The following is a 72,089-nucleotide window of genomic DNA, read 5'->3' as shown; positions in this document are numbered from 1 at the left end:
AACTGAGGAGCAGCACACAATGGGAGCTTAGGCAAATATGCAATAACGCAGATCGTTGAGCAAGTCAAGATGACAACCAACCAAGAGAAATTGAGAGGGTATTGACGAAGACGCCTAGGGTGGTGAATCGAGTTCGGTGGGACAATTTTTGGCATCATAAATCTTTGTGAACTTTGTATTTTGTACCAAAGGAACCGAGCCATTGACTCAGGTTGCATGTTGTAAATTTTACATTATTATAAAGGAAGAAAGAAGACTGATATGACGTTCCATAAAGTGTGTACATGTTTCGATAGCTCATTTGTGGATGTTGAAATAAAGTCTCATATGCATGTTACTAGTTGAAGTTCAATAAAGTATAGTGACAATGTGCTTATCTATTCTATATTGATGAGGTTATGATTTTGCTAACTAACTAATATATAATATAAACAAGAGTAACATATTTTGAGGCATAGTATGGGTGGATAAACACTATGACACACTAGTAAATTTTGAAAGACGTCAGTAGCACACACTGAAGGGGTCATGTTGTGCTAAGTGTACCTTGTAATTGTGTGGATCCCTCGGCATGACAGGTGATATTAGAGTAGTTCAGCATACAACCAAATGGAGATGTGCAAGTAAAGGGGTATGTCAGATTTATGTGGTTCTTGGACATGAAGATTCTTGTATCATAATTGGTGTCTTGGGGAAGGAACAGGAAAATCGAAGACATGTGTTGTGCTTTGTAAACATGGAAACCAACAAGGGGGTGGTACTAGCACTTGTTGACATAGGTTCCTTGCAGAACTTCATGAAGGAAATTTTTGCAAAGCAATTTGGGTTGCAGGTAGCCGCAAGTAGCACTGTGGTGAACACTATAAACTCCAAAGGATAGAACAGTGATAGGATTGTCAACAAATGTGTCAGTTTAGATTGATGGATGGAAGGGATTGTTGGATTTTATAGTGATGTCTAGGGATGATTTTGAGGTGATATTTGGATAGGATTTATTGAGAGGAAATTGAGTGGTTTTGATAATGTGGATGGATCGACTCATTATCTTGGGTGATAGCAAGGCATGGATTTTGTGCACAACTGCACATAAGAAGAAGGGAGGTGGGAAAATTGTCTTTTCACTCAACATGAATAGGACAACATGAAGGCTAGATGCTCAGTTATATGTGGGAGTGATCAAGGAAGTAAGAGATGATGGGATGGGGACACTTATTCCCCCAGAGCTTTCTGAGTTTCTAAGGAAATTTTCAGATAGGATGCCAGATGAGTTTCCAAAAGTACTCCCACCAAGACGAGCAATTGATCATCGCATTAAGATTGATCTTGGTGCCCCACCACTAGCACAAACTCCATATAGGTTGGCAGGTCTAAAGTTGGATGAGTTGAGGTGTCATTTGACATAGTTGATTGATGTAGGGTTTATTCGTCCTTCTCCTTCTCCTTATGGTTCTCTAGTCTCAAGTGTTCTTTGAGAAGAAGAACGATACTAATGAGTTAAAAATGGGCCTTGATTTTTTGACTTCAGACAAGGTCACTATTAGGTTTAGACAAAAAATGGTGATGAAGCAAAGATGACCATTACTTTCATTTGAAGAACTCAAGAGTAATGTTGTGACAATCCACATGTTGAAACTATCAGACTATGAGAGATCATTTGTGGTGCAGAAAAATGCATTTGATTTTTCCATTGGAGGAATTTTGATGCATGACAATCACCCCATAGCTTTCGAGAGCAATAAGTTACAAGATCGGGAGAGGAGGTATCATATGCATGAGAAGGAAATCATAGCAATGATGCACTACCTACAAGTGTGGATGCAATACCTATTGGGAAAGCCTTTTATGTTAAAGACTAATAACATTGCGATGAGTTACTTTGCGACACAACCGATTTTTTCACAAAAGAGGATGTGATGGCAAGACTTTTTGGTTGATTTTGACTTGATCATTAACTATAGCCTGGGGAAACTTAATGTGGTTGTAGATGCATTAAGAAATAAGGAACAGTTGGGAGCACTTGAGGAAGAAGTCTTGCCTACTCCAAGAGATAGTCAGATTCAATTTGTTGAGGAATTGCAAAAGAAGAATTCATGAAGGGTTGTAGAATGACACTACAATGAAGAACATCATGAAGTAGGTGAAGGAAGGAAAAAGGAGGAATTTCTTATTGAAAAATGATCTCTTACTCTATGGATCATGCATCTATTCTCCTAAAGTGGGTGGATTCAAAATCTCTTGAAGGAGTGTCATGACTCGCCTTGGGTTGGCACCCTAGACAACAAAAAACACTAGCATTATTGGAGAGAGAGGATACTTTTGGGGAAACATAAGGCAAGATGTAGAAGACTATGTTTAGACTTGCATTATATTCCAACAAGATAAGTTTTATACCAAACGACAAGTAGGACTATTGCATCCTTTATCAATTCCAGACAAACCTTGGGTGAGTGTCTTAATGGACTTCATCTCATATTTTTCGATGGTGCAAGAGTATAATTGGGTGTTGGTTGTTGTAGAACGATTCTCCAAGTATGCCATATTCATGCCAATGAAGGTATTGTGGAATGCAAGGTTACAATAGGGAATTTCTTCTGAAATGTGGTAAAGTATTCGGGTCTTCTATTGAGTATTGTATCAGACATAGATACAAGGTTCATAAAGAAGTTTTGGACCTCGTAGTTAAAACTTGTGAGGACAAAGTTGTTGGATAGTCCCAAATTTCATCCGTAGATAAATGGACATGTGGAGCATATCAATTCCATCTTGGAGGAATACCTTAGACATTATGTAAGATTTGATCAAGAGAATAAGTCGAACTTGTTGAATGTAAGCCCAGTTTAGCTACAACTTGCAAAAGAGTGCTTCTATGGGATAAAATCCATTCGAGTTGGTTAATGGGAAAATTCCTATTACCATGCACATGGTCATACAAGGCTACCACGGGAGGATTCCCTCAGCTCTAAAGTTCATGAATCAAGGGCAGTAGATGTTAGAGATGGCCTAATTGCACTTAACAGAAACATGAAAAAGGATGAAGAAATGGGCAGGAAAAGATAGGTGCGATACAAAGTTCAGTGTGGGCGATATGGTCTTCATCAAGATGACCAAGGCTTAGTTCCCACCTCTTACCGATATGTCTATATCACTGGTGAGAAGGTTTGAGGAACCATTCCGAGTTGTAAAGAGGATTAGTGATGTCACCTTTAAGTTGGAGTTGCCTTTCCACCTAAGAGTTTGCCATCCATTATTTCATATCATTTAGTTGAAGAGTAGGGTGGATACTGATGATTTGAGCATAGTGGAGCCACCACAAGCCCCGACCTTGATTGTTGATCACCTAGAGTTAGACCTTAAGGAGATAGTGGGTTATCAGACTTCAGGGATTAATAACAAGAGGAAGATAGGATACTTCGTTAGATGGAAGGATGCCATGGAAGAAGAAAATGGATGGGAGACACGTGAGGCACTTTGGAGATGGGAAACGGAGTTGAGGGATTTTGAAAGGAAGCGTCAACTGACAGTCCCATGGTTTCCAAGGATGGCAATGACTCATGGTGGGGGAGGACGTTAAGCCCCAGGGCATCAAGGCAAGCCCACGTCTCATTCGCACATGAAACACACACAACGAGCACCTTGGTAGGTGAAAAATTGAAGGCACAACACCTAGGTGAGGGCACGCTCCTGGTTAGTGGAGGTGATCGACCGAATATTGGTGTTTTCACATGGCCACAAACTACATAAAGGTGCATGATCGAATGTCAACTTGGGTGACAAGGACACCACAAGGGCATGGCACAACTGAGCAACACACCCGACCGCACAAGGAAACGATTTGGCCCAATGGAACGTGTGGACCAAAACGACATGATGGCATGTCATCCTGATGGCGACTAATAGTGCATGGTTAGAACGAGAGTGAGCTGAAATGGGAGTGGGTGAGTTGACTGCATGATAGGCAATTTGCCCAACCAAATGAACATGATAAGTGAAGGGTCACATGGAGTAGAACCATCGCAACACACATAGAAAAATGAAACGACGACAATTGAAGTGGGAGAGGAGAGAAAGAAAGGTAAAGTTCGCATACACATAACCAAACTGAGGTGTAATGACTCATCCTGAATTACTAACAAAATATGATTATTAGCATGCATACAAGGGATATGTATGATATCTACATACGCATGCATGGCACTAGTATACATACTAGTTAATTATATAGAATCTCTAAGTGTAGGATAAATAGATGAATAATTAGAAGTATTAACTAATAATTAATTATCAAAGAATATAATAAATATATTAGGTTAAGATTCATTGTTAAAATTTAATTAAAATAATAAACTATTATTACAATTTGACAAGATTAAATGTCCATTAATAAATTTATGGACGAGACTAAGTGACCGACTCAAGTACCAATTAAAATCCATTTAATATTTTATATTGAAAAGATAAGATGGGGATTGAATTGAATATTAAAATATATATTTTTTATCAATATGCGGTGAAAGGGTTCTACTATGGGAAGAATCCTTCGCTATATAACAAAATATCAGTGGGTGAAAAAAAGATCAATTTTTTTGGAAAGGGAAAATTTGAGAAATTACAGGAGAGGAGAGGAGACTTTGTCGCTGGGAAGAATTTGAGGGACGAGCCTTAGGGCTCAGGATTTTATTGTAGACCTTCGAGACTTGAGTGTTATTCTTGGAGTTTTGGGCACGAGGCTGAAAGACTTCAACCTCGAAGTCTTTTGGGTCTGGGAGCCGAAGAGGCTGATCCTAGATAGGCAGGGAGGAATTGGTCGATTTGGTAATTGAAGCACAGGACTTGGATTCAGCAACGGAGTGACGTCGTCAGGGATCGACCCCAGTCAGTAAATTTAGGTATATGCATACATTTGAATTGGTATGTTAATTATAAATTTGATCCAAAGATTTATGATGTTAGAAATGAAATTATGATGTTATAGGCATTATATGAGGAGCAACGCATATTGGGACCTCGGGTGGGTCAACGGTAAGGCATACAGTCGAGATGACAACTAGTTAAGAGGAACCGAGACGAGGTTGAGGAAGACACCCGGGGTGATGAATTCAATTCGGTGGGACAGGTTTTAGCATTGTAAATCTATGTGAACTCTGCATTTTGTAATAAAGGAACCAAACCTTTCACTACGGTTTCATATCATAAAGTTTTACATTGTTATAAAGGGAGAATGAAGGTTGATGGGTCGTTCCATAAACCATGTACATGTGTTAGATGGCTTGTTTGTGGATGTTGAAGTAAAGCGTTACTTGTTGAAGTTCAATCAAGTAAAGTGACAATGTGCTTACTTATTCTATATTGATGAGGTTATGGTTATGTTAAGTAACTAGTATAGAATATAAAAAAGAGTAACATATTGTGAGGCATAATCTAGGTGGATTAACCGTGTGCTACACTGGGTAATGGTGAAACATGCCAATTCTACATGATTTGACATGGTGTGCCAACCATGCCTTCTAACTGCATGGAGCCCCTAGGGTGGAAATTACATATGTACTAATTGTATCTTTCTTTTCAATAAAGGAGTGGATAGCTAAATTTCCAATGTTTTGGCTATTTTAATCCATTGACAAAGATGAAATGTTATTGTTGATTTGGTATGTCTGACAATTTGATAATTTCCATGGTATGGAAGAAAACTTTGTATAATTTCTATTCAGAATAATACAAAGAAAAACTAAGGTATTGACTAATATTATTTTTTTAATATAACATAATATTTAATTTTGATATAAGTTCATTATTTTAATTTAATAATTGTTAATATAGTTTAGTATTTAAATTAAATATAACTTTAATTTAGTAATCATTTTTATATTGAAATAAATTAATTATAAATAAATCAAATTTATAATGTTTAAGTCCACGGGGTCTTGGATAGATGGTGATTGGGTGCTTTGTTAAGGCACTCCTTGATGTAAAGTCACTGGTTCAATTCCCCACCCCAATCGGGGTGATATATTGAACATGTTGAAGATGTAGTCATGTCAAGCTTATAAAAATAAAATTATCACAAAAATATTTTTTAAACATGTGATAAGGAAAGGTAATAATAACCCCAAGGGCTAGCTCAATTGGTCAAGTTCCCATCACGAAAGCATATCGCTAATGGAAGGTCATAGGGTCAATTCTCCTCAATGCCCTTCAGGTTAGACTCTACTAACAAGTCGATGAGATATGATCCCTTCGGGTGGATCTGCCCAAATATTTCCTCGAAGAAGCGGATAAGTAAAAGTAATAATAATAATAATAACTTTAACAATAGCTTAATAATTTCTCTATAAATTTAATGTCGTGTCTTAATTATACAACTTACTTTATTACTTAAATATATAAGTTAACATTTGTTAACAATTATATAACACGATTTAAAGGAACATTTTTATAAGGTGAAGTAAAAATGTTTTTAACTTCAATGTAAATTATCATGGATATGAATTAGTAATGTTCAAATTCATTAATCTATTTGAAATTTTTGTTAAAGCAACCAAATTTTTTTGTTAGGGTGATCTTTAACTTTTTTATTTGCATGTAAAGAAAAAATATTGTAAGACCATTGAAGTTATCTAAATTAGGCAAATGTCAAAAAGATGGTGAATCAATATTTATGTAAATATATATTGTTATGAGATAGATAATATTAAAGAAATAAAACAATTTTCAATCTAGAACAAGAGAAAAAGGCAAAGGTTAGATGCATAACCATGCATCGTTTAAAGAAACAAGATTTTTAAATGTGGAAAAACCAATAATCATGAACATTAATAGTAAAGTAACCACATTTCCCTACACAATAATACATTAATAAAACATTAATCTACACATAAACACATTCATTTACACAAAAACATGTCACCTATCGTTGACTATGATTGGCTAAGGCTAATATGGTCAACCATAGTTAACATGGGTGCTATGGTGAACCATAGTCACTATGTGCATTAACTTTAGTATTGTGACAAACAACAAAGAACGTACTATGTGACAAAGAATAAACAATTTCACAATGTGATGAACAATAAACATCACCACAATTAGGAAAATATAATTATTGTTGCAATGTGATGAACAAAAAACAATGTCACAATTTAATAAACATGAAATGGCATTGCAATGTGATGAACAACAAACTATGTCATAATGTAACATTGTTGAACTAGGTTACTAGTCTGAACTAGGTTTAAAAGGTCAACCATAGTCAACTAGGTGTGTGTGTGTGTGTGTGTGTTATGTTTTCTTTATATATCTAATTATATGTTGTTTGTGGTTGTTAAGCCTTGATATCGCTCCCCCAACCCTAACTAATTTTTTCCACTAACACTATGATGGATGTCGTTTGCTTACTTGGTGTACTACATACTCAACTATGGTGAATTAAAATGATCTCTCCATATAAAAATTTCATATGCTTTTAGTCCATATATATTATTTTAGTTTGGTGTAAATGTAGAATTCATTTAATGCTTTTACATATTGTGATGACACCAATTGAGGAGCCATGCCCACCTGGGACGAAAATATTATTCCCTTCCCAAGTATCATGTGTCAACTTAAATTTGGTTTATATATTTGTTTTGTTATCTTTTTTTGTTTGACTAATTAAAATATTATAAATGTGAATGCAAGTTGTGTCATTTTCCCATTTCCCGCACTATGTCACCTATATTGTTCACCACCATTTATTATTCACCCATCAATTTTCCATTAGTATCATCTCATTGCTCCAATTTTCGGTATCCATCTTACCACTACTTGGGAACTTCCATCATTACTACAACCCGTTAGTGTTGATTGTCACCCACCTCCACCACCTTTGTCATCACATCCACCCATAGAGGCTACATTCGTAGACCATCCAACAATCTCCATAACCACCCTCACCCTCCCAACCCCCTACTAAACATTTGGCTTCTCCAGATCGCCCCCATGGTGTCCCTCGATCATCATCCCTTTATGGTAGTTTAGTGGAAGAAATAGAAGATGCGGGTTGTGTAGCCAACTACTTCTTCTACCAGTGAATCTTCATCATTGTGCAAGGCATTCACAATGAGATCATTCGTTGATGAATTTTTTCTTTATCATCATTTGAATTGATTCTAGGCATTTTTTGTTTAAATTTCATGCTTTGACACTACTAACTACTATAGGGTGGTATTGCAAAGAGGTTGGAGTTGTGAAGTAGGGAAACACTCTCGCGACTAATCATATCATATGCAGTGAGTTTTATGGACTTGAATTATAAATACTTAGTTTGTGAGTGTGGCAATTTATTGTGGAAAATTTCTTATGAGAATGGCATTTCTTTTTGCAATCCCCGAAGAGACAAAGCATGCCCCAAAAGGAAAAGAAATTGAGCTCCCTCTTCTAGTAAGAGGAGAAAGATTGACTTCCAAGATGCAAATGATGGTTGTGAGAGTGGAAGTGGTCAATAAATAACCAATGAGGCCTATTTTTTATATACAGCGTCATATGCTATACTTTCATGTTTGGGCAAAAGACGTCGTTTATATATTAGAGCCATTTTCTTTATAGGCCACCATAGGCCACTAGGTTGAATTTGCATGTATGTGGTAATGATGGAATATCACTTACGGTGAAGTGAACACTCAAACATGTTACATTATTGAAGGTTCTTGGCTTAGGCTTTTTTAAAGACATGTCAGTTAGGCATATTCTTGGTGATACATGTAGTTGATGATCATGCAAAACTGGCAAGGTCACACCATGAAATTTTAAAAATATATACTAATACAAATTTCTGTTGAGAAAGTAATAATATTTGTTACACTTCCCACTTGAATACTTCCCATCTTAGATCTATGCATTTGGCTCTTACCTTGACCTACACTTCAACCTAGTGATTCTTCAATTTAGTCCTTAGTAGCATGTTCCACGCCTCTTTCACATGATGTCTTCCTATAGATATATGGGTGTGAACTTACCCCATATATGCTTCCCATCTTGCTCACTTCCAAAATGTCACATTAGAATACACAATACAAATGTGAAAGGTCAACGATGGCTTTTCATAGGAAAAAAGAAGGTGGTCTATTTGGCATACCCATGTCTCTAGTTGGTTATGCTTTCACAAATCCCAAAGGATCTCCTAAGGCTGCCTACTCGTTATTGTTTTGTATTTGTACAACCATTTCATTCACAATAATAAGTCAATCCCTTGATAATAAAAAAATTGCATATGAGCCCTACATGATCTATAATTGGAGACAAACTTTTGTGATCTTTAATTGGAGATAAATCCACTATCCTTAATTGTAGACATAAACTTTCAGATTTATGGCAGATTTTATTGGAGATAAATCACCTCTCCCTAACATTTTTTAGGATGTAGGCAATGCTCTTGTATATGTTCTGACAGATTTAATTGGAGATAAATCACCTCTCCCTAACATTTTTTAGGATGTAGGCATGCTCTTGTATATGTTCTGGCATTAGTCTAGCATTCCCACATTCAACTTCCATATCAATACCTACATTTCATTACCCAAATATGTTGGGAAATAGAGAATTCATAAACTCATGGATCCACAACAATACATATACTTTCAAACTTGCTTCGAGATTAATGGTGTCTAAAGTTTTCTTCTCATAATTATGATGTAGGCAAGGCTCTTGTATATGTTCTGGCATTAGTCTAGTATTCCCACATTCAACTTCCATTTCGATTACTACATTTCATTACTCAAATATGTTGGGAAATGATGAATTCATAAACTCATGGATCGACAACAATACATATACTTTAAAACTTGCTTGGAGATTAATGGTGTCTAAAGTTTTCTTCTCATAGGAAATCAGTCTTGTATATATTCCTCAAAATGTGACACTATGATATCTTGCTTTACCTTGATTGCAAATATTTCTTCCTTAATTTCTTTAAAATCCTAGCATAATTGATCGGTGGTTGCCAAGTGGTCATCATCACGAAAGCAACTTCCTTTTAATATTTTATTCTAGAAAATTAGTGAGATTATTAAATTCATTATCCCATGATATCAGTAGGGAATCCCTTATTAGTTGCATACCTTCAAGGTCTTCAAAAAATTTAATAACTTCAAGGGGAATCCCTTATTAGTTGCATACCTTCAAGGTCTTCAAAAAATTTAATAACTTCAAGGAAAACATTCTTTTTCTGGAGACCCTCACTGACTTCTCTAGAAATCACTTAGACCTCATGTGCAATAAATGTATTTAAATCATTTTCAAAAAAATGTTGATCCTGTTCTAAATCTTTATTCAATGAAAGAAGAAATTCTTTGTGAAATATTTTTTAACTCGAGATTGGTATCCTGGGCTTCTAAAATGATGTTTAGTTGTTTATTGATGTTTTACTAGGCTACTTTATTTACCTTGATAGATGTACCAGGTGTAGTTTGGGGTGTTTGATCAAGGGTGGCTATGGCTAATGGAGGCTAATGGAGTTGTAAATAGAGGTCTAGGGCTTAAAGTCTCTTCTAGTTCTTTTATCTTCCTCTTTAATTTTATATCCTCTAACGCTTACTATGAGATAGAGATGGCAAGAGCATCTCCTATAGTCATGTGCAGTGTGCAGTTTCAGGGGTCTTGTAGATCCAACCCCTAAAACATCACCTTCGGTCTCCATTTCTTTGCCACCTTTTTATTTCTAACATGAACTTTCTCAATTTGCAATTTTCTTCCTGCCTTATTATATCGGGTATTATGCTGGTTAAAGATTGTTCTTCAAAGATTGTCGGTTCTTCATGAGCCAATTCCTCTGCAATATTCTGACATTCAACTATCCTCAATGCTACCCAATCAGGTATCGTAGCATTATCCAGTTCCATATCAATAGGGCATTCAAGTTGTAGTGAATTCTTCTAAGTTGAGTTTTTCTCTCTTTATTGTGAAACAGTATGAGTTTTCTCAAAGCCAATGCAAAGGGGTTCCTCACCATCATCCCCTGCATCACTCTCTCCTATAGCTATGATTTATTCGTGTAGAAGAGGAACTATTATGTCCCTAAGGAGTGGATGAAGACTATACATTGTTTACGCTTTTTCCTCTCTGCTTTAAAGTGGATGAAGACTATACATTGTTTACGCTTTTTCCTCTGTGCTTTGCTTTAATATGTTGTTGGGAGATTTTGTTGATTTCAGTGGCCGAGTCTTCATTCCTTGTCACTTTTTCCTTTTTCCTTTTCCTTTTTCTTTGGCATGTCTTGATCATTGTCTCCTACTCCTTCTGCAATTCTGAGGAATAAATTACCCTACCTCATAAATGCTAAATGTTATGAAAATTACTCCTCCAGTGTCAAACCATTTAACGGACTTAGCATCTTTTAAGTTTGAATTCCTTGATATTTCTATATACTTCATATTAATGAGAAGAATTATTTATAGTAACGTTAGATTTATTGAAAAGGGTAATTGAATAAACTACTTATTTTTCTTTATATGAATAAACTACTTATTTTTCTTTATTTTTCTTTAGACTTCAACATCAAAATATCTATCAACTCTAGTCAACATGTATCTAAATCTTCTAGTGAAATTATCTTGAATAAGATAGAAACGAAAGGGAGACTTTTCTTTTCATAGAATGGCATACTAGGATTGAATTGGTTCAACTTCAACATTCACATTATTTATTAAAGGAAAACCTTCAAGCAGGTTACAGAAACCTATTGCCAAAACTAGACAAGTAGTCATAAAGAACCTTTGGGTTTTTAGATAAATGGATAACTGAAATGAAAAAAAAAAAGTCCATTTGAAATAACCTCTACCCAATAAAACAAGGTTTCTTTCCTGCAAGAGAAGTATATAATATGCAAAATTGACCCAAGTATGTGAGACATTAAATATCATCCCATCAGCGATGCAAATAACCAAGAGAAATTCCTATAGGGCTCTTCCAATAGAGAGATGCCAATTGCCATGAAATTAGCTGACATTTGAGCAGAATGGATCATGAAGTTCTTAAGCATATTTGGACCACCGCCTTGGGATTCCATGAAAAGAATCTACATAAAGAAGTTCGACGCCTTTGTTTGCATCAAGCAATCATAACATTTTTCTAAAAACCTTTGGCGTGATAAGGAGTAGATTTTTCCCTTAACAAAAAATTCAACTTTTCTAGTGTTTTTGTCAAAATGTCAAGCACACCAGAAGACTAGTTCTTTGAAATCAAATACTTTTGGAACACATCCAGCATTAATCCATCAATTTAGAAGACAAAAAACCGCAGTAACTCGGAAAAGGCTCGGATAGTGAGGACTGTCTCTCGGTGAAATATACCTCTTGGTGGAAGTGTTGAACACAGTTAATACAACGAAGAAATCCACTGTAAGGACTGTCTCTCAGTGAAGTCGGTTTCACATATGATCTATAGGTGCAAGTCTGTTGCTGCGTTACCAGCATACCCAAGATCTCTACACAAAGTCAAGTGAAGGATTGTGGTAGCCGTAAAGCAGAGAGCTGTGTTAAGAAGCCGAATGGACAAGGAGGCCAAAATCTGAAGATGTGCAGTAGAAGCTAAAGACTGTGAAGCAAAGGTCAGACAATGCAAGGGATAGTGACAACGTGTATTGAAGGTTATCCTAAATTTGTCAATGGTCTTGGTATTCATACACTAAACATCTATAAGAAGAGATTCAAGGGTTCTACTCTCAAGAGGAGAGGCTTTTCCCTGGCTTGGAGCAAACATACCGTGTACATGTTCTATTGTTGATCTTCTATCTGGATAATTGTTTGAAGAACACGCTAACATAACGACGATAAGCATATAGAAGAGAATGACAACACAAACATTATCAATAAGATTGAAGAAGAATCACTAAGTCAGTATTTGCCCTAGATTCTTCAACACCTCCTACACTTGGTTGCTTGAGGAAAGCATGGAGAGAGTTCAAATGCCAGTTATGTGAGGTGACGTCACTCAAGAAGGTCATCCACCTATGATTTCCCAAGGGGCAGGACAGATAGAAAAGAACTGATCTTTAAGTATATTTTTACTATCAAGTGGCCAATGTTCTGTAGCTACTAATTTCCCAAAGATCAGGATAGAGAGAAAATAAATTATCTTTAGGTATATTTTTACATTCAAGCGGCCAATGCTCTATCTAACAAAGCCCGTAGAAAGGCTGAAGTTTTTAAGAGACAGACTCGGTGTGAGACTAGATATGGTGGTAAACACATTCTTCACAAAGAGAGTGTTAGTTTGTTGCTCTTAATGTGTTCTCGATATCATTTCTTCCATTTGACATCATCTCCTATTTTTTAGGGATTTCTATTTTTAGACATTGACTAGGCTAGTGATTAATCATCATTCATGTTTTTGCATTAATAAAAGTGAGGGCAACACATCTAAAGAGATTTTCCTAGTTCCCCTTGGGATTCCTCTTGCATAGTGCACCCCACCTATAGAGTAATTTACTAATTTCGGATCTGCACAAGATCACTTAATGCATGTCAGCAAATTTTTAGTATCCACATTGCCTAAGTGGGAAGATTCTCTTCGGGTAGTCAACGTGTCAGTTAACAAGAGTTATGACCAAGCTATAACTCCTCTATGTGTTGATTTCTCTCTCTTCTGCACTTGGCTGCTTGAGAAAAGAATGGAGAGAGTTTGAATGCCAGTTATGTGAGTCACCCTGCAATGTTAGGCACTATCCTCCTTTTGTTATTCATTCAGTGAAGTTATTTTTCATGCTGATCTAATTTTTACGAGCATTAGAGTCCACAAACCAGTTTGATGTTTTATGATTTCCAGCAGGATGAAAATCTCGGATATATCACTCAATACTAGGCAGATTGACCTCAAATTTGGATATGTTGTGTCTTGCTCTGATCTATGATTCTACAGTTTTTGTTTTCGAAAAGAATCAGTTCTGATTGGTGTTCCATGAGTTTTCTCTCAGTTTTAGTTTTAGCTCTTAGGAATCAGATCTGCATATCATGGATTAGAAAAATTAACAAATACCCTTGCGTCCTTTGTTTTTATTTGTTCCTATACTTTTAAAGATAACATTGATTTAATTGATTTGCTTGTTCCAAAGGAAGTTGTTATTATAATGAATCTATGAAGTTAAAGACTCCACAAAATATGTTATAACCTTTAACCCGTCTGTATTTCAGTTAAAAGAAATTAGTAACCGTGCCAAAAACCTTACTTGCCAATGCAGCTTTAATAAACTGATTTGCACATGTATTGTGGGTAAAACATTTCCACAATCAAATAATTCAATCACACATTCACTGTTGACCAATCATCGGTTCCTACATATTTTAGTAATAAAAACTATCCCAAATATTAAAAGTGCTCCAAAAACATATTTTAACCCAGTCCATTGATGATTGTTGTGGGAGTGATGCAAAATCGAATCATGCATTTATGATGTATCTTTCAATCCAAAATTCAGAGAACTAATTCAACAACACTATAAATATTCTTATCAAAACTCCAGAAATAAAGGCATATATTTCAGATCAGACAGAAATCTATTATAATGTATTAACATTTATCCTGGTCCATAGCACAACTTGTTCAAGACATTCTTCAGTCAGAGGAATTGTTTTCTATAAACCATCTCGGTTTTCTGACTGAAGACGCACCAATTCATCCTGCAGATTGAAAAATGTCAGTGTTACTCATAGGACATCAGAGACGCTTAAAAGTTTTTGGTCATTACTACAAAGTTTAAAATATCAGAATAACTCTTAAAATTGCAATCTATCAGAATATTGATCTAACAAATGAGAGTACCTAACAATTCAGACACCCGTGTGTACAGTAAAATTCAACCAGAATCCCCACTCAATCGTGTCCAAATACAAGAACAAGCATAAAAAGAGATGCACATCCACAGAACATCATTACAAAAACAGAGCTTTGATCTTGATTTTTTACTGCACTAAGGAATGTTGGCAGTGTAACTAGTTTCGGTCTTCATAATTGTTGTTGTACTCATTTCAATATGTATCTTATGTGACAAACAAAAGAAGGAAAAGAAAAAGTTATTATTTTAAAGCATGGGTTTCATGCTCTTTATTGAGGAACTTCTAGGTAAAAGCATGCCCTTCATGCTTCTAGGGTTTGTTAGAACTTAGGTCATAGAATTTATTGTCATGAGTCAAGAAAGTCAACATCATGTTCATAAGAGCCTTCCAGGCAAAATATATCTTGTAAAAATAATTTCTTTTGAGTCCAGAAAATTCCTAGAAACCTCCAAAGTACAATTCGACCTAAAGGAGGGAATACGACCCCTTGGAAAGGCTATATAAAGGAGCAGTTCAACCTCATTTGCCACTCACTCATCAACAAGTTCGATCTCAAGAAAAGAAGTTTGATCTATAGTTGGGAAGCAAAAGAAAAGAAGAGTGAAGGTCTAGGAGGAGAGAAGGAAAAAGAATCTTGTTTTGGGGCTAATCTCTCTCACATGTGCGAAAAAGTAGGGTTTCTGCAACTTCCAAGAAGGCCAAAATTGTAGGATCGAGTTGTAGTAGGACAAGTGCAATATCGAGTAACTGGAAGAAGTAATATTCTATCTTGACCTCGTTAACCTTGGGAGGAGTTGTCTTGCTCTATGTAGGATCTTTTGAGGAAGTTGCATTAGGGTTTCTGCAGCAACTATACGACCGAAGTTGCAAGTTAAAGTTGCTAGACAAAGTTGCAGGGTCGAAGTTGTCGTCAAAGTTGCAGCTGGAAGTTGGTTGATGCAGGGATTGAGTTGTGATATTGGAAGCGCTGACTTGGTAATTGAAAGAGGACTTGGTCTAGGGTTTGGGTCTTTGTTGTCTCATTTGAAGCAAATTCTATAAGAAGATAAAAGTTTTTGGGCTTTCCCTTTAGGTTTTTGCCCTGACTTGGACCCTAACTTGTTAAAATTGGCAACTAGGGCCAAACTCCATGTGGGTCACCTTATTTATGGTTGATGATATTTTTCTTAGATTCCTCTCGTCGAGAGGTGTAGGATTGATCTAAAGATCATCCGATTCCGATAAGTATTTATGAAGATATGAATTTATTTTGATTATGGACAAATTGGCAAGTCGGCCAGCAACTTAAGTAGGCTCAGAAGCCCAACAGTCATGTCTATTTAACCTCAACGTTTTGCAGATAAATACAAGGAGCATTCTCCTCATTTGGACACTTCACTCTCACACACATCTCTCTCTCTCCTACGCAGAAAGAGTCTCTCTCTTTCTCACACGTGTGGCTGAAAGGAAGACGTCCTAGGGCAAAGACGACGCAGAAACAGGACAGCAAGTCATCTTTGACCAGCATTGACCTTCCAAGAAGTGCGGATTGGGTGTGGTTGCCTCTCCTAGGCAGGCTGCAATTTTTGGAACAAAAATCGAGGTGATCTGACCTCTAGTTTGCCTGGTATTCTCTGCCCTGGTTTAGGGCTACAGTTAACTTCAGAAATCTGCACTTTGACTGAACTTTTGGGGCTGTTCTAGGGCTGTTTCTTCAGGTTGTTCGAGGACAAGTTGACCAAAAATTGACCAAGTATTTTAGAGGTCAATTTCAGCTAGTTTGACCAAGTTTGACTTTGCTAATCTAGGGTTTGCTGTTGCTGATATAAAATTACAGAATTCAGATTTTGTACTATTTCTCTCTGTTGAACTATTGAAAATAAAAGAAGATTTGATCAAAAAGTTTCCCCAAATTGGAGTTTGTCCCTGGCTAGCTGCCACATCTTGTGTCTCTTGGCTTCGCTTGTTTTCGGTTGATCATTTAATGTTCTATCTGCACTTTACTTAATGTATATGTGATTGCTAATCTGTGGCTAATAAAAAGAAAAATAAGTAAATTGCTCTAAGCATAGAACATACCATAATTTAACATGGTATCAGAGCTGAGGTGAAGACAAAACTCAAGCAAGAGCAAGAGCAATCACCGAAGAGAAGGATTAACAGAGAATTTTAAAACATGGGGTCCTCAACACACTTCCCTGCTGAAGTCAAACTCTGTGAGAAGTCTGACTATCATGGATGGAAGATGTCTCTCGATCTAACATTAAAAGAGCAGGAAGTACTGGACCATGTGAGAGGTGGAATTGTTGAGCCTCCATCAAATGCATCCGTTGCTGCTAGAAACAAATGGACCAAGGGAGAAGTCAAAGCAAGGAAGATCATCCAGGACTCTATCGACAAACGTTTGGTGGCCTATGTTTCCGAGCTGAACACCTCCAAGGAAATCCACAATAGACTGGCGAGTTGATTTAAAGTTAATGATGCAAATCAAGTCTTGTTTCTTAGAAATAAGCTGAAGGAAATTAAGAAGGGCAAAGATGAAAGTATGCAAGCATATCTCTTAAGGATCACCGAGATCAAGAACGATCTCCTATCTATTGGGGAAGTAATTCTTGACAGGGAAATGACACTCACAACTCTTGGAGGACTACCATCTGAATGGTATATATTCAGGACCAGTGAAGATAATATCGGCGATATATCGTCGAATATTGGAAGTATCGCAGTATTTTCGGTGATCCAAAATATCGCCGAGAAAATATCACGATATTTTTGGCTCTCGAAAATATCGCGATATTTCCAAAATATCAGCAATATCTCGGCAAAATATCGCGAGACAATATACAATATCACCGGGTGTGTTTTGCCACAGCTAGAAAAAGAGAAAATCGTCTTTTTTCTTCATTTTTGTTTCTAAGTGTTGGAGAAGGAAGAGGAAGAGTTTTGTGGTGGTTGTCAAGGAGGGTTTGAGGATCAAACAACGATTATCACCACCAACTAAGATTTTTTTGTGGATCAAAGATTGAAGAATAGTAAGACAAACTTCATTTCTTCCATTAACAGGTATGTTCTTAAAAACCCCTATGTTAATGATTTTTTCACAGATTTAGAGTTATGTTTGCTTGCCTCTTTGCCTACCAACATTTTGTTTCTTTGTTTTTTTCCATTTGCTATGATTTTCATGCCCATGAGCCAATGCAAGGGTTTTCTCCATATTTGGACAGAAAAATTCATTTTTTTTCAACTTTCTTATGCACCCTCTTATTTCCATTTTTCATTCACATTGCAAAATGCAAATAATGTAGTAATTTTTTTTAAATGAGGTGGTTATTACTTATTATTTTGTGTTGGGAGGTTTAATGCCAATTTTTTTTTTTTTGTGCCCTCGGTTTGAATTAGTTCACTACAAATGTCAAATATGCCAAAAGCCTTGGACCCATTTTGGGAGTATGGGGAGGTTGTTGGTGGGGCAAATCAGGCATATATATCATGCAAATTGTGTGGGACCAAGATGTCAGGAGGGGTTACACGATTGAAATACCATCTGGCTAGACTCTCTGCACATGATGCAGATGTAATGCCTTGTATGGTTTCTAGTGCAGAGGTTATACAAAAAGCTCTTGAAGCAATTGCTGAACAAGACAGAAAGAAAGCTGCTAGGGAGAGGCCAATGGTCTCAGATAGATAGCTGCTAGTTTTATTTGTTTTGCAACTTTTGCTACATATAAGTTTATAACTCATGATGATGAAATACTTTTAAAGTTTTATATATGTGATGTTATTTTGTTTGAGTCCTTGATTGGACAATTATCAGGGATCAGCAGGATATGTGATGTTATTTTGTTTGAGTCCTTGATTGGACAATTATCAAGGATCAGCAGGATTTGGTATCGCCTTTGAAGTTTGATGTATCATTTCTATTTGACATCATATATATCAGTGCCTTCTTCATATTTATGTGCCAATGTGTTTAGTTCATGTTGTTATTGCTTTATATGTTTAGAAATCTGACAAAAAAAATAATAATAATAATAATAATGAATATATTATGCATTTTTTATGCTTGCCGATATTTGCCAATATTTTGTTGATATTTCGTCGATATTGTCGATAAGATATTCTCTGGACCCTCGTCGATATTTTGCCGATACCGATATTTTCAATTTCAACATTGTTCAGGACTACTCTTCTGAACAATAATGTAATTCTTGGATTTGAGGAATTAATGGCGAGATGCATTCAAGAAGAACCAATTCCGGGGCTAAATTCAAAGGAAAGGCTAGACCAAAGGGTGGAAGAAAAGGACGATGTTACAATTGCAATAAAATGTGTCACTATGCAAGGGAGTGCCCTGATAAAAGGGACTCACACCGGGACGATGATCAAAATCCCTCTCATGGCAATCAAAGGAATGGCAGGTCTAATGGCAAAGGCAAAAGAAGTGCCAGAAATCAAGGAAGAGGACAACCATTCAAGAAGGCAAGAAATTCCAGGTATGAATCTAACACCGTTAACAATAAGCAAGATGAATATTATCTACCAACAGCTCTATCTACCTCTGCTCCCCCGGACTCGCTGGGAAATTGGCTTATTGATAGTGGTGCCTCAAGGCACTTCACTGGTTACAAAGAAGCTCTCTATAATCTGATAGAGAAGGAAACCAACCTGGAAATTGTTCTTGGAGATAATTCAAAATATCCCGTGAAAGGCGTAGGAAATGTCACTCTTAAATTGAATCAGGGTAATACAATCCACCTACAAGATGTATTATATGTACCTGATCTCAAAAAGAACCTGGTGTCCATTTCGGCTATGGAAGACAAAGGCTACAAGGTGGCCTTCAACAATGGCAAGGTACGTGTATGGAAAAAGAATATTAAAGATGCCTTCACTCTTGGGTTTCGAGTTGATTCATTATATCAAGTCGGAGGAAGTCCGCTAGGTGTCATGTCTTGTGACACATCTCTTCAGTCCGAACTATGGCATCGAAGGTTTGCTCACCTTCATTATAAAGCTCTACCCGATGTGAGACAAATGGTGACAGGGATGCCCAAATTCCGAGTAGAACAAGAAGGTGTATGTCCAGGATGTGCTGAAGGAAAGCTCAAAAGGGGACCATTCCCCTCAAGCCAAAGCAAGACCTCCGATATATTGCAGTTGGTTCACTCAGACATATCTGGTATGATGCTTGTGAACTCCTTGGGAGGATATTCATATTACCTCACTTTTGCAGATGATTATTCTCGCAAGACTTGGATATACTTCTTGAAAAAGAAGGATGAAGTGATCTCCTGGTTTCGACACTTCAAAGCCTTGATCGAGAATCAAACCGAGAAGAAGATCAAGACCTTAAGGACTGATAATGGGATTGAATATGAATCCAATGAGTTTCATGACTTTTGCACTGAAGCTGGCATTAAGAGGGAGATTACTACACCATATACTCCTGAGCAGAATGGTGTGGCGGAAAGGAAGAACCGTACGATTGTGGAAGTTGTCCGTGATATGCTCCATATCACAGACTTCTGAAGTTTTTATGGGGCCGAAGCTACAAACACCGCCGTATATGTACAAAACCGATGCCCTCATCAAGCATTGGGTTCCAAGACTCCCGAAGAGATGTTCACTAGTAAGAAACCTAACGTATCTCATTTTAGAATTTTTGGAAGCCCTGTATATTTTCATGTGCCGAAGGAGAAAAGGAATAAATTGGGTGCATCTGGAAAGAAAGGAATCTTCGTGGGCTATAGCGAAAATACTAAGGGCTATAAAATCTATGTGGCTAGTCAAAGAGAAGTCGAGATTAACCATGATGTCACTTTTGACGAAGATAAGGCTCTTAGCAAAGTAGACAATCTTCCTACTCTAAGGGGATCTAAAGATGCTGACACCAGGGAACCGAAGGAAAAGGAAGATGAGACTATGCCCAATGTGGAAGAACCTATGGATCCTATTGATCCTCCTCCGCCTGAGCCCTCCTCTTCTAGGAAGAGGCCCTCATGGCTTAGGGGAACACTTGATGATGTTGAAGGACACATTGCACCCCGAGGAACCTTCCGTGAAAGTAAGAAGCCGAACAAGTATCAGAGATATCCGACCATCATGAGCAAGATCATCCAAAATGAGCCTTCATCATTCATAGATGCCGTCAAGCATCAAGTATGGAAGGATGCTATGACCGAGGAATATGAGTCCATTATGAAGAACGATGTCTGGGATGTGGTCCCCAGACCCCAGGGCAAAGCAGTTGTCACTTCAAAATGGCTTTACAAGATAAAGCATGCAATTGATGGAAGTATGGAAAAGTATAAGGCTCGTTTTGTCGCTTGTGACTTCTCCTAGAAGGAAGGTATAGACTATGATGAGATATTTGCACCTGTTGCCCGATATACCACCATTCGCTCGATCATAGCCCTTGCTGGTTCGCAATGATGGAACCTACATCAGATGGATGTCAAGACTACGTTCTTACATGGTTCGATCAAAGAAGAGGTCTATGTGGAGCAACCCGAAGGATTTGAGATTTATGATCAAGAATCTCATGTGTGTAGGTTGAAGAAGGCCCTCTATGGGTTAAAGCAAGCACCCCGAGCATGGTATGAGAGGATCGATAGCTACTTGATGAAGCTGAGATTCACTATGAGTGAAGCCAACCCTAACCTTTACTTTAAGGTTATAGATGACAAGCCTCTCATACTGGTGCTTATGTTGATGACCTCTTTCTAACAGGTGCAGACCCTCTCATTCACGAATGTAAGGAGAAGTTGGCTTCTGAGTTCGAGATGAAAGACCTAGGACGTATGCATTACTTCCTAGGACTCAAAGTTTGGCAGAAACCAGGGGAGATTTTCCTCTCTCAAGGAAAATATGTGGTGAAGATATTGGAAAGATTCGGCATGGTGGACTGCAAGCTTCAAGAAGTTAAGCGGTAGTGTTGCCGAACCTGTTTTACAAAATGCTACCGAGTATCGTCAACTCGTCGGAGCATTAATGTTCTTGGTGAACTCCCATCCAGATATATGCTTTGCAGTCAACACATTGAGTCAACATATGGTTGAGTCTCACCCCTTACATTGGATTGGTGCCAAGAACTTGTTGAGATATCTTCGTGGCATAATCACTCATGGGTTGAGATACACTGTCGGAGATGTAAAACTACTTGGGTATACTGATGATGATTGGGCAGGCAGTGTGGTGGACCGAAAGAGCACTTTCGGGTGTTGTTTCTCGTTGGGATGTACCTCGATATCCTGGATGAGTAGGAAGCAGAAGTCAGTGGCTTTGAGCACCGCGAAGGCAGAGTACATTGCTGCTAGCATGGCCTCCTGTGAGGCAGTCTAGTTGCAAAAGCTCTTCAGTGAGTTGTTTGGATTTACATTGGATACCACCGTGATTCTATGTGACAACCATAGCAGGATCTGTTTATCAGAAAATCTCGTATTTCATGATCGCTCCAAGCATATCGATATCAGGTACCACTATATTCGAGATATGGTGCAGCGACGAGCAATAAGGCTCCAACATATCGGTATAGATGAATAGGTCGCCGACATTCTGACAAAGCCCCTAGGAAAGGTAAAATTCCTGACTTTCCGAGAACGACTTGGTGTCGTTCAGAGACCCGTTGATGAGGGTCGAGTATGATGTATTGAGCTCTAGGAGCTCTAGGGGGGGGCAGGGTACTTCTTGGAGCAACATGAGACCACAAGGTGACTCACCATCCCCTAGTGGTGCACTATGTACAGGGTAAAGGTTCAACCTTCCCCTGTGACACCCCGTGGCAACTATCGAACAGAATGATTAGTTCTCCTGTGGGCTAGGATGATTCGTTCTCCATGGCGACTGTGGAGCAGAATGATTAGTTCTCCTGTGGGCCGGGATGATTAGTTCTCCCGTGGCGACTGTGGGGCAGGATGATTTGTTCTCTTGTGGACAAGATGATTAGTTCTCCTGTCGAGGCATCCTACCCATGCAAGCTAGGACTCATGGGAAGTACCTCTCATCTGATCAATGAGTAGGGAAATGGGGTTAGGGACCATAGTAATACTATCGATAGACGCATCATTGTATCTATCATACTCCCTATGCTAGGATGACCTCCATTGATCTGGGATCAATAATACTGATCTAGGATCAGTGAGAGTGGTACACACTCTAAGACTGACTTTGGGTCAGTGGAGGATGGTATGATACATCCTCGATCATTTCTTCTTCATAGTTCGAGCAGAGCAAAACAGAACAAAGTAGAGCAGAGCAGAATGGGGTCAAGCTGTACAAGACAGTGCATTTGATGGATGGAGGGCAATGACGGTCTGACAGATTGCAGATGAAGTTCTCCCTAGTTGAGAGGGAATGTTAAAATTGGCAACTAGGGCCAAACTCCATGTGGGTCACCTTATTGATGATTGCTGATATTTTTCTTAGATTCCTCTCGAGAGGTGTAGGATTGATCTAAAGATCATTCGATTCCGATAAGTATTTATGAAGATATGAATTTATTTTGATTATGGACAAATTGTCAAGTCGGCCAGCAACTTATGTAGGCTTAGAAGCCCAACAGTCATGTCTATTCAACCTCAACGTTTTGCATATAAATACAAGGAGCATTCTCCTCATTTGGACACTTCACTCTCACACACATCTCTCTCTCTCTCTCTTGCGCAGAAAGAGTCTCTCTCTCTTTCTCACACGTGTGGCTAAAAGGAAGACGTCCTAGGGCAAAGAGGACGCAGAAACAGGACAGCAAGTCATCTTTGACCAGCGTTGACCTTCCAAGAAGTGCGGATTGGGTGTGGTTGCCTCTCCTAGGCAAGCCGCAATTTTTGGCACAAAAATCGAGGTGATCTGACCTCTGGTTTGACCGGTATTGACTGCCCTAGTTTAGGGCTGCAGTTAACTTCAGAAATCTGCACTTTGACTGAATTTTTGAGGCTGTTCTAGGGTTGTTTCTTCAGGCTGTTCAAGGACAAGTTGACCAGAAATTGACCAAGTATTTTAGAGGTCAATTTCAGCTAGTTTGACCAAGTTTGACTTTGTTGATCTAGGGTTTGTTGTTGCTGATATAAAATTACAGAATTCAGATTTTGTACTATTTCTCTCTGCTGAACTATTGAAGATAAAAGAAGATTTGATCAAAGGGTTTCCCCGAATTGGGGTTTGTCCCTGGCTAGCTGCCACATCTTGTGTCTCTTGTCTTGGCTTGTTTTCGGTTGATCATTTAATGTTCTATCTGCACTTTACTTAATGTATATGTGATTGCTAATCTGTGGCTAATAAAAAAAAAATAAGTAAATTGCTATAAGCATAGAACATACCATAATTTAACATAACTCCTATGTCCACTGTCTTTATTATTTTTTCTCTCAATATTTATTTGATGAAGAAGATCTAATAATGAAACACAAGAAGAAGAATAAAGTTCACAAGCAAAGTATTAAGGTTTAAGGAAAATTGGAATTAATAGTTGCTATTTTTGCATTTTCCAACATGGTTTCAGAGCTAAGGTGAACAAGAAGGCAGCTAGAAGAATCATCTTGTGGACACAAGGGTTTGCTAAGGGGAAAAGGAAGACCTATTGATCTAGAAGAAGGGTCTCATCAGAAGAAAGCTTGAAGAAGACTACGAGAAGATTGTTGTTCTCTCTTGAAAAAAGGATCTAGTTGAAGACTCGTTGGAAGACCTCCCTGAAGGAAGCATCTTGGTATCATCACAATTGGAAGTCATTATTGAAGTCTCTTTGAAGATTTTGAAAGCCTCAAAACAGTTGAGACATCATCAGAAAGGGAAGACTCTTGAGCATCAAGCAAGTATCATATTGTTATTCTATGTCTAAATCTAAAGGTCATATGGGTTCTTTATGCAAGGAAAGCAATAAGCTCGATGGCTCATCGAATTTCCTAGCATGGAAGAAAAGGATTGACCTACTTACAAAATATGAAATAATGGAATATGTAACTGGAGAAATTACTAAACCTAGCAAAGACAAGACTCAAGAACTAGCAAAGTACAAGAAAGGAGAAGTAAGAGCACAAAGGATCATCATTGAATCCATTAAATATCCTCTTGTTCAATTTCTTGCAAATTTGAAAACTTCCAAGGCTATGTATGACAAGCTAGTGAATTTGTACTCTGTAAGTACATCAGGACAAAAGATGTCTTTGAGGATTAAGCTATACATAATGAAGAAATCAAAGAATGATGACATGGCTTCAATTATAAATTCCAATTTATAGTAGCGGCTATTAATTCCAATTTTCCCCTTCAACATTCCTAGAAGGCTGAAATTGTAGGATTGAGTTGCAGTAGGACAAGTTGCAGTATCGAGTTGCTGGAAGAAGTAATATTATGTCTTGAGTAAGAAGGATCTCTGGAAGAAGTTGAATTAGGGTTTCTGGAACAGCTACAGGGTTGAAGTTGCTAGATAAAGTTGCAAGTCGAAGTTTCAAGGTCGAAGTTGTGGTCAAAGTTACAGCTAGAAGCTAGTTGATGCAAGATTGAGTTGTAATATTGGAAGGGCTAACTTGGTACTTGGAAGAAAACTTGGTCTAGGGTTTGGGTCTTTGTTGTCTCATTTGAAGCAGATTCTATAAGAAGACAAGAGTTTCTAGCTTTTCCCCTTGGAACGGTTTTGCCTTGGCTTGGAGCCTAACTTTTGTGTCCATCGTCTTTATTATTTTTTATCTTGATATTTGTTTGATGAAGATCTAATAACGAAACAAAAGAAGAAGAATAAAGTTCACAAGCAAGTATTAAGGTTAAGGAAAATTGGAATTAATAGTTGTTATTTGAATGCCATGACTTCAACTATACGAGTAGTGTTCCAAGGCATTTATTGCTTTCACAATGAACTATCCCAAGTATTCAGGAAAGTTTATTTTTCCAGCTACCTTTATCTCCCATTAGAAACCCTAATCCAAAGGTCAATGACATGTCTTCATCATTACCCTAGAAGAAAAGTACCTCAACATAAATCCACACCAAAAATATGACCTCATACGCAAGACCACTAACTTTAATACCAAAAAGTCTATTATCACAATAGGTAATATAACAAGATACAACACATATGGTTGTGTACAAGAGTTGAACTACTCCCCTCAACCAAAGTTATAATTTCAAACTAAACCCCAAGTTGCAAGCTTGAGCATTAAAATAATACAATATGAAATAGAGATGAGTTAAATAATATACAACCAAAGAAAAATAATAAAAATTATAGGTAATAAAACCAAAGCATACCCCACCATGAGCTCCCATGAAATGTATATACTCAAACCAACATCCAAGGTCATCTAATCTATATAGGTTATAACACATAAAGATAAAATATGCATGCAATAAGCATAAGGGCCAAGTGAATCAATAAGGTTCCAAAAACAAAGACAACATGAATACATGATCATTTTAGAATCATTATGATAAATAGTGACAACAATAGTAATGGACGAAAAAAATGCTACACAGTGGCTCATCGGGAAACAATCCATTCACGGTCATATACTATATTAATTCTTTCACCCTCTTTTGATGATCATTTCACATACAAACGCTTATACCAAAAACAACAAAATTATTTAGACCAAGCGCATTATAAAAGAAGTATGCGGCCTACCTCCAAGTTGTCCAATGATGCAGCTCAAGGTCTTCACTCTTGACCAACCTTTGCATGTGATGACAATAAATATCCACATACTAGAAATACTTGACTTTGTTGTCCATGCTCTCACATTCCAATGTTCTCTATATGCACCACATGTTCTACTCAACTGCACTCAAAAAATCATCTTCGTGGAGGGTAAAGTTGTTTGTATGGCATGTATCTAGCCTAGTTGATGTAGGAAATGCTAGGTCACCAACCACATGTTTAACAATTTACTCATTACTCATATCGGCATCAATGTTGGCTGAAAATTTCAATCCTACTTCCACAGATGAAAAAGTTGCTTTGTACCCAAACATGAAAGTATTTTCCACAGTTAGGTAGACAAGTATATCACTTTTCAAGACTAGGCCTTTGGAGCCTCCTTTTAACTTGTAAATGGCCATATCCAAAAGCTTCCTCTTATCTACCAACTACAACTTACATTGCAACACTTGTGGTCCATCTTCACACCATCCACTCCTTAATCTAACCCCCAAATCCACCCATCCAAATTGTATGGCCATCACTAGAACCGATTGTTGAAAATTGTAGCTAGGTTCGGTCTTCATAATAACCTCATTGTAATCATGACATTGTATACTCTTTATAAAGAAAGAAAGAGAAATTATATTTTATTTTGGAGTATGGGTTTCATACTCGAGTTTGAGTCAAAAGCATGTTCCTCATGCTTTTAGGTTTTCTAGGTCTTTCTAGGATAAAGAATATTAATGGTCATGTGTCATAGTCCCATTTGGACTCATTGTAATATAGAAAGATATTTATCTTATCAAGAAAAAACCATTTTGTATCCCAAGACCAGTTGGCCCAAGAGCAAGATCAAGCCGGCCTAAAGGAGGGCTATTCAACCCCTCAAGTCTATAGTCACTTCAAAATGGATTTACAAGATAAAGCACGTTGCAAATGGGAGCATTGATAAATACAAAGCATTGTTTGTAGCAAAAGGCTTCTCACAGAAAGAAGGGATTGATAACGAAGAATCTTTGCTCCCACAGCTAGATATACAACAATAAAATCGCTTCTTTCATTGGTTGCTACTATGGGATGGAACATCCATCAAATGGATGTCAAGACAACTTTCTTGAATGGGACCATTGATGAGGAGGTTTACATTGAGCAACCTCAAAGATTTGAAATAAATCAAAGGGAGACTCATGTCTGCAAGTTGAAGAAAACTCTATATGGCTTAAAGCAATCACCTAAAGCTTAGTATGCAAGAATGGATGTGTACCAATTGAGACTTGGTTTTACCCAGATTACTGCAAATCCTAACCTATATCTCAAGGTGAACTAGTCATCGTACTCTTGTATGTGGATGATCTACGAGTCACAGGTGTAGAGCATTGGATTCAAGAATGCACGAAACAATTAGCAATTGAATTCGATATGAATTATGCATTATTACTCGAGACTAGAAGTATGGCAGAAACCAGGGGAGATATATCTTGGTCAAGGTAAAGATGTGATCAAGATACTTCAGAAGTTTGGTATGATGGATAGCAAGCCTCTGATGACTCCAGTCATTACCAATCTAAAGAAGTTGAGGAGTTCAAAGTCTAGTCCAGTGGATCCTACTTGCTACAAACAATTGAGTGGGTCCTTGATGTATCTAGTAAATATGTTTTGCAGTAAATGTCCTCAGTCAGTTTCAGATGGAGCCAAAACATGATCATTGGATTGCAGCCAAGAATATCCTAAGATATTATGCGGAACCATACGTCACTACCTTTGGCATACTAGTAATGAAATCCAACTCGTGGGATATACAGATTCAAATTGGGGTGGCAATGAGACAGGGGGAAAAAGCACAACCGGTGGATGTTTCAGCCTAGGGTCTTCCATGGTCTCATGGATGAGCAAAAAGCAAGATATAGTTGCTTTGAGTAGTGTTGAAGTTAAATATGTTGCGACAAGCAAGGTCTATCCGGAAACAGTTTGGCTCATAAATTTATTATCAGACTTGTTTGAAGGACCGCTTAAACCTACACAGATGCATTGTGACAATGAAAGTTGCATAAGATTGACAGAAGACCCGGTGTTTTAGGCTAGGACAAAGCATATAAATAATAAGCACCAATACATCGGAAGCTTGGTATGAGATGGGATCCTGGAGCTACACTATCTACCTATTGATGAACAAGTAGCAGACATACTAACTAAAGCGTTACCAAACCAGAAGCTTGAGTACCTGAGAGGTAAGCTTGGTTTGGTGGACATCTCTTCCCTAATTGAGAGGGAGTGATGTTAGATAGTTTTTGTCTTTATAGGTCATGCACTAGACCAGGACTAACAGTCGTAAGTCTTAGTGAAGACCATAAAGAAAGAATGGACTCTGGAGGATTGGATAAACATCTTAGATTGAAACTTCTTATGGATTGTAGAATCCAAGAAAAGAAGTTGTTGATTGATACTCTTTGAGGACGAGGTAGGGCATCCATAATAAGAGTAGTCGAAGAGGACCCATATTTTTTGATGATTCAGGTTTGGAAATCCAAGATAAGAATAGTCCTAAAAGGACATACCTTGTGAACATCCAGATGGGGTATGTGCCTTAGAGGTAGTGTGGCAACTCACGTAAAGCCTCCCAACATAATGCTCTCAAATAAGGATGAGCTTGTCTAGTTAAGGCCTTCAAGGACAGTGTTGGTTATGACAAAGATGCTTGACAAAATACAGCTTATCAATCTGACTCTTCTTATGAGCGTGCTTCAAGATTGAGATTCCTTGTACCATGTAATGGGATTACGAATACCTCCCTAGCTAAGAGGGAGTGTTAAAAATTGTAACTAGGTTCAGTTTTCATAATGACCTCAGTGTAATCATGACATTGTATATTCTTTATAAAGAAAGAAAAAGAAAGAAAGAGAAATTATACTTTATTTTGGAGAATGGGTTTCATACTCAAGTTTGAATCAAAAGCATGGTCTTCATGCTTTCAGGTCTTGTAGGTCTTTCTAGGATAAAGAATATTATTGGTCATGTGTCATAGTCCCATTTGGACTCATTGTAATAAAGAAAGATATTTATTTTATCAAGAAAAAGCCATTTTGTATCCCAAGACCAAGTCAGCCCAAGAGCAAGATCAAGTCAGCCTAAAGGAGGGTTATTTAACCCCTCAAGGAGGCTATAAATACAAGGAGCTCAACCTCATTTGAGACACTCACCCAAGTCAAGTTTGATCTGCAATAGCGAAGGAGAAGAAGAGCTAGAAGGACGAAGAAAGGAAGGAAAAAGTGAAGTTTCTTGGGCTAAATCTCTCTCTCTCCACACGTGTGAAGCTAGGTTTCTATGAAGCTGCAGTTGCAGGAGGCCGAAATTGCAAGGTAAAAATTCTTAGAAGCAAATGCAGGGCTGAAATTCTAGGATGAAGTTGCAGTAGGTCGAAGTTTGGAAGCTGCCTTAGAGAAGATCTTGTTGGGGGCTAACTTGGTGCTTGGTAGGGTTGTTGGCTTTGGTCTTTAGGTCTTGGAAGTCTCTTTGTAAGCAGATTCTAAAGAAGAGAAGCATTTTTCTGGGTTTTCCCCTTGGAGGGGTTTTGCCCTAGCTTGGAGCCTATATCTTGTGTACTTTGTATTATTGTGATCTTCATTGTTTTGGTAATTGCTTGATGAACAAAGATCTAATAAAGTAATAAAAGGCCAACACATATCACAAGTAATTATCAAGTTAAGGAAAATCATCTATAATACACAAGTCTCTTGATTTTCCAAAATCGACCTGCATATATCTAACTTTAATTTAGGAGCAAACTCTCTCTCAATATTTGTGACTACTTGTTTGATTCATCTTTGCCTTCTTCCCAACTTCATGTCTACAAATAATATGTTTCCTTAAAATTACTTGAGACGCAATACCTCTAGATGCATTTTTAGTATAGCCCGTTGGAATTTTAGCTATTTGACTCATTGGTCAAACCTATAATCTGAAGACTTTGATAAAGCTATACAATATTTTACCTGCTCATATGCACATGGTGGGGAACAAAAAACCCCATTGCCCAATGCACAAGGCACCTAGAAAAAAAATTGAAGATCAAAAGTCTTGTAGAGCATTTCTACCCCTTTTTCTCTCTCTCTTCTTCTACGGTGTCAAAGATCACTCGATACCTCATCTGCCCAAAAAGAACATTGCCCATGAGATGTGGAAAACTCTTCGAGATTTGTTCCAGAATAAGAACAAGAATCGATTGTTGGTATTGAGAGATAAGTTGAAGAACATCAAGATGTTGGATGGTGAAGGTGTGACTCCATATCTGACAAGGATTACTCAAGTTTGTGAACTGTGAGACAAGGACCTCCATAAGAAGAAGAAGCCTTTTGATGATAACAAGGCTCTTGCAGGGAAGATGAAGGGCAACGCAAAGGACTTGATCAAGTTGAAGTGTTATACATGTGGCAAATATGGTCATTCTTCGGGCATGTGCCTGTGGAAGAATAAGGGAGACAATGAGAAGAGGAAGGGAAAGTAGTTGGTGTTGTTGCATCTTCTGAGCTGGATGACCTCTCAATCATGTTGGAGGACTTTGCTCTAGTTTCTCATTTCTCTTAGGGTGCCATCAACAAGGCTGCATGGTACTTGGACAATGGAGCGTCGAAGCATTTGACAAGTTTGCGTGAAGTTTTTGAGACTCTACCTGAATGGGACTCAAAGTTGCACATGGAGGTGGGCAACAAGAGTCAAAAAGCGATCAGAGGATCAGGTGTTGTGCTAATTAGGGTGGAGTCAAGTGGGTTGTTACGAGTTCGTGATGTACTGTGGGTACCAGAGCTCAGATACATCTTGTTGTCTCTCCCAGTTATCGAGGCGAAGGGGTTTGAGGTGATTTTCCAGGATGGGAAAGCAAATATCGGGCCCAGGGGCTCCAACTCTATTAAAGTTATCATTGAAGTTAGGGAGCATCATCTATACCATTGATGGGCAATCCTATAGATCAGGGGAAGAAGCAGGTTCCTAACACTCAAAGGGAGTCAAGTTCGAGCAGGAGTATGCAAGTTTAGAGGGAGATTATGCAACCCAAGAAGAGCGCACTATCAGTGGGAAGCACAGGGGCTTCTACTAGTAAGAAGGAACCTTGGTATGGCATGAAGGCCTATCAAGAAAGGAATAAGCCTGAAGCTTCTAAAGACACTACCGAGGATAGTGTGGTTCATTCTACAGGGTATGTTGTAGTGGTGAACGCCAAAGATTGGGCTAGTGTCACCGATGATGACGAGATACTTCCAAGTGGTGGAAGTACCTCCCTCGCTAAGAGGGAGTGTTGATTTGTGTAGCTTGGGAGGTACTCCCACAACCCCTAGGGTACTAGGTTTGTGAGGAGTTGAGCCAAGCAGTGTACCCAAGCAGTGGGTTTTGTACCCAAAGTTGTGGGAACAAGACCAAGATGAGAAAATGATATTTTATTCATTGAGAGCATGTGGGGCACCCTTGAAGTGCTAAGAAGCACCTAAGGCTTTGATGATGTGGCAAAAGATGAATGAAAGCAATTTTTGTCTTATGATTTAATGGTGTTTAAGCAAGGATGCTTAGGTCAGCTTTAATGATGTGGTGTGACCTTTGGTGGAATGTGAGACGACCATAGAACACTATAAAATAAGGTAAGATTGGTCCATTCGAACCATCCATCACAAGAGCAATTCTTCTCAAGAAAAGACAAGTTAAAATAGAGCGCAAACCTCATGAAGACGAGTTGGATAGGAGGAAGAAAGAGGAGTTTTTGTTTCTTTGTTTCTATGTATAGGTCTAAAGGAGAAGGGTTGGTCAAATAATCGGAGCATCATTCTGTGATCAAGGGTTGAAAATCATGTGCATCTGAGTTACGGTAAACCTTTGTGCAAGGGCTGAATACTTTTGTGCTTCAAATCAGTGTCATGTCTATGATTAGGTCGAGTTATCTCTAGCCATAAAGAGAGGGTCGAGACTCCTTTGATTTCTGTGCATAAAGCCAAGAGGGGTTATGTCATGAAGAAGGAGCCTAGCTCAAGTATAGTAGTTAAGCGAAGGAGATAAAGGGTTGACAGATGATGTTTTTGGAGTAGTGGTGAAGTAGAATTTAGGGTTGAGTTCCCTGAAGTGGTGCACTGTGGGAGGACGGTGTTTATTCATCACGGAACCGAGATCCTTGAGGTTGAGCATAGGCCACAAGGAAGATTTGTGGCTACATCTTTGTGGAGAAGAAGTGCTAGTTTTATGGTGGGGTAAGTCTATTCATATGGAGTTATCTGGACAGCAAGTAAAGAAGCTCCAAGTACAGTGTATGTAGTGATCATTCATTTTTGTGTGGGTTGTGCAAACAAAGCCCTAGATCAGTGGTTTGTGTGAGGGTTGGTTTGATTCCCTAGTTCAGTGAAGTTAGTGATAAGAGTGAAAAATTGTGAAGACCCTAAGAGTAGACTTATTGAAGTAGCAAGAGGGTTGTTAGAGGGCAGATTGGTGAGCCTAAGATCGGTGACATTGGAGCAACAATGCCATTGATAGAGGCAGATCGATCAGTTGAAGATGCAAGCATTCTGAAGTTGCAGAAGTACTTGTGAGCAGCAAAAGAGGTGGCAAAGGACCTGCCAGGTGTTCAAGATACATGGACCGAACGAGCTAAGTTGAGCGCTCCTTCAGCGAGTCAAATGTATCTTGTTCAAGGGTAGATTGAGTGTCATAAGTTGTTGACTTCAAGCCCTAGTTGTTCTTGTATCAGGGCTAATTGTAAGGGCCATGATCCCTGGTATGAGAGCCCTATGTTTGTTGTATTAAAGTTTGTAATATAACAAGTTTTGGGTTAAAAATTTGTCTTGTGCACTAAGTTGATTCACTGTTGTACATTTTCTATTGTGCAAAGTACTTGTGTTGTGGCATTTTAGTGTGTTTGTGATCATGTTCTAGACATAAACCTGATTCTAAAGTGCCGAAGAAAAATCAACACATAAAAGGTGATTGAACGACCCCAGAAAGGCTGATTTCATTTGTCGATGAAGGGATACGAGTTGCCACTCAAAGGGGCCCATGCATCAGCACAAAAGAGGGCCTACACAGGCCTATTTTTAAAGGGCTAGCAGCCCACAAAGCAAGGGATTTGCAAGCCTGTTTAAGGCCCGCAATAGGAAGCATTAAGGAGCTGCCATACGCTGACATGACAGCCCCTTTTTAGCCACCAAAAAGCGACACACGAGCTTGCCACACTCATGCCATACGTAGCACTAGAGGGGGCCTATGCAGGCCTGCCATACGTAGTCCTCACTCAACCAGATTGAGGTGATATGCTCAGCGTAATGTAAGGAATTCATTGGGCCTCTTGGGCCTCTCTTTTTTTGTTAAAATTGGCAACTAGGGCCAAACTCCATGTGGCTCACCTTATTTATGGTAGCTAATATTTTTCCTAGATTCCTCTTGTCGAGAGGTGTAGGATTGATCTAAAGATCATCTAATTCTGACAAGTATTTATGGAGATATGAATTTATTAGTAATCAATTGACAAATTGTCAAGGTCAGCCAACAGTTAAGTGTGTGGCACTCTTGCCCAGGTTGCATATAAATAGAGGAGAGGTTGATTCATTATCTCAACTCATCTTACCTCTCATCTCTTCCATTGTCTCTTGGGTATACAAAGGAGAGAGGACACAGCTAGCGCAGCGTGGAAAGAAGGACGTGGCTAGGGCAGCGTGGGAAAGAGGATGCAGCTACGGCAGCATTGGAGGAGGACGCAAGAAGGTGCAGCAAATGGTTTAGGTCTGCGTTGACCAGTACATTGCCTCCATTGACTGCGGCCTTGTGTGGGCAGCCTCTCCTAGGCTAGCCGAAGTGTTGAACAACTTTGTGTTGACTGTTTAAGGGCACATTTATGATTGTGTTATCTTGTTAGGGCTCGCTGCAGTATGTTGTAGCATGCACTGCTATTTTGACCATCGTACATTGACTGTTTTGGGCTGCCACTACTTCTGTTGGAGACCGAGTTCTCCTAGGTCGTCTTGAAGACATTTTGGGGGTTGATTGATCACTTTTACTATTGTTGTCCAAGGGTTTCATTACTGCTGTTGTAAATCACTGATTAGCTAAGTAACCGGATTCGTCCATATAGCCTGGTGAACCGGAATCCTGCGTGTATGGTACGATTCGCCCAAAAATCGAATCCTAAACTCGGACTCTTCGAATCCAAATTTTTCCACTGGTAGTGGTCGATTTGGAGATTATGATGTGATTAGAGACAGGAGGGCTAAGAAGCCCTATTCTTGGTGGGCAAATCATGGGGCAACAAGCCCTCCTCTTCAACAGTTAGCCATAAGGCTCCTCTCTCAGGTGACTTCATCCTCTTGTTGCGAGAGGATTTGGCGCGGATATGGGAATTTTATAGTGTGAAGAAGAGCAGGCTTGAGCAGTCCAGGGCAAAGACAATGGTGTATGTGCACACCAACCTTCGTCTTATTTACAGGCAGAGGGAAGAGTGGTTGAGGGGAAAGACAAAGATGTGGGATGTCTTTCCTGATGATATGGGTCTAGACACCAGTGTTGAGTTGGCATTGGCCAACATGGATCTCAATGATCCAGTGCTAGAGCCTATTAGATTTGATGACTTAGAGGGGTCATCCTCCACAACAGAAGATGCAGAGGCGACTATGGATACAGGGGAGGAGGAGGATGCAGAGGAGAGCAGTGGGGACCACGATGATGAGGACATTGATGTTGATTCTGATGTTGATGATGAGGATTGATGCCTTGAGGCTTATATACCTATAGTTGTTTTATGTTTTCTATTTCTATTTGCCATTAGCATTGCACCAGCACTACCTATGTAACACACTTTGATTTGATGACTTAATGAGAAAACTACAATTGTCAGTGTGTTTATCTTACTATCTTGTAGTTGTATGTTGTCTTTCAGTTATGAATTATGAATCATGATTTATGTGACCACTGACATGTATTTGAATTTTGTATGTACTATGCATGCTATAGATGAAAATCTATGTTTGAAATCAATAAATTTGTATCATTAATGAAAATTTGTGTAAGAAATATCTAATTTTATATATATATATATATAAAATAATATATAAAAAATCCTACGTGTCCTATTCCGGGGGGTCAACATGTCCGAATCCGATCCTACGAATCTCGAATCTCCGTGTCAGGTGACTTAGCTGATTAGTGATATTGTACTATATCTCTCTCTGTGCTGAACTATTGAAGATAAAAAAAGATTTGATCAAAGCGTTTACCCACATTGGGGTTTGTTCCTGGCTAGCCACCACATCTTGTGTCTCTTGTCTTGGCTTGTTTTTTTGTCGATCATTTAATGTTCTATCTGCACTTTACTTTATGTTTATGTGATTGCTAATCAGTGGCTCATAAGAAGAAAAGAAGTAAACTGCTCTAAGCATAGAAAATACCATAATTTAACATTTTTTCTATAAATTAGAGTCATTTTCTCTCATTTGGGGAGGTTGGGAGCTTGAAGGGCTTGGGAAAGCTATATTGTATATTTGTTTCAAATTTTGTTAATAAAAAGACTTTGGAAGTCCATGATCTAGTGTCTTGTGTGGTTTGCTTGGAGCATTTTGAAGTAACCTTGTATTTTCATGCTATTGCTTTGAGTTTGTAGCTTAGGCCTTGATAAGGAAACTGTTGTCCAAGGGAGAAGGTTAGCAATTATTTGTTAACCTCTTGTTAGTTTACATTCTAGAATTGAAATTCATATGTGATTCTTGGTTGAATAGCATGTTGATTCATTTCATTGTGTAAACTACACCTATCACTACTAAATTCTAATTTCTTGGCAAGACTAAGGGTTTTTTGCAGGTTTCTCAAGCTTGGAGTTGGGGAAATCCTTGGTTGGATCAGCCATCTTCAAGCATATCTTTGAAGCATTATTCCCACCCAGATCAATGAGTTTCTACTAAAGGATTTTCAAAGGTTGTCAAAGTGCTTTCAAAGATCCCACTATCTCTCTTTCCTTCTCAAGAAATTCTATAAATTTCCTTGGTGCCATTTTCAAGTACTACATTGTCAAATTTAGCAGATTAAAGGCTTGAATTGTTGGTTGTCCTAACAGTCATAAATCAGCCAAAAAGAGCTGATCAAACTCAGCGCTTCTTGGCTGTCCTAATTTCTAAAGTTAAAATTTCACTTAATTTCTCTAATATTTGCAAAGAAATTTTGATCAGGATTGGTATTGATATTGCAGATATCCAAAGTTTGCTTTGGTATCTATCACTTTGTATTGTTCGCAGATTTATTTTTGCAGACCATACTTTCCAAGAGGAGTAACTTTGGTGTATTGAACCAAACCTTAGAGATCATAGCCATCAAGACTCACTCTCATCTCCTTTACCTGCAACTATAAACTTCTTATTTTTTCCTTTGATTTTAATTAAAAATCGGACACATAGGTTTAAATTTAGATTATTGTTCTAACAACATTCTATTTTGCTAAGAAGGACCAAGTTTCATTCATTAGCAAAACACCATAAAAATCTGATCTTTTAGACTTAGATTTTTCCTTTTATATGATAGCAATTTTAATAGATTTAGATCATTTTTCTTTGAGTGCTTTCTAAACTAATTTGCTTGTTGATTTTTGGCTAACATTGAACAGTTCAAAAGGAGTGTTGGTGGAGGAACCAAACACTCAAAAGGTTTACCTTTGGACAGCAAATTAAATAAACTTCCATTTGCACTTTGCAAAACCCTTTTAAATGGTTTTTTCTACCCAAAGATCATTTCAAGGAAACCATTTGAAATTTGTAGAAAAAGTCTCTCTTTTAGGATTGTCAAAAGGGCCTCTTGTGATCCATTGTAACTTTGCAAAGAGACTTTTCTCTCATTCTTGAAATTTTCCCAAAAGGGCCAATTGTAATTTTCTTTTAGATTGCTTCTAATTTGTAACAAATCTTTGGAGAAGAGTACTTGATCCCTTTGAGAGATCTCATTCTAAACTATTTCCAAAGAATCTCTTCAAATCCCTTTCCCAAAGAGATCCATTGTAAATTATCTCCTATCCCTCATTCCTATAAGTGGGATCTAATAAAGAATTGATTTTTCTTGGGAGTTAAGGGATTTTTCCCCTAAGCATCCCTGCCTTACCCCTTTGGGGAAGTCATTTTTGTGTTGCTTGAATGATTTTCATTGTTGGCTGAACTAAATAGTGTAGCATAATCATCATTAGAGTAATTGGGATAAATTTTTACCTCATACAATCTACTCTAACCTTAAATTTACTTGTGCCTTGCAAATTGCTACTTAGTTTAGTCATTTACTTTACACTTCAAGCAACTTTGTACATTTGATTTAAATCTTTCAAATTTGTCTTTGCAATAATCAAATTTAGCTCCAACTTTGTTGGTTGAAGTAGAAACTTAGGGACCCTCTTCCCCATAAGTCTTCGTATTCTAAGATCAAGGCCCCAACGAGGATAAGGCTTGGGGAAAGAGTTCAATTGAAACTTGCTTCAAATTTGCAACTAACCAATTAGCACTAGTTTAACTTAAAATAAAACAAGATACATTCCAATACATTCATCTTGCAGCAATGGCACTAGGAGTTTCATTTCATTTTGCTTTCTAAGTTTCATAAAGCTTGTCTATCTTTCCAAGGCAAATTGCCAATATTTCAAGTACATGCATTTTGTTTAACAAAGCATTTACTTTCCAAACATTTACTTTAAGCATCATTTATTGATTATTTACTTCCAAAACATTACTTTCAAAGTTATCTTTTCACTTGGAATATTTACTTGATATTTAGCACTAGTCTACTTCTGCTCCATCTTGTCCATTATTGTAATATCTTATAGCTTGTAGATGGTCATTATTATTATGATGCTTTGAATTCATTTGCTGAAAATGATATATTGATATAATTTGGATGTATCTTTGATCATTCAATTTTAACTCCTAGAACTTGACCTATTTAACATTAGAGTAGTTGAGCCTTAGTTATTTTCATCGGGTCCAATCCCCCTTGGCTTCTCTAGGAGTTAGCCTAGATACAGGAGAAGCAACAGCAACTCAACTCGAAACTTGCCCCCAGGGCCACGCCAGGTGGATTTAAATATTTTCTCCATGATAGTCCCAATTGTGGATTCAAGCGGCAACACAATACTAACAAAATCTAAAACAAAATAATAACAATAGCACATTCACACAGTATAGACAAAATTTGCCTTGAAAACCCTTAACCAAGAAAATCAACCTCGCTAAGAGTCACGCCTCTCTCTAGCTTATTTTGTTTACTCATTATTTCACCGCACAATATTTCAAGTGCTTTGTAGCTTCAATCAACCCCAATCCTCTAATCCATCAAAACCTTAACCATTTAATAATGATTAGATTACAATGGACCAAAAGTTAAAACCACCCACCAAAAAAGCACAACAGAACGCCATGCTCCCACAGCTAAAAGTGTGGGTCCCCCTTGAACCCCCACTATAATGTGGTTAAGTCCACCTGCAAAGATTACATTTGTTGTATACTTTGAAAAAAATGAGTCAAGGGCAAGGCATTAATAGCTCTTAAGGGCAACAATGGCCATTGATTCTCTACACTGAGAGAACTTTCAAATACTAATGAACCTCATCAATGAGTTTACAACATTCTTCAATGCATCAACCTTCTCCAACAACACTTTGTTGTCTTCAACCATGTCTCTAACAAAACAACATTGCTTACCAATATCTTTTGTCTTAGAATGACAAGCAAAGTTCTTTGAAAAAAATTGCACTTGAACTATTAAAATGTATCATTACTGCTTTCTGAACAAGACAATACTTCAACACAATCTTTGCAACCATTAAGCTTCCTTACGTCCATGGCTGGTAGCCATGTATCCAGCATCTGAAGTTGACAATGCAACTATAGCTTGAATAGGTTAAAACCATAACCACTTCTAGATCTTCTATAATCAAGATCTCTAACCCATTGTGCATCAAGAATACCTGTATGAATCTCCCTATGTGGTCTGTAGGTCTTCTTTGGCACCACGACGCATAATCTAAAGTGCCATGAAAATATCTAAAAACCCTCCTTACTCCACCCAATTTCCTTTCCAAGGTTTGGCAACATACTTACTCAAAACTCCAATTGTATGAGCAATGTCTTGTTTAGTACATACCATAGCATATATCAAAATTCCAACAACTCATGCATATTGTACATGAGACATGTCGTCTACCTATTCTTGTGACTTGACAGCACTGATTTGCAAATAATTTTACACTTATTGGGATAGGACATGATCACCAATCAACAAGGAATACACAGTGATTAGCTTTGTTTCTTGAGAAATCAAGTCCTAATATATAAGCATCAAACTTTGATACTACTACAATCCTAGAGATTACATTAATCCATACAAAGATTTCTTCAACTCGCAAACCAACTCTTTTCCCTTTACTGCAAAACCTTCTAGCTATTTCATCTAGATTTCATTTTCAAGACTCCTATGTAGGAAAGTTATTTTCACATCCATCTATGCTACTTCAAGATCAAAAGCAGTAGCAACGATAGACACAAGAATTCAAATAAAAGTTAATTTTAAAAAAAAAGGAGAAAACAAATTCACTTAAAACAATTCCCTCCACCTGAGAATATCCCTTTGTTATTAGGCAAGCTTTATACTATATTCAACTACTTTTGAAAAACCCATTTGCTACCAACAAGCTTTCTTCTAGTCAACAACTCAACCAATTCCCAAGCCTCATTCTTATCAAGGCATCCATTTCTTCAACCATGACCTTCTTCCAAGGTTTACAACCTTCTAAATCCATTATCTCATCACCAATATTAGATAAAACAAAACCAAAACAAAAATCAAGTAGGGTATACTTTTTTGTTTGCCTTTTTCCTGAATCAATCTCCTCAAGATTGGAGTTTGAAGTTTTTTCTTTTTCTAGTCCATCTTCTTTTGTTGAGTCTAATGCTTCACCCTTAAATTCAAACTTCCAAAGTTTGTAACCTATTATGCCATCTTTATAACCAATAAAAATGCACTTTTCTACTTTATATCAAACTTGCTCCTATCCTCTTTTGGAAGAGGCACATAAGCATCACTACCAAAATCTATGAGATGTTTAAAAGAGGGATTCTTATTAGCCCTGTTGTCGCCTGGATTGTACAAGCACCGCAACAACCACTCAAGGCAAGGGTTGTCACTCTGATCCCGGCCCACTTTGTTCTAGCTGTCTCCCAATAGCAAGCTATGGGGGGTAGTCCCTATGGAATGAGGTGAAGGAAAACAAGTTGGGAACCAACTTGCTTGGGAGACACGGATGAGTGGCCTAGCTACTCGGTAGAATTTAGCAAGATTAATGATTAGATTAGATTTTAAGATGAGACCAATGCCTTATGGAGCCACAATTCTTGCTTATTATAAATTGAAACCAAGTAATCGAATGGACACCTGGTGCTTAATATGATAGACTATCCTATACGATATGCAATTCCTAAGAGCTAGGTGTGATGCAAGGATGTTGGTTATTTTTAGCTTAAATGCTTAGTGTAAGTTGAACCTCCACCTTAACTGTTTTGAGAAACAGTTTTCAGAGTTGGATGTGAAATGGAAGCCAATGGGAAGCAAGAAATGGCCTCATTAACGATGCCTCCCCCTGTGTTCCACCACCCAGTGCCTTCGGCGCTGCAAAAACTGTGGCTCTGACAAACGCAAGGTCACTGTGTTAACCACTAAGAAGAGTTGAATCCCTCAAGCTAATTGGAAAAGGGTTGCCCTAGGAGTCTATCAACCAAGCTTATGCTTGTAAGTAAATTATTAATGCAAACTAAGTCCTATGATGCTTATGCAAGATAGATTGAGTGAAGTCTTCTTGAGTTAAGATTGCTTATGTTATTTAAGTACTTCGTGTAAATTATCTTATAACCAGAGTACTTAACAATGATTAGATAACAATCTTAAGACAAGACATGTGCTTAAAGATACAAGTGCCAATGTTCAACAATATTCCACAAGATGTTTAGAACAAATGTCTAATTCAACAATGATTACTTGAGATATGCCAATGACCAATGTTGAAATGCTCACTTTGAATGATAACCAATGAAACTAAAGATGCCAAATGCTTAAGATAAACAACCAAAATTTCAAAGTCTCTTAAGATTATGATCTTTAACTTAGAACAATAAACTAATGATTACTTAACAATGCCTTAATTAGATGTCAAGCCGATGTTGCAGGAAACGTTGCCCAAGGGTCCATTTTCGGCAGGAAACGAAATAGAAACAAGGAAACTCGTACCATATGGCTTGGAAACTCGTTTCCGACCATACTGGCATGTTTCTAGCTAGGGAAACGTGGCTAGTACAGCCAGAAACGAGTTTTCAGGCCGTACGGCGGAGTTTCCACTTAACACTTGCCTTTTTTTATTTTTATTTTATTTTTTCACTTCTAATTTTTTATTGGGCGACTAAAATATCTTTTGGATGCTTCTAGATGCCTCTCTCAAGTTATAAAAAAGACTCTCGCCTCATTCTCTCATCACACAATTGCGCAAGTCGTTTCTCTTGGAGACGGACAATTTTAGCAAAGAAGAAAAGAGAAAGAGAGCAGTGGTTTCAGCTAGGGCGTTTTCAACAGTGAGCAAAGAAAATTTCAGTAGCAAGAGAAAGAGATTTCAGCAATAGATTTGGGGTGCAGAGTTTCCGGCTACAACGTTCTTGGCTTTTGGCTCAACTACAGCCATATTTCTCGTCTTTTCCGGCATTTTGGGGTAGCTTCAGCTACAGAAAATTATTTTGGGTAAGAAGCATTCATTTTCTTAATTTCTTCCATTTTTCGAGGGTTTATGCTGCCAAAAATATGTAAAACATTTTTTCTTTACAGATTTTCCTTTTTTTTTTTGCAGCAATGGCTTCCAACTAAAGTGCAGCTGCAAGTTCAAGCCCCAGGGCCAATCCAAGCACTGAATATTATCCTCTTTGGAGGCATGTTCAGAAGCTTCAAAAATGTGGAGATGGTGGCTCATGGGAATGGCGATGTAATATTTCCAGTAATTCATACAAGGGCTCCTACCCAAGAGTGAAGGCACATCTTTTGCATGGAGGAGGACAGAGGATTGTAGGTTGCACAAAAACAGCAGACCCATTGGCAAGGAGGGCGTATCAAAGAGGCCAAGATGAGGCGGATGGAATTAAGAGAAGGCATGATGAGCTTAGTCGAGCTACTCCTCAAGCTCCATCTAACATTGAGCCAAGGATTGTAGTTGAAGCAAGGAAGTGGAGAGCCAATGCCACTCAACAACATGAACAACCACCATCCAAAAATACCAGAGGGGCATCCCCTTCAATTCAGGATAGCAACATTGCTAAATTGGTGAATGTGCAAGCGAGAGAAGAAACTGATTCCAGAGTGGCTAGGTGCATTTATGCATGTGGTATATTATTCAATGTTGTTCGCTCTCCTTACTGGCAAAATCTGATAAGGGCAATTAACAAAGCTCCTCAAGGGTACAAGGGGCCCAATTTGTTCTTCCCAGAGTATCTCTCAGATGGATGGACAAATACAAGGCGCAAACCATTGATAAATATCATTGCCACTTCCCCCAAAGGAGCAATGTTTATAAAGGCGAAAGACTGCTCAGGAGAGGTAAAAGATGCACAGTTCATTGCTCATGTTATTATAAAATTTATTGAACAAATAGGACCTAACAAGGTGGTGCAAGTTATCACAGATAATGCACCAGTTTGCAAAGTTGCAGGTTTAATTATTGAGGGGAGGTATGACCACATCTTTTGGACACCCTTGATTGTCCATAATCTGAATCTGATCTTAGAGGAAATCGACAACAAAGTTCCATGGATAAAGGAAATCACAAGGGAAGCAAGGGAGATTGTTAAATTCATCACCAACCACCACTAATCTCAAGCTTCGAGAGTACTCCAAATTGGAGTTGTTAAAAGTTGTTGAGACAAGATATGCCTCAAACTTCCTGATGTTGTGTCGCCTTGTTGAGGTTAAGCATGCATTAGTTTCTATGGTGGTGAGTCAACTTTCGGTTGAGGGGAGACAAGCAGATTCAGAGCGAAGATATATGGTGCGTAGATTGTGCCTTGATGAGGATTGGTGGAGCAAGATAGATTTCTTGCTAAAGTTCACAACCCCTGCATTTGAGCTTCTTCGGAATGCTGACACTGACCAACCTTTCTTAAGAGAGGTATGTGATGGAATGGATTCCATGGTTGAGAAAACTATGGAAATCATTTCACAAGAGTCTCCACAACTTTTGTTTGTTTATGATCATTTTGTTGATTTAGTCAAGAAAATCATTGTCGATAGGTGAAACAATTTCAACACTCCATTGCACACTTTAGCACATGCCTTGAACCCCAAATTTTATGATGAGGAGCTTATTGCTCAAAGCAATGGGAAGAGGAAGGAGAGGTGGCTAAAGGGGTGAAAAAAACCCTTATGAGAATATTTCCATCTCATCTACACAAGGAGGTAAAGGAAGAATTTGCTAGTTTTGTTGCGGGATTAGATGATTATGCAAATATATCAGATTTGGAGGAGAGAAGCACCATGAATCCAGTTGAGTGGTGCATTTGTCATGGAGAAAATGGTGTACATTTGCAAAATCTTGCCATTCGTGTTCTTTCACAAGTGGCAAGCTCTTCATCATCAGAAAGGAATTGGAGCACCTATGGTTTTATTCATTATGTGAAGCGCCTAAATTTGTATGTCCCGACCATCTTTCGCATTTTGTGGTATATTTCCTGCTAAGAGTGGGCAAATTATGCTTTTTCTTTTCTTTTTAGCTGCATCAACCCTTGGTGGGCAATGAACCACCCCAACTTAAAGGAGTATCCACTACTACATATTACGCATCATGCTCTCATCCCCTGGAGACTTGAGCAATTATGAAGAAAAATCAATAAATGGCAAAAGGCATATGAAGAAGGGTGGAAAAACAAAGGTCAGGTTAACTCATGTACCACAATTTACTCCCTCCTACACTCATATAAGTGTGGCATGTGGTCTGGATGTTTTCCCTAACCCTCACTTCGTTCCATTAGTATAACATTTGCCACCTACCACTTGAAGGATGTACCACGGACATGCCACCCCCTCTAGAGGTTGAAACCACCTAATAAGGTCATTGGCTAACCACCTATTTAGCTTGGAGACACTTGCACATGCCAAAGCCCACTATGGAAGGGCATGCCACCATGAAATACCCCACTGGTTTCATGACTTGTAAGCTCTTTTACTTGATTATTCTAATGATTTGTTGTATTGGAGGGCAAGGGGATGCATTGGATCTTATATAGGATTACAAGTGGATTCCCATTTGAGGCTTACAAGGTCCCCAACAGCGTTCATTGATTGCTCCTATTCCACCTTTTAGATGAGGATGATGCACTTGGTTCACCATGCCCAACCAGCTTCACAGATGCACCATACAATTGGCAGATGTTCCAAGGTCCAAAGGATTGTTCCCCACTGCAAAGGCAAGGCTTATGTCATCATTCCAGCCCTTACAGATGGTCTACAGCCACTTCTGATCCATTTGGAGACACATGAGGATGACCTTGTGCCCCCACACCCACTTGTGAGCACCACAGGGTTTTTCTTGAAAAACAAGGAGCAACCCCCTTGTCCACTATGATGGGAGTCCATTTCTACATTATGGCACCCTTTGGACTTCCTCAGGCCTCCTCAATGGCCCAACGACTCACTTTCTTGATCATTCAGCCCTCTTGAGAGGCTTATTCATGTGTTATTGGGCTATTTGGTGGGCTTGTCACCAAAAGTTACTGTTATCTTGCACATTGTTTTATTCTAGGGGCTAAATTAGGCCAAAATTAGCTAAATTGAAATCATTAGACATTGCATAAATAGATGAAGAGTTGATTCATTCTCTCATCATCACTTGGATTGATCATTCTCTCTTAAGAGATTTTCGCTATTCTTTTTGGAGGACGAAATTGGATGGATGGATAAATTTTGATGTTTGGATCTCTTCATTTTTGTTTTGGAGCTTCTATATTGGCATATGATGATGATTGGATGTACTTGTTCTCACATGTAAGTTCTCTTTTAATGTTATTTTGTCTTTTTCTTATGTCACATGCATGTTGATTCATTCTCTCATCATCACTTGGATTGATCATTCTCTCTTAAAAGATTTTTGCTATTCTTTTTGGAGGACGAAATTGGATGGATGGATGAATTTTGATGTTTGGATCTCTTCATTTTTGTCTTGGAGCTTCTATATTGGCATATGATGATGATTGGATGTACTTGTTCTCACATGTAAGTGCTCTTTTAATGCTATTTTGTCTTTTCTTATGTCACATTTTTAAAATTGGCAACTAGGGCCAAACTCCATGTGGGTCATCTTATTAATGGAAGCTGATATTTTTCTTGGATCCCTCTCATCGAGAGGTGTAGGATTGATCTAAAGATCATCCGATTCCGATAAGTATTCATGGAGATATGAATTTATTTGTGTTATGGGGCAATTCGTCCAGGTCGGCCAGCAACCAAATAAACCCCACTTGTGCTCAACGTTTTATAGTATAAATAGAGGTGGCCTTCAAGTCATTTCAACACACTTGGGATCTCTTCCTCTCTACTTGTCTTTAGGTTTTAGTAGAAGGAGAGATCCTAAGGGATAACGTTGCCCTGATCCAGAGGGCAGAAGCCAAAACTGTCGGAACTGTCGGGAACTGTCGGAACTGCAGGGAACTACCGGAATTGCCGGGAATTGCCGGGAACTGCCGAAACTGTCGAGAACCGCCGGAACTGCCGGGAATCCGGAACTGTCGAGAACAGCGAGAAATGAGTTCCGAGAACAGCCCGAGCTGCCGGAACTACCGAGGACCACAAGAACTGCCGAGAACTGTCAGAATTGTAGGAACTGCAGGAATTGTAGGAACTGTCAGAACAGCCGGAACTGCCGTGACTGCCGAGAACTGCTGGGACTGTCGAGAATAGCCGGAACTGTCGGGACTGTCGAGAACTGTCGGGAATGCCAGAACTGCTGGGAACAGCTAGAACTGCCGGGAACTGTCAGAACAGCGGGAGCATCTGTCTCTGAAGGAGAGCAGCATGCAAAGGACAGCTAACTAACATTGGGACAGTTGTATGGTACTTAGCAGCAAATACAACAAGCATGCAATGTTACAGCTAGCATGCAAGGGACAACTAGCATGCAACAGCGAGCATGCTAAGGACAACAAGCATGCTAGGGACAACAAGCAAGCAAGGTGCAGCCAACACATAGGTCAGGATGGCAACATGGTGCAACAATGGCACATAATGCAGTACAATGATGGGTACAGTCATGATTAATGAAGCGTGATGAGATGCAGCATAGTGATGATGGGTGCAGCATGGTGTAGCGCAGTGAGGTGCAACATGATGACGAAATGCAGCACAACGATAGGTGAAGGAGTCACCTTGGAGAATCAGTTGAAGCAACATGTCTTCAACTGATCTCATGTAACATCTTCTTAGAGATGATCTATGCTCTTATCTAGATAAGTCAAAGTGTTGACTTCTGTTGTATACATACTATCTCTCTATCTCTCTACTGAATTATTGAAGAACATATAAAAAGAATCGATCAAGGGTTTCCCCACATTGGGGTTTGTCCCTGGCTAGCACCACATCTTGTGTCCTCTTGTCTTGGCTTGTCTTTTGCGATTTATGTTTATGTTCTATCTGCAGTTTACTTTAATGCTGATGTGATTGCTAATCTGGAAAAGATATGGAGCTAACTGTGAAAATTGAAAAAAATTGCTCTAAGCATAGAACATACCTAAAATTAACATGGTATCAGAGCTAAGGTAAAGGCAATGCCCAAGCAATAGTGAAAGAGCAATCACCGAAGACAGTTGGGAAAGGAAAAAAGGATCAATGGATTACTCATCCCTCTTCAAATTCACCAAGGGTGAAGTCGAAGCAAAGAATATTATCAGAATGGCGCAGCGGAATATGGCCTACCTAAAGATCACTTCATTGGAAGACCAGATCTCAGGGTGGAAGGAAAGGCAGATAACTAGTTCGACCATTATGCGGAAGAGTATCCGAATGGCAGGGACACATCACTTGATGATGATAACAATCATTCTAGGGACATCTTCAATGATCAAAGGAATGACAAGTAACGCAGGTCATCAAGGAAATGACCGACTCTTCAAAGAAAGCAAGGAACCCTAGGTATGAAGAATCAAATGTTGTTTCTGATAAGATAAAGAAGCATTATCTTGTATTGGCCCTCTCCTTCAAATTCTTTGGGAATCTGGCTTATTGATTGTAGTGCTTCAAGGGACTTCATCGGATAGATGGGTGCACTCTCTAATTTGGTAAAGATGGAAACAATCGTGGGATTATACTTGAAGCTGATGCCACCTATCCCGGAAAGGGTGTAGGGAATGTTAACCCTCAACTAAATGAGGGTAACTCAATTCATTTACAGAATCTCTTTTATGTACCTGATCACAAGAAGAACCTGGTGTCCATCTTGGAAATACATCGATGGAAAGGTACGTGTTAAAAAAATAGAATTTTCAAAGATGCTTTTTCTCATGGGTTCTGGATTGGCAATTTGTATCAAGTTGCAGGATGGTCCATTGGGGATCATGTCAATTGACATATCCCATCTATAACACTAGAGGTCTACCTATGGGGCCCTACCCGATGTGAGTCAGATGGTGATAGGGATGTTTGAATTCAAGTAGAGCATGAAGGTACATGTCTGAGATGTACCGAGGGAAAATCTTACAAGGGGACCATTCCCCTCATGCAACAGGTCCACAGGTTTGAAACAACCCAAGGAGTTTGAGATTCATGATCGGGAATCTCATGTATACAGGTCGAAGAAAGCCCTCTATGGCTTGAAGCAAAACACCCTTGGCGTAGCATGAGAGGATTGATAGTTGTCTGATGAAGCTGAGATTCACTAAGAGTGAAACCGATCCAAACCATTACCCAAAGGTTGTGGATGATAGAACTCTCATACCAGCACCTTATGAGGACAACCTATTTCTAACAGGTGCAGACCCTCTCATTTGCAGAAGAAAGAGGGAGTTGGATTTCAGATGTGGAATGATAAACTGCAAGATTGTGACTACCTCGAGGATCATAACTTTCAGAAGTTATATGGTAGTAATGTCGGACCAGATTTGGGAAATGCCTCTAAGTTTCATAAACTCATTCGCGTTGATGTTCTTGGTGAACTTCCGTCTGGACATATGTTTTGCAGTTAGCATGGTGAGCTCATATTTGGTTGAGCCTCACTGGATTGGTGCCAAGAATCTTCTGAGATATCTTCGGGGCACAATCTCTCATGGATTGAGATACACTGCCGAAATATGAAACTGCATGATTATTCGAATACTAACTGGGCAAGTAGTGTGGAGGATCACTAGAGCACTTCTCAGTGTTGGTTCTCTTTGGATTCTGCTTCGATATCATGGATGAGCAAGAAGCAGAAGCGGTTGCTATAAGCACCATTGAGACTGAATACATAGCTACGATTATGATCTTGTGTGAAGCTGCATGGTTGCGGAAGCTCTTAAGTGAGCTGTTTGTACACATGATGAATACCATTGTGATTCTTTGTGACAACCAGAGGGGGGATTCGACTATTGAGGAATCCCATATTCGATGATTGCTCCAGCAGATAGACATCAGATACTGCCTTATCTGGGATATGGTAAGTCGATGAGCGAGGAGGCTCCATCACATTGAGACTGATGTACAGGTCGCAGACATTTTTGTCAAAGCCTCGGGTAAAGGTCAAATATGTGACTTTCCCGAACGACTTGGAGTCGTTGAGAGACCTTCTTATAAGGGCCCTGCATTTTTCATGCATTGAGCTCTAGGAGCTCTGGAGGGCTTGGGCCACTTACTGGAGCAACATACGACCACAGGGCGACTTACCCTCCCCTGGTGGTGTGCTATGTACAGGATGACAAGTTCAACCTTCCCCTGTGATACCCCGTGGGGACTGTAGAACAATATGATTAGTTCTCCTGTGGGCCGGGATGATTAGTTCTCCCGTGGCAACTGTGGAATAGGATGATTAGTTCTCCTGTGGGCCAGGATGATTAGTTCTCTCGTGGCAACTGTGAAATAGGATGATTAGTTCTCCTGTGGGCCGGGATGATTAGTTCTCCCGTGGTGACTGTGGGGCTGGATGATTCGTTCTCCTGTGGACAAGATGATTAGTTCTCCTATCGAGGCATCCTACCCATGCAGTCTAGGACTCATGGGAAGTACCTCTCATCTGATCAATGAGCAAGGAAATGGGGTTAGGGACCAATAGTAGTACTATGACTACTATCGATGGACGCATCATTGTATCTATCATACTCCCTATGCTAGGATGACCTCCATTGATCTGGGATCAATGAAACTAATCTGGGATCAGTATGAGTGGTTTGAGACACTCTCTTGTGATATTGATGTAGGATCAATAAAACTAACTTCAAGTCAGTAAGAGTGATGTAACACTCTCTCTTCAAATGAAACTGACTTCGAGCCAGTAGAGAATGGTATGAAACATTCTCGATCAATTCTTCTTCTTCATGGTTCAGCAAAGCTCAGCAGATCAGAGCAGTGCAGGGCACTGATGGCAGAGATAGTACAGTCGGACATATGGATCAGCGGATGGAGTTCTCCCTAGTTGAGAGGGGGTGTTAAAATTGGCAACTAGGGCCAAACTACATGTGGGTCATCTTATTGAAGCTGATATTTTTCTTGGATCCCTCTCATCGAGAGGTGTAGGATTGATCTAAAGATCATCCGATTCTGATAAGTATTCATGGAGATATGAATTTATTTGTGTTATGGGACAATTCGTCAAGGTCGTCAGCAACCAAATAAACCCCACTTGTGCTCAACGTTTTAGTATAAATAGAGGTGGCCTTCAAGTCATTTCAACACACTTGGGATCTCTTCCTCTCTACTTGTCTTTGGGTTTTAGTAGGAGAAGAGATCCTAAGGGATAGCGTTGCCTTGATCCAGAGGGCAGAAGCCAAAACTGCCGAAACAGTTGGGACTGCCGAGAATAGCCGGAACTGCCAGGAACAGCCGAAACTGCCGAGAAAAGCCGAAAATGGGTTCCGTGAACAGCTAGAACACCCAGGAACTGTCAAAATTGCCGGGAACAGTCGAGAGCAACCGGAAATGAGTTCCGGGAACTGCCTGAACTATCGGGAACAGCTAGGAATTGGTGGAACCGCCGGGAACAGTGGAAACTGTCGGAACTGTCGGGACTGTCGAGAATAGTTGAAACTACCGAAATTGTCGACACTGCCGGGAACAATTGGGATTGTTGGGAACAGTCAGAACAGCCGGAGCATCTATCTCTGAAGGAGAGTGGCATGCAAGGGACAACTAACTAACATTGGGACAGTTGTATGGTACTTAGCAGCAAATACACCAAGCATGCAATGTTACAGCTAGCATGCAAGGGACAACTAGCATGCAACAGCAAGCATGCTAAGGACAACAAGCATGCTAGGGACAACAAGCAAGCAAGGGACAACAAGCAAGCAAGGTGCAGCCAACACATAGGTCAGGATGGCAACATGATGCAGCAATGGCACATAATGCAGTACAGTGATGGGTACAGTCATGATTAATGAAGCGTGATGAGATGCAGCATAGTGATGATGGGTGCAGCATGGTGTAGCGCGGTGAGGTGCAACATGATGACGAAATGCAGCACAATGATAGGTGAAGGAATCACCTTGGAGAATCAGTTGAAGCAACATGTCTTCAACTGATCTCATGTATCATCGTCTTAGAGATGATCTATGCTCTTATCTAGATAACTCAAAGTGTTGACTTTTGTTGTATACGTACTATCTCTCTCTCTCTGTGCTGAACTATTGAAGAACATATAAGAAGAATTGATCAAGGGTTTCCCCACATTGGGGTTTGTCCCTTGCTAGCGCCACATCTTGTGTCTGCTTGTCTTGGCTTGTCTTCTGCGATTTATGTTTATTTCTATCTGCAGTTTACTTTAATGCTGATGTGATTGCTAATCTGGAAAAGATATGGAGCTAAATGTGAAAATTGAAATAAATTGCTCTAAGCATAGAACATACCTAAAATTAACACACATGCATGTTGCTAGGGAATTTCGTTATACTAGGCTGAATTTTGTTGCTTTTCTTGTGTGAAATGGTGGAAATTTGTCTTTTTATAGCGTTGCATCATGTCATGGGCCATATTTGAGTAAGTGAATGTTCCTAGAGATATTTCGTTAAAATTTTATCTCGATAAGTCATCACATATTGCATATCAAAGTATAAATACCTTGAAGCAATTGTCCCATGCCCTAATTGCCATGCAAAATTGTTCTAGAGGCCTCCTTGACCAAGTGAAATCACTCCAAGCATTGGAATCATCTTGACTCCATTTCTCCCAAAGGATTAGGCAGTGGTCCTCCATAGGTGATCACCTAAAAGCATATTTTTCTCACCTTTCTCTCTTTCTCTCTAGGCCTAGCCTACATAGGTCACTTAGCGCATTAATTATCTCACAATCTAGCCATCCAAACAGTAGTCCACAATTGTCATCGAGTTTGCTCTAGAGGCCCTCTGAATTTGAAGCAAATCCGACCAGCGGGATCTCGAGATATTGCAAGCCCTAGCTCTAGGATAATTTCTTGCCCTAAGTTTCCCTTGCCTAGTGACCTCATCTAGATCATTGCATTGCATTCCAAGAAGATTTGTCCATTGATCTTCTTCTCTTCCACAATTAGATCAAGCTCCCCCCCCCACTTAATGACCAATTCCTCTTACTTGACCTAATTTAGGTCCACTTGGTCTCGTGTGGTCCCGCAACTTTTTGAAGATAATTTCACAAAAACCATTTTGGAACCAAGTTTTCAAAAAGTTTTCTAGGACTAGGTCCCTCCTTCATAAGTCTTATTTACAAACCCTAGCCCTTGAAATCCCCTTGGTTCTTCTTAAAAAGCCTTACACCTTGCTTCTCAAGCAAGTAAACCATACATTTGAGTCTCTCTTGTGAATAGAACTAAGAAATCACTCCTTTTCTCTTCATTGACTCATTCATCTAGTGATTCCCTTCATATCGAGTCTCCTCCCATCGGTATAAGTCCATAAAGAGCAGGGAGCCTTAGTTGAGGTGACAATGGGCTATCGCTCCATTGTTTCCCTTGACCTAGTAGTTGCCCTTTAAGATCCCCTCCTAGGACCCCAGCTAGTTTGAGCGATAACACAGCCTTTATACATGAGGCTATATGTGATAAAACTGAAATAAAAGATAAATATTTAATACATATTAGTAATCATAACTCATCAACAAAAATATAACAAGATGCTTGTCCAACAGAAGAGGCAATTCTACTAGTACATCTAGTTCCGCTTGAATCACCACTAATATCAAGACTAGAGAGAACTCTAACTATAATTGTTTAAATGAAATTAGCCTAGGAGTGAAAGAAACTTTACGAAAAAAGTTTAATTAAGCATTTTTGGACCATAGAAGGAACCCACACCTAACAGCCACTTAACTCACCGAAACGTTGCAATTTTTGGTTGAAATGGCCCCGAAACATTGTCGGTTGTATCGTATGTCGTTTCAAAATTGCAAAAGGCCGTACGGTACAGTTGACAGCATTTCAAGGAAGTTTCAATATGTTTCCAATATCAATATGCCACCTAGGAAGGCATTTCATGCAACATAGGTTGAAACATAAATCAGATTATTCATCAAGCCTGCAATGCACAGCACATCCTTCACCAATAGAGGCCTCCCAGACTCCCTCTGAAACTTGACAATTCGTTGCCTATTGGCCTATACTTAACATTGTCTACAAGCTTAATGTGGAAGTACAAACTATGCTCCTTCAAATTGGTGAAGTAGTCTCACATTCCACTCATGTGACATGAAGCGCCACTATCAACATACCACACACTGGTGGCCATTGAACTAGAGGGACACGATGAGTGAAAAGTTAAAACTCATCCTCAAATCTAGCTGCAAACTCATCCATCTCAATTATAGCAATGGTCTACTTCTTTTGTTTGCCCTTTTTCTTGTTACGACATTAGCTGGCAAAATGTCCTGGTTGGTGGCATGCAAAGCATTTTCCTTTTGCTAGCATCAGACTTCTTTTTATTGCCCTTCGACGTAGCTCCTTCAATGGAGTCTTTCTTGGCCTTTCCCTTGCCCTTAGAGGTAAGGGCAATGTTCTCTTCTTCCTCGTTCTTCTTTTTTGATCTCCACGTTGAGACCCTTCTCAAATCTCTTCTTGTATGAAATCATCCCACAGCCTTTCCAGAGTGGGAAGATGCTATCATCCCATGATGCATTTGACAAATACATCCCACTGCTTTGTAAAGCCATTCAAGGCTATACACACCAGTTTAGAATCAAGGACTATCTCCCCCACAGTTGCCATCTCATCACGCACTTATGTGAACCTGGTAAGGTAGGAAGTTGCATTCTCTCCCTTGGACATCCTAGTGTTGTGGAACTTGTCCCTAAGCACCATCTTTCAAATCTGATTGTCACTCTGATACAGTTTAGTGAGTGCATCCCACATCTCTTTGACATTATTTTTCTCAAATAGATGGGGAATCAAGTGATCTTTCACCCCGTCCAAGATCCTTTGTGCCCTTGCTTCTTTCACCTCATGGAGATATAGGGCAATAGGATCTGATGTTGGCACAACCACCGTGGAATTAACAAAGTTCCACAACTTGTTCTCCTTGAGAACTGTAGTGATGCGAACTTTTGACTGAAGATAGTTTGAGGCTCCTTCAAACTTGTCTTCATAACTGACACTACTTGCCATGGAAGATCAAACCCTGAATAATTGAATTTTGTTCAGAGGCTTGGCTTTGATACCATGTTAAATTCTCTAAGCCCAGCAATCAAATTAATGTACCAATAAAATTTTAAACCCAGATTTTCATTTTTACTGAAAACCCAAAAAATTTAAATATGAAATCTACGCACAGTTAACACACTTGAGCTTCTAACAATTTATGCACACCAGAAAACAGAAATTCAAACACTCAATTTTTACACAGTTATTTACCCTAGAAAACCCCAATGTGGGGAAAACCAGAAGAGAGGAATTTTCTTAGGTTTCAGGAAAATATTACAGCAGCAGTATCAAAGATATTACAGCCAATCAAGAGCCCTAGAAATCGGTCCTTCCCTTCTGCTTGGTACAGCCTGAAGCACAGCCTTTTTCACATTGTACGGCCCCTCTCCTCAGCTGCTCGACTTTCCTATTTTTCACCCCAGTCAACCGTCTTCTCTCTCACGCAAAGTGATTTTGAAAATAATGTGTCCTTCACTCACTCATTCCAGCGATTTATAATTCTTCTAAGGCCAAATACCATGGGTCATCATGTAGCCTAAGTTTCCATTAATTAATTAAATCAATGTACTTTTCCCAAGTAAAATTTAGGATAACTAAAATCGCTTCACATGGGTTCCACATTTCTGCATTAGGGACGTGGCCTATATTAATAGTTTCAGTAGATTAGCCTTCTCTGATCTCTGAAGCATACTATCAAATTATAATTTATGTTGTTCTTACCGATGTAATTATCTGTAAGCATTGGTTGTCTTGCAAGTATTAGCGTAATAGTCTATGAGCATCAGTTATGAATCGTGATGCAAGTACTAGTAAAAACAGTAACAAACAGCTGATGCTAGACAAATATCTGGTTAAGTACCCATTTAGCAATCACCTATTGTAAAGGGAAATAGAGAGAATACAAGCTGAAGAGAGGAAATAAAGACTACCTCGAAAGCTTTTTTCAAATGATCGAGCTCTTTATCAAGATCATCAATTGCCAAGTTATAAGCCTGCATTGGAGAAGACTGGCTTGTAGTTTGGATCTGTTGAGCCACACACCATTTAGAGGCATCAATATTTAGTCTAAAACATATAGTCATAAATAGACATAAGAACATTCTCCTTGCACATGGTTCCTAACAAAATTGATGAATTCAAAATCTATTTGAGAGAAAGATTGATCCCTGTTGAAGACATAAAACTGACCCTGAGAAGAATCTTGTACTGCAATGGATGTGGCAATTTGTAGCCAGCAAAGAGCACATTTGGATCCCTGTGCAATTGCCTGTCATATGTACATAAAATGTCAATAGCTATTTTCTCTCAGGACCAGGAACGAAAAATTGGAAATGAATGAACGAAATGAAGAAAAACAGTGGCATGTGTTAAACGGAAAGGAGTTCTGAACTTTCTCAATCGAGGTATACAAAAGGACACAATAAGTGAAAAAACAAAAAAATTGGAGATAATTGGAGGCAACACCCGGTAACCCTAATGACCTGCAGCCAGATGCTGGGGAAATGCCCCTTGTCGAAAGGCCCTAAGGATGATCAATTTTGACACCAGTTCCCTTTCACCCTGGCTCTCATTCGAGCTTGTAATACAGTCATAGGCATGGTAAACCGTAAAACGATCCAATCCATATGTAACGCAATCACAAGCGCAGCAAGATAGCTTCCCAGAACCAATCTTCTCAGGGCCGTCCAGAAACATCAATGTCATAATAAAATGGGCCACGAGAAAAGCAAAGCTTAAGTGACGAGGCTTGAAACAAATTTTCAATACCCTTAATTAGGCTTGAAACTTGGGGAAACTTGGGGTTAACAAGGATCACAACACTACCTGATGCTTCTGTTTGGTTCTTTGTTCTTGGGCCAAGGGCCTATGTTTATATGCTTATGCTTCATGTACTGTTTCTCTTTTATGTTTGGCATTAGTGGACGTTGACAGTATTTATGTGCAATTTGGTAATTAACCAGTTTTCTTTTTGAGGTTTGATAGTTCTTCGTGGTGGCTATTTTGGCAGCCTGCATTTTTGGGTATATAGTAGTGCGTTTCACGACATACCTTTCTCTCACTCTCTCTCTGTACATAAATAACAGGAGTTGGTTCACTGGTGGGGTTAAACGACTGTCAACCCACAAGAGCTCCACTCCCTCTACAATCCATCAAAATGACCTGAGTTTAGAAGAGATAACGCTAAGTACAAGTCATACCCCTCGAACCTGACTTCTAAGCTTACAGTGCAGCTCTTCAGATTATACATATGACAGATGTGAAATTTAATGAATTTGTGTCATCGAATGGGTGGAATTTAGAACACGATAGGATTTTGATTTCAATGATTCTTGATGACAAGGGCTTCGTAGAAGATTAAGGAAACTTGATCTTCACAATTTGGCAATATAAGGTCCTAATTTCCAGAATATATGTCTTCGACGTATATGGGTCCTGTCCTGAATCCAATGAGACTGGAACCGGTGCCCGAAAAAGGGTTCAAACTGACACTATCTTGCAACTTGGCCACAATTGGGTTGTTCCTCTTTAAATGAAATGTAGCTAGCTTACAGCCTTCAAACGCATTCCTTAGGTAAGGTTCCATGTCTAGGGAATCTACTCAGCTAGACTCGCCCAGAAAATTGCACCTGGTCAAATACATGAATGAAAGGGCGAGCCGGACCACGAAGAGCAAAACAAAGCTCTGGGGAATTTGAACCTCATTCGTATGTGAAACGACCCCAACCAAGACCGGTTGACCCTATCTTGCAGCTTTGACCATACCCATTTCGTCTTCATATGCAAATATGCAGGAAAGCAAGCAGTACTTACATGCGAACGATATTGCCAATTGTGTGATCTTCTCTTTCGATGACAAATGTTGCAGCATTCATAATCTTCATGTCCCGTTCATAGCTCACTCTGAACACAGACGCAAATGCACCGACCAAGAAACACACATTTCAATTCAGAAAACAGAGCTGAAACCCAAATGCAAACACCAACTCGGAAAGCCAAACAGAACTCAAAAAATAAAACATGGACGCAGGGAAGTTCAGAACATAATTCAGAGGAATAGCGGTACGCATACTTTTTAGTGCCCTCGGGCACCACAAACTTCTCATATCGATCTGGGGCATTCATGGTGACCTTCTGGTGCAGGTATAAAAAGATGCAGGTTTCTGCGAATGACAGGGGATGATTTCCGTGATTCTCACTTGAAATAGTGAGGGTTAATGAATTGTTCGGCAAAGGGTTTGAATTTATATGCTAAGCGACATAAATTGTATCGTATGGCGGTTATCAACATAAAATATTTACTTCGAAAATTTATTTTATAAAAATATTATTGGTATGTGTGTGATGGTTATTATTTAAAAAATTAATGTATTTTATAATAAAAATATTATTGGTATGTGTATGATTGGTTATTATTTAAAATATATATATATTATTGGTATGTGTATGATGGTTATTATTTAAAAATATATATATTATTGATATGGGTATGATGGTTATGATTTAATATTAGAGTTGGATTATGTTTTAAAATTGTGTTTGTTTGGTTAAGAGTTTGTTTTTGTTGGACATAAGGGAATGGGTTAATAACCCAAGACCTAGAGGTATCTCGTAGGAGTGAAAGTCTACCTCCTTACAGACCACCACTAGTAGGTAATTAAAACGAACGTATATGCATCATAACTTTGGATCTACTAAATGCAGAGAGTGATCAAATTTCTTTTCTCTTTAAAAAGGATTTGCATCTCGAGAGATATAATATAATTATAATTTATTTATGTAATTTGAGTGAGTTAAAATGTTTTATTGATAATTATAATGATTATTTTAAATTTATTTATTTATTTGACTGAGTCAAATTGTTAAACATGACAACATCTCTACCATATTGGACTAGAGGATGCATCTATGCACAATGACAATGATGAGTCAACCTGCATTAACGGATAGCAACGAGTGATAATTGTCCCCATTGTTGGTTTGACAACTAAGTTATGATAGGCTTTCCCACTATATGAAAAAAATGGTTATGATTTAAAATGAGGGGACGGAGGTCCAAGGGATCATTTTTCGTGTTGGAGGACCAATCGAAGGCAAATTCATATGGAAACTTGGTTTGCAAGTTAATATCTTAGTAGAAGTATATGCTATTTTTAAAGATATCTCTTTTGTCAGATCTCTTCACCCTAATCACCTAATGGATTTTAGAGACTCACAAGTAACAACAAGGCATATGCACAAAGGATCTAATGTCATAGATCTCGGATTGGAAGCCATCAACAACTTAATTTAAGCTGAGGTTCAACTCCTAAGATGTGAGGTGGAATAGTTCTACATCATGCAGTGAAACAATCAGTGAGTAGACTCGTGGCGAACTTGAAGAAAAGGGGTTTTTTTTACTGGAACGAATGTCAATCATCTTATACCATAATCTCATGGAGCAATAAGTGTCATGACACAACAACATTAATTGGAGCCACAGTTGAGTATTTTAAGTCACACATAGTATTCACCCATCACCCCCCACCATGATGATACATTATGTCTTGAATGGAGGCTTATTACCTCTTGTCCTCTCCCATGCTTCCATTATGGGCTTTATATGACCTCCACTAAGACTTGCATCCTAGGAGGATGATTGGCTGAGAATGATGGTTGTTTGATAGGTCACAACGTGATGTGGAGAAAGACAACAAACAATTCAATTTTGGTTAATTGCCCCCCATTTATGTCACAAGTGAAGACATGGATTTTCAGAGAGTTGTGAGGAACGTGTATCTCCCTTAGTCAGATCAATGGCACCCAATCACGTCACTGTCAATTCTACTCCTAGGAAGACTCTTCACCTCCTCGAAAAATCCTCCACATCGCACCAACAGGCTGCTACAATCACGATCCAAATTGGTCAACACATTTGAGCCAACATCCCTCCACAAAACACTGTTGTTATTTGTTTGCGCTATTGTTTGTTGCACTCCTGGTTAGGGCAATTACTACAACCCTAGTTTCATCCCACAGTCAACAAACTAGCCCTTTAAGGGTTGCAGCATACCCTCAAAGGTCTCCTCCTCACCCACGCTACTTGCTTAGGGTATTTTCCACCCTTAACAGCCCTCACGTACCCTCTAGTTGTGTGTTATGGCTTGCGGCCTAGCACAACAACTTGTTGTAGCAACAAACCTCCAAAAATGTGCCTAAACAACCTCCAAACAACAACGTATTTGACCCTTAGGAACTCGGCCTAACAGTCAACCTTCTCGGCCCTCTTCACAAAAAAATCGAATCTTTTTTTCACCACTTTTCCAACCCTAAGACAATCCGCACTTGCCTCAGCCACTCGGCCACTTGTGGCAGACTTCAGATCCCTTTCTTCCACGTTGTCCATAACTCCTCCTTTGCTGTGACTAGGGTCATTTCAGAGCCCCTTTCTCTAGGAGAGATGTTGCACAAATGGATGCTTAAAATGACTCAACTCGTCCTCAATATATAGCCTTTAAGGCCTCCAACGAGTCATTTGAAGAGACACCTCTATTGGATTTTCTCAAGTCAGCCTACTTGAAAAATCAATAATTACGTCAACTTAAAAAATTCATATCTCCCAAACGGCAACTCGAATTCGAACGATTTTCGATGTGTTCGAATCGTCTTTCCGAGCACTATCATCCTCATCCATCACATGCTATGAAACCATTAGTTTTCTGCCCCAAAAACATGATTGGTGCAAAAGCCCCTTTCTTGGGTTCCAAGCCCACAAGCTGCCCTTGTGGCACTTTGTCCTCCAATCCTTAGGTCTTGGAGTACCTCCCAAGCTACAAAATTCAGCACTCCCTCTTTACAAGGGAGGTACCTCCACACCTCAGAAGTACTTCATCTTTATCATCATTGCTCGCAACACTTCCTAGCTCCTATTACTCATAATAGCAACAATCCCATAAGCATGAACTATGCCTCGCTCGGAAGTGTCATTGTCATTCAAAGCCTCTTGCTTCTTTTTCTTTTCCTACGATGCTTTCCATTCCTTCCATGGTTCCTTCGTGCCAGATGTGGAAGCACCATTGCTCTCCACTGACCATGTGCTCTTCTTGGGTTGCGGTTTCTCCCTCTGAGTCTACAAACTCCCTCTCGAACTTGACTCCTTCTGAGCTTCTGGATCTTGGAGTTTCTCGGAAAAGTGTTCCTTATTCTCAAGAACCTACACCTGCTCCTGCTCCTCTAGAACCTAGACCTACCCCTGCTTCTTTATATGATCCTCAGGTTTTCCCATCAACCTGTAGAGACCATTCTCCCTGACTCCAAGCACAATCCCATCGGACTTAGAGCCTCTAGTCTTGAGTCTTGCCTTCCCATCTTGGAACAAGACCTCAAAACCCTTCCTCTCCATCATCGAGATAGAGAGCACATTATACTTGAGTCCTGGTACAAACAGTACATCTTAGACCCGCAACATACGTCCTATCTCCAACCTGAATGGCACCACACTCGATCCTCGGATCTCCAACTAACTCTTGTCACCCAACACCATGTGCAACTTTGAGTCCCATTCAGCTAGAGTCTCAAAAACATCTTGTGACCCTATCATATGCTTTGTCGCACCACTGTCCATGTACCATACATCCTCTTTGATAGTACTTTTTGAGAAATGAGAAATTAGTGAAAGGGCACCCTCTTCTTCTTCCAACTTTGCTTGATGGGAAATAAGGGAGGCATGCTTCCATTTTCTCTTCTCATCATCTCCTTTCTTCTTTAGACATTTTGACGCATAATGACCCATCTCACCACAGTGAAAACACTTTATTTTACTCATGTCCTTCTGCTTACCCTTCATTTTTTTTGGAAGTGCCACGTCCTCATCTACCTTCTTGGAAGGATGAAGATCCTCATCTTGCATCTCTTCATGAATGAAGTCATCCCATAGTCTATTCTAGTCTGGCAGCGTCTCCCTGGCAACGATTCCTTTGATGAAGGGTTTTCATTGCTTGTGAACCCTTTCAAGGCAATCCTTACCATCTCTGCATCTAAAACTTTGACCCTGACGACAGCAAGCTCATCTCGAACCTGAGATATCCTTGTTAGATACGAAGTCGTTCCTTCACCCTTTATCATCTTGGTGGATTTCAACTTATCCTCCAATACCAGCACCCGATTCTTGTTCTTGTTCTAGAAAAAATTCTGAAGAGCCATCCACATCTCGTGTGCATTGTTCTTCCCAGACACATGAGGTATCAAGGGATCCTTCACACCATCAAGGGTGATCAACCTCGCTTTCATATCCAAGTCTTCCCATATTTCCAACTCATTAGGGTCAGATGGCTTCTTGATATCTTTCTCAGCAAAATCCCAGATCTTGTTGACCTACAAGACCAACTTGATCCTTTCTTTCCAAGTAGTGTAGTTGGACAACCCTTCCAACCTGTCTTCATACCAGAGACCAACCTGCAACTTCGACATTGTAGTGACTCCTTCACTCACAATGTGACAAACTCCCTCTCACGTTGTACTTTGTTGTGCAAACTCTGATTTACTAGCTTTCAAAGTAGCTCAGATACCCTCTGATACCATTTTGAAATTTTGTAACCATGGATCTAGGTTAGAGTCTTAAATCATTGACTCTACCAAACTAAGAGTCTCAACCATAAAATACTTTGCACAACAGAAAATCTAAAGCAGTAAATCATACAATGCATAATGAACATAGTTTTAAACAAATTGTATAATAATGTACAATCACCACTCTTCGTTATATTAATCCAAATATGATAAATACAATAGTCTATGGTTACAAGATATAATGACAAACTTGGTTGCAACACTTCTTGTTATATCTTGTTATGTCAGCCCATCGCACCTGTTCTGCTCAATAGTAGTGCCTTAGTCCATCAAGGCCACTACACATTGAGACTTTAGGAGGGCTGCCCTCTAACACTGTTGCATGTCCTTTTGCACAGTGTACTTGGGCTGGTCTAATCTACTGCTCTAGCCTAGCCAATACCTGAGCTCCAATTTGCAGGCTAGCAGCAGTTTTCGTCCATCAAAGTGTTGCACTTTGGCACTGTCCTTCACCCAACCTTCAGTTGCTCTATGTCCTTCAAGATATATTGTCAAGGGATACTTTGGGTAGCCAACGCACTGCCCTCCAATCATATCAATGGCACCCAATCACGTCATTTTCAATTCTGCTCCTAGGAAGACTCTTCACCTCCTCGGAAGATCCTCCACATGGCACCAACAGGCTGCTACAATCACGATCCAAACTGGTCAACACCTTTGACCCAACATCCCTCCACAAAACATTGTTGTCATTTGTTTGCACTGTTGTTTACTGCACTCCTGGTTAGGGCACTTACTGCAGCCCTAGTTTCACCCCACAGTCAACAAACTAGCCCTTTAAGGGTTGCGAAATAGCATCAAAGTTATCCTCCTCACCCACGCTGCTTTCTTAGGGTACTTTCCACCCTTGACAGCCCTCACGCAACCTCTAGCTATGTGTTATGGCCTACGGCCTAGCACAACAACTTGTTGTAGCAACAGACCTCCGAAAATGTGCCCAAACAACCTCCAAACAACAATGTATTTGACCCTTAGGAACTCGGCCTAACAGTCAGCCTTCTCGGCCCTCTTCACAGCAAACTTGGACCCTATTTTCACCATTGTTCTAGCCCTAATACAATCCGCACTTGCCTTAGCCACTCGGTCTCCTGTAGCAGACTTTGAATCCCTTTCTTCCACGTTGTCCAGAACTCCTCCTTTGTTGCAGCTAGGGTAATTTCATAGCTCCTTTCTATAGGAGAGACATTGCGCAAATGAAGCTTAAAAATGATTGAACTCTTCCTCAATATATAGCCTTTAATGCCTCCAACGAGTCATTTGAAGAGACACTTTTATTGTATTTTCTCAAGTCGCCCTACTTGAAAAATCAATAATTATGTCAACTTAAAAAATTCATATCTCCCAAATGAAAACTCATATTCGGACGATTTTCAATGCGTTGGAATTGTCTTTCTGAGCACTATCATCCTCATCCATCACATGTCATTAAACCATCATGGTTATGCCCCAAAAACACGATTGGTGCAAAAACCCCTTTCTTGGGTTCCAAGCCCACAAGCTACCCTTGTAGCGCTTTGTCCTCCAACCCCTGAACCCCTGGGGCTTGGAGTACCTCTCAAGCTACAAATTTCAACATTGAACTCCCTAAATTATAATGTAAAAGAGAAGTAAAAACTTGATTTCAATTTAGTTCTAAATCCAATTTATTTTGAACTTCCTAAACCATAGTTTTTTTAAAAATAGTTTGATCTTGTTATGATATTAGCACTAAATACAATGTATGTAGTGATGTGAGTGGGGGGCTTTCAACCATACTAGGTTCAGGTGGAGTGAAGGGTAAGGGAAGGTGGCCATTCCACAAAACTTGCTTTGGAAGGAAAAATATTCCTTGTCTACTAGTGGTGGTCAAGATTTAAAAACATGGAAACAGAGTTTGAAAGGTGCCAACAAGAATTTAAAATGCTCAATTTAATTACCTTTAGAGAGTGGGTCCATATTATATCTTAGATTATTACGGTCTAGTTGAAAATTGGGTTAGATGGAACTTTTAACATTGTAATATGAACAAGAACGTAAAAAAAAAGGGATTTCTAGAGCTATTGGGTCTATTAGCACTACAAAATGTTCAATAAAAACTTTTTTATTTTGGTTTAAAAAATAAATTTCACTAATCTAAAAAAAAATTAGAGTTATCAGGTCTGTTAACACTAGAAGAAAGTTTAGTAAAAACATTTTGATTTTGTCTAAAAAAATAAATTTCATTTCTGTGATTTATATTGTCATTGGCTTTCAACAAAATTATTGGATTTCATTCTTCGCATCAAACTCGAGTTCCAACTCCTGATCGCAAGTTCCAACACCAAACCACATTAGTCCAAAAATAACAAGAAGTGACCTCATTAGTTAAATGGATATATAATTGAATCTTTCATTTGCAACTATGATCGTCAAAAACTCAATTAACGAGGCAGCCAAACCATAAGGTCATAGCACAAATCAGTATAAACAAAAGATCATCATAAAAATATAACAACCAGCTTAAACATAGAACCTTAAATCAAGACTCAAAAACCAATAGTAGGATCTAACAATAATAATAATTAGCAGTTTCAAAGTTTAAGTGGGGTGGGCTTCATTTTTAGAAAAAAATGTTAGAGAAGTCATTGTTAGCAAAACATCTACTCAACAAGTGATCAGGGAATCCAAGTTTTAATTTATTCATATAGACCCCATACAAAGTGGACCTGCTAATTAAACATATGGCCTTAGTAAATGGATTTATTACTAGACCAGAACTTGATTACACCCATAACACTCTTCCTATAGATAATCTCACCAAATCATGGAAAACCTTTTAGTTTGGTACATAAGCTTCATTGTTTTGGGATCTTATAGTTTCTTGTTCTTAAAATATTTCTCAATTTGTTGATCCAACTAATTAAATCCTTCTTTTTTAGATTCCTTCATCACTAAAAAAAATTCACATTTTTTTTTGAAATTGAGAGAAATCGTTATCTACCATGCAACATCTCTTTCTATTACACCTTCTTGCCCTAAAGTGCTCAAATCTTCCTTGCTTTTTTTTCCTCTTGTCCTTTGATCCCATGATGTTCTTCTTTAAAGAATGCAATTCTATTCTCAGATCTTTTCCCCACTACACATCATTTTTCACTCTTACATAAAACCTCGTTTTTAGAGCCAATTTAGTATAGTACCAAACTAACATAATAAATCGTGTTTTTAGTGTTACTATCGCTATCTTTGCAACAAGACATGTAAATTTAACCACAACAAATGGCATAACATCTTGACAAACACAATAATATAACCATATCACACTTTCGTAAGGTAAAAATGTACAATAATCATTAGATTCTTAACACATGTTGTCTTTATGCCTTAACTCTATTCTTCTTCTAACTAAATCTACAAGTCAAAAATATTCTATTTATAGTCCCCTCTCTTAAGATTATGTGCTCATATAACTATTGCAATATTGTATTTTCATTACTTAGAAGTTTTATATTGCTTCAACTTGGTATTAACATTTCATGATCAATTTGAACATTTATTTCCAATTGAATATTTTTACAAGTGGTTTTGGTGAAGAGACTATCTTTTTTTCCTGGGGAAAAGTATCATAATTTTCATTATCAAGGAAAATTACATATTGTAAATGCCATAGGCATATGCAGAGTAAGTGACCATAGTCATCTGTGGTCTGTTTAGATCTGAAGGAGTCTATACAAAAAACCCAGAGGAGGGTATGCTGCCTGTATCTGATCATATACATTATATATACATATATTCAAAAAAAATCAAAATGTCACCCATGGTGATTATTGTTCTATAGTAATAGATCAAAAAAATAAAAAATTAGGGCCTGTCAGCCCTCTGCAGATCTTGATCAATGTATGGTCTATGGAAGTATTGGTAGATCTACTCTAGTCTATGCTCATTGATCAACCATTCCCCTCTAGGATGATGTGTTGCCTCTTTTGAAAGCCTATCCGTGAGTTCATTGCGCTCCCTGTAGATATGAGCACATGAAATATGATCAAAATGAGTTTTTAAAAACAAAACATCATCCAATATGGTTTTGAGAGTATGAGCATGGCATATAGAAATGCAGTTGAACCAGTTAATAACAATCTTGGAGTCCCCAAAAACTTGTAAATGCCTGCAGTTTTTGTTTAATGCAAAGTATAAGAGATGACGAAGTGTAAGGAGCTCCACAAAATTATTTGTGCCATCCCCCAACCCCATGCAAATATGGAAGATATGTGTCTCAGAAAAATGTAGGATTGGTGAAGAGACTATCAATGCTAACATGAAGCAAATTGTTCACACCATAGATTCTATAAGTTATACAACAAGTTGTCTCATTTTCTCCTTATAAGCATGTTTCATCTTTCAAATCCCCCTTTACAAGCAATGAATCATTATGTATACAACCATACAACACGAAGTTATTATGACACCACCTAGATCATTGTCTATATTTTTTCCAAACACTTTGTTCAATTCTTATACAATGTTATGCATTCATATATCATATATAACTCTCGTACTTTAATGGTTGATATTCATTATCAAATTTTAATTCTTTTCAAAACACTAGGCATGTGAGGAGAAGTTAGAATATTAGGGAGTAGAAGAAAGATGGACTTGAAACATAGACAAATTTTCCAATTTGTTAAATCATTAAGTTATTTGTCTCTTTCAACCTTGATCGTCAACAACTTTCATGTGTATATCCATTTCTTTCATATTTTTTACCTTTTAGTTTAAATTGTATCTTGTTAATTGTCATCCTCGAAGTGACACGTGGAGGAGTAGTGTGAAAATCCAGTGTTATCCAAATAGATAAATAAAATTTAAACTTTATGTTTGTTTTTAGAATAAGCTATTCTTGGAGCAAATCTCCTTGGATCTAACGAATCGCAAGCAAAGTTAATGTTGACGTTGTTCTTGATTTTGTTATATTGAGAAAAAATTTCTCAACATTAAATGGCTCTTTTGTTTTCTATAACAATGCCTCGTTACAAACAGTGATTTTCAATGGATCAAAATAAATATAAGTATAAATAAAAATATCAGTGTAGCGAGAGGTTCGTTGCGGATCAGGTGAATGTTTTCTTTGACCATAGCTAAGTCGGGTGGATGATGGAAGCCAATAGAGCCATGGACTAATATTTTATGAGTATGTTGAGTATAAGGAGTATTGAGAGGGAACCTAAAATTTCCATTAATTTTCTCATTGTTATTATTTTGGAATAAAAAATGGCTCCTCTTGCTAATAAGAATCCTCCCAACCATATCCGGTCATGGTTTTTTCGATGGCACGAGTTTTCTGTATTCGTCTTCGCACTCGTTATCACACACAAATTCACGTTTGTTTCTTTGTTAACGATGTTGCTTAAAAACTAGAAGTGAAAAACACGCGCGCATCAGCCCAGCCTCCTTCTCTGACCTAGCCGCCACTGCCCCTGCAAATCCTCTCTCGGCATTCTCTTGCTGTTGAGGCCAAACAAAACATGCATCGCTCTGAGGAGGGGATCCTCACTCTTCCACGCAGTCAAGGAATGAAGAAAACGCAGAAGCCTTCGCATCTTTGATTGCTGAGAATGGAGCTCCAAGAAACAGGCCATCGGTCAATAAATTTGTTAAGAAATTTGAAAACATTCCAGATATCTCTCTCCCTCCAGCACTTCCTAGAAGAGTAGCCATCTCTCTGGCAAAACACGGACTTGTTGGACAGTTCACAGGGCTCTGGCCTTCACCCAAATCAGTGCGAAAATGGGTGGAAAGAAACTGGAATGCAACCACATAGGGGAAGATAGCATTACCATTTTGTGGAAGGGGATATTACACCTTTCTCTTTGAAACAAAGGAGGACAGAGATCTAATATTTAGAAATGGGCCTTACTTCATGGACTCTAGAGGTTTATACCTGAACAGGTGGACGCCAGATTTTGATCCGGAGATGGATGTCCCAAATGCAGTGCCTGTGTGGGTCAGGCTCCCACAGCTTCCTCTTCACTGCTGGGGAGACGAATTGGTGAAGGCTCTAGGAAACGTAGTGGGCAAATATATTGACAAATGTGAGCCAAAAGACAACATGCACGCTTGTGCGAGAATATGTGTGGAAGTAGATCTCAGAAAAGGCCTGCTAGAGGCAATAAAGATCAAGGTTGATCAGTGGACACACATTCGGCTGTTGGACTACGAGCAAATACCATTTAAATGCAAGGTATGTCACGAGTATGGTCATTTTGCAAAATAGGTGTCATAAAAAAATAGAACAAGAAAATGTAGAAGAACAAGAACATACATGGGAACAAGTGAAAAGAAAAAAGCCACCCAATAAGTAGACCAAACCAGCAACCTATCAGTCCCAAGAATCAAATGAAACAACCTCTCAGTCCCCAGCGAAGATTACTCCTCCTGATCACTCAACCCCGAATTCCTTTGAGCCTTTGGATGACTCTTTTGATCCACCCTCTCCCAGATCCCCACCCTCAAACCCCATCTCCTTATTTCTCATATCCTCCCCCAATCGTATATCCTCTCCACCTCCTCCCTCAGTGGACCACATTCTAACTAGGAATAAAGCCAAAGAAATCCCCCAACTCTGGGATTAGCAAAAAAAAGTAGGCAGGAAATCCAATAAAGAAATCAGAGATGAGGCAGCAGCTAAAGAAATGGCACTAGGAACGCAACAACCAATGGATTCATTCCTTGGGAAACAAACAGGAAGTCATGAAAAAATCCAGCAAAGAGGAAAGGGAGGACCACACCAACAAAACAGTAAATAATGATAGTGGTCTCTTGGAATTGTCACGGTCTTGGCACCTCCTTCAAAGTCAATGCAGCCAGAGACATTCTAGCCAAGGAATAAACAGACATATATATGATCCAAGAGACCAAAACAAACAAGCAAGAAAATAAAAAATTGATCCAAAAACTAAAAAATTACGAAGGAATAGCCTTAGAAGCGACAGGAGCATCAGGAGGAATTAGCACCATTTGGGACAAAAGAAAATGGGAACTAATAACCCAAAAAATCAGCAGCCACTGGATCCGAATAGAGCTGAGAAACCTCAACACAAAAGAACATTATAGCATTATAAATGTGTACTCACCAAATCACTACAAAGAGAAAGAACAATGTTGGAAATCAGTTAAAGAAGAAACAGAAGAGAGACAAAGTGGGAAACTAATTATGGGAGGAGACTTAAACCTAATAAGGAATATAGAAGAAAAAATTGGTGGAATCTTCCACAACGATCTGTTAAGAGAAACTCTTGAAGAAATAATAGAAGAACAAAAATTAATAGACATTCCGCCAATTAATGGAAAATACACTTGGAACAACAAGAGAATATGAAAAAACAACATAAAAGACAGGTTGGACATAATTCTTATTCATGAAAGTATAGCAGCTGCTTATACTCTTGTGAAAAGTAAAATAGTTCACAACTCAACTTCAGACCACAAGCCGGTGGTGCTAACCTTGGGAAAACTAGAAAATCAAGGACCTCTTCCCTTCAGGTATAATCCAATTTGGGACAGCAAGGAAGAATTTGGTAAACAAATCAAGGATAGCTGGAAAAACAGTGTTACAAGATCTCCCCAGTATGTTTGGGAAACCAAGTTAAAGAACCTAAGGCTGCACTTAAACAATTGGGCAAGAGAAAATGATTTCCGTGACAATGTTAAGAAAATCGAATTGCAAATAAAAATGGATAATATGTGTAAGGAAAAAGAGAACAAGGAAGAAAGTAGGCAAGATCATCTACAAGAAAAGGAAATCTATCTGGAAATATACAAAAAAAAAAATAGGCAAGAAGAAGAGGAAAGCAGATTGAAATCAAGATGTCTCTAGTTAAAATTTGGAGATAAAAATACAGTTTTCTTTCATAATACAATGAAAATAAGGAGGTCAAAAACCCAGATTGAAAAAATTCAAGTAAATGGCCAAGAAATAAAAGGAGTTGAAGAAATAAAAAAATGCAGCTCAAAGGTGCTTCGAAGAACTCCTCTCAACAAGTGATTAGCAGGCAGTTAATGAAGAAATTTTGCAGCATTTAGAAAAAAAAATCAGTGATAAGAAAATGTTATGGAACCAGCTCACAAAAAGATAGAAAAGATAGATCAACGCCTTAGAATTCAAAAAAAATCAAAATGTCACCCATGGTGATTATTGTTCTATAGTAATAGATCAAAAAAAAAAAATTAGGGCCTGTCAGCCCTCTGCAAATCCTGATCAATGTATGGTCTATGGAAGTATTGGTAGATCTGCTCTGGTCTATGCTCATTGATCAACCATTCCCCTCTAGGATGATGTGTTGCCTCTTTTGAAAGCCTATCCGTGAGTTCATTGCGCTCCCAGTAGATATGAGCACATGAAATATGATCAAAATGAGTTTTTAAAATCAAAACATCATCCAATATGGTTTTGAGAGTATGAGCATGGCATATAGAAATGCAGTTGGACCAGTGAATAACAATCTTGGAGTCCCCAAAAACTTGTAAATGCCTGCAGTTTTTGTTTAATGCAAAGTATAAAAGATGACGAAGTGTAGGGAGCTCCGCAAAAATATTTGTGCCATCCCCCAACCCCATGCAAATATGGAAGATATGTGTCTCAGAAAAATGTAGGATTGGTGAAGAGACTATCAATGCTAACATGAAGCAAATTGTTCACACCATAGATTCTATAAGTTATACAACCAGTTGTCTCATTTTCTCCTTATAAGCATGTTTCATCTTTCAAATCCCCCTTTACAAGCAATGAATCATTATGTATACAACCATACAACACGAAGTTATTATGACACCACCTAGATCATTGTCTATATTTTTTCCAAACACTTTGTTCAATTCTTATACAATGTTATGCATTCATATATCATATATAACTCTCGTACTTTAATGGTTGATATTCATTATCAAATTTTAATTCTTTGCAAAACACTAGGCATGTGAGGAGAAGTTAGAATATTAGGGAGTAGAAGAAAGATGGACTTGAAACATAGACAAATTTTCCAATTTGTTAAATCATTAAGTTATTTGTCTCTGTCAACCTTGATCGTCAACAACTTTCATGTGTATATCCATTTCTTTCATATTTTTTACCTTTTAGTTTAAATTGTATCTTGTTAATTGTCATCCTCGAAGTGACACGTGGAGGAGTAGTGTGAAAATCCAGTGTTATCCAAATAGATAAATAAAATTTAAACTTTATGTTTGTTTTTAGAATAAGCTATTCTTGGAGCAAATCTCCTTGGATCTAACGAATCGCAAGCAAAGTTAATGTTGACGTTGTTCTTGATTTGTTATATTGAGAAAAAATTTCTCAACATTAAATGGCTCTTTTGTTTTCTATAACAATGCCTCGTTACAAACAATGATTTTCAATGGATCAAAATAAATATAAGTATAAATAAAAATATCAGTGTAGCGAGAGGTTCGTTGCGGATCAGGTGAATGTTTTCTTTGACCATAGCTAAGTCGGGTGGATGATGGAAGCCAATAGAGCCATGGACTAATATTTTATGAGTATGTTGAGTATAAGGAGTATTGAGAGGGAACCTAAAATTTCCATTAATTTTCTCATTGTTATTATTTTGGAATAAAAAATGGCTCCTCTTGCTAATAAGAATCCTCCCAACCATATCCGGTCATGGTTTTTTCGATGGCACGAGTTTTCTGTATTCGTCTTCGCACTCGTTATCACACACAAATTCACGTTTGTTTCTTTGTTAACGATGTTGCTTAAAAACTAGAAGTGAAAAACACGCGCGCATCAGCCCAGCCTCCTTCTCTGACCTAGCCGCCGCTGCCCTTGCAAATCCTCTCTCGGCATCCTCTTGCTGTTGAGGCCAAACAAAACATGCATCGCTCTGAGGAGGGGATCCTCACTCTTCCACGCAGTCAGGGAATGAAGAAAACGCAGAAGCCTTCGCATCTCTGATTGCTGAGAATGGAGCTCCAAGAAACAGGCCATCAGTCAATAAATTTGTTAAGAAATTTGAAAACATTCCAGATATCTCTCTCCCTCCAGCACTTCCTAGAAGAGTAGCCATCTCTCTGGCAAAACACGGACTTGTTGGACAGTTCACAGGGCTCTGGCCTTCACCCAAATCAGTGCGAAAATGGGTGGAAAGAAACTGGAATGCAACCACATAGGGGAAGATAGCATTACCATTTTGTGGAAGGGGATATTACACCTTTCTCTTTGAAACAAAGGAGGACAGAGATCTAATATTTAGAAATGGGCCTTACTTCATGG

General features: G+C 38.7%; 1 protein-coding gene across 1 annotated transcript; it reads right to left on the bottom strand.

Annotated features, from left to right (window-relative positions):
• Positions 1-14,232: 14,232 nt before the first annotated feature.
• LOC149181710 (DNA-directed RNA polymerases II, IV and V subunit 11-like) lies at positions 14,233-57,491 on the bottom strand. Its single transcript, XM_089418379.1, has 5 exons — positions 57,318-57,491; positions 57,059-57,148; positions 55,436-55,514; positions 55,177-55,272; positions 14,233-14,645 (listed from the first exon to the last, which is right to left on the bottom strand). Exons 1-5 carry the CDS (start codon positions 57,368-57,370, stop codon positions 14,601-14,603), a joined length of 363 nt encoding a protein of 120 aa, XP_089274505.1. The 5' UTR covers positions 57,371-57,491; the 3' UTR covers positions 14,233-14,600.
• Between the last annotated feature and the right edge of the window lie 14,598 nt (positions 57,492-72,089).

The sequence above is a fragment of the Pinus tabuliformis genome, chromosome 3_2 (assembly GCF_031772625.1).
Source record: "Pinus tabuliformis cultivar Carrire ecotype Pingquan chromosome 3_2, CPIR1, whole genome shotgun sequence".
Lineage (NCBI taxonomy): Eukaryota > Viridiplantae > Streptophyta > Pinopsida > Pinales > Pinaceae > Pinus > Pinus tabuliformis.
This window is presented reverse-complemented; position numbering and strand designations above follow the sequence as displayed.

What these genes read in the sequence shown, in the direction of transcription:
- LOC149181710 (XM_089418379.1), bottom strand. Translation starts at nt 57,370, where the DNA reads ATGAATGCCCCAGATCGATATGAGAAGTTTGTGGTGCCCGAGGGCACT. An exon ending in ATTGGCAATATCGTTCGCAT is followed by an intron (nt 55,515 to 57,058) that starts GTAAGTACTGCT and finishes TACATATGACAG; the next exon opens with GCAATTGCACAGGGATCCAA. An exon ending in AGTACAAGATTCTTCTCAGG is followed by an intron (nt 55,273 to 55,435) that starts GTCAGTTTTATG and finishes GTGGCTCAACAG; the next exon opens with ATCCAAACTACAAGCCAGTC.